At 37.1% G+C, this 72,089-nt stretch overlaps 1 protein-coding gene across 2 annotated transcripts; it reads left to right on the top strand.

Moving 5' to 3' along the window:
• The first annotated feature begins 13,339 nt into the window (after window positions 1-13,339).
• On the top strand, window positions 13,340-59,937 carry LOC145997313 (uncharacterized). Of its 2 annotated transcripts, none has more exons than XM_083134215.1 (6): window positions 13,340-13,444; window positions 22,566-22,611; window positions 29,068-29,220; window positions 35,185-35,266; window positions 45,579-45,763; window positions 52,759-59,937. In XM_083134215.1, the coding sequence occupies exons 2-6, from the start codon at window positions 22,609-22,611 to the stop codon at window positions 52,846-52,848; spliced, it is 513 nt and encodes a 170-aa protein (XP_082990341.1). In that variant the 5' UTR covers window positions 13,340-13,444; window positions 22,566-22,608; the 3' UTR covers window positions 52,849-59,937. The 2 variants fall into 2 exon arrangements, with proteins under 2 accessions (XP_082990341.1, XP_082990340.1); XM_083134214.1 differs by having other exon boundaries at window positions 13,361-13,523.
• The last annotated feature ends 12,152 nt before the right edge of the window (window positions 59,938-72,089 follow it).

The following is a 72,089-nucleotide window of genomic DNA, read 5'->3' as shown; positions in this document are numbered from 1 at the left end:
ATCGTAACCAGGCGTATGAGGATTGTTTGCCTGAGCATGGCGTCGGGGACATTGGACGATGCGACCGCGTATCGCACTCTCCATGAAAGCATACTGTTCCTTCTCTGCGATGAGTCCTAGTTCCACGTTGGTGTATTTCATCATCGATTCCCAAGTCAACCCCGGCGTCGTGAAGAAATACGCAGGATCCAACTTGTATATCGCGATGCATCTCTTACGAAACGATTCGAAAATGTCCATGAGGAGAGTCACGTCCAATTTCAGATAGAGATCGTGATAATCGCGAAAAGTTTGGCAATTGAATGCCGTCCATACACTACGAGCGTGTTCGTAGTCCTCTTCGGAACAGACGTCCTCCGTGAGATGAGAATAAAATACCTCCCGGGGTGGAAGTTCCGTCTCGTCAAATTTCTCGAAATCGTTGACGTACCCGTAGGGGTAGACGCCCTTGCGACGCAACAGATTCAAATTCTCATCTCTCCCCGAAAAACATTTTTGCTTGGTGGCCACAAGATCTTCGTCGCCAAGTTGAGATGCAAGGCTTGCGAGGCTGGAGGACAGGAAATTGTAAGAGTCCAGGATTCGCACTTCCACACTTCCTCCTTCTTGGAGAGGGATCCAAATTCTTACCGCAATATACTTCTCACTTGTTCTCGGAATGATCCTGATTCGAGAAGTTATGTTGTAGAGCTCTTTGACGAAGAGATGCGTGTCGTACTTCTCCGTGTAGTGCAGAAACACGGCAACGAAATGCGACTCCTTAATTTTAAGATTGCACGAATTACAGATGGTACTCAGGAATAATCCATTCTGATGGTCATGGTGGACGACCTTGTAATTTTCGGCGGTGAAAACCTGGTTACACTCCTCGCATCTTGTCGCCGCGTCATGTCTCTGTTGTTGTTCCGTCGTGAGAGCAGGTGGAGAAACGTAAGAGCCTTTCAGGCTGGGTGCAAGTTCTCTCGCGCATTCCGCTATCTTCTTAACAAAATGTTTTGCCGCATCAGGTCCGCAATACAAGATGACATCATTCAATTTTTCTCCGTAGATGGAGAAACTGCAAGGCTCGTGGTGAAAAATTTGGATCGTGCTTGAGGTAGAGGGATCAGGGTTGCAAGACGTCATGGGAACTTGGAAGCTTTCAAAGTCGGCATAAAGAACGACGGGATGGTGGAGAAGAGCCTGGTGTTTCTGAAATTTTATTTTGGTTCCGGGTTCCGGCATGACATCTTCGGGTTCTGCATTCACGGAGCCAAAACACTTGTGCTGTTCTTTCATCTTCTTACCCCCGCGAAAAATTCTCAAGCATCGATCGCAAATTTCGATCTTATCGTGATCCTTGGTGATCTGTCTTCCTACTAATCGTGAGAAATTCCGAATTAAACTGTAACACCCATCTACAAGCAAGAGTCGAATTACATTATTCTGGCTTCTAGCAGGTCTTAAGACACGAATATTGGTGGAATCGTCAACCCCAAACACAGAAATATCGATATCTTCTCCTTTTTCCTCTCTATAGTTTTTTAAAATTTGATTGATCTTATTCAGGGGCACAGGATAGGAAATTCCTCTCATTATATTCTCGTATTTTCCCTCGTATTCTCTGTAATTGGACAGACGTTGGGGGTTATTATTAGCTGGGTGTAATGCGGCGATGACAGACCATAGGAAACTCTTCTGATCATTACTTTGTATGTTCAACACTGCATTTTGCTTTTTTTTTTGTTTTTTGTTTTTTTTGAGCGCTGCGTAATGGTTTGAAATTGCAGACTCTAAGTTCTAACATGTGGCTGCGACCGCAAAGACTCCATCCACTTCCTCTACCTTCAAACTCTTCTTGTTTTTGTGTCAGGTGATCAAATAGCCGTGTCACTATCTCGTCAAGATCCTCGTTATTGTCATCGTGTAAGGCTTCACACCCTACGTAAAAGCTAAAAGTGCTTGACTCGGACGAGACAACTTTCTCATACAGCAGGGTCAAGACGAGATGAATTTTAATTGCAACATTGACGAGGCAATCACGTAATTTATCGACTACCAGAGATTTCACATTGTTGAGGAAGATGCTCGAGTCACACTTTTCATCGCTTCCAGATTTATACGTCATAATGCGTGCACTTTTATTCAAAGCACCCCTTCATGCGCATCAATGCGAGATTTCTTTGCCGGCGGGACTACGACATCATGATCCGGTAGACGACATTTTTTCAAATGCCTAGCAATGTTAGGTTTAGAAATCAAATTCCCACAGTTGCGACATGCCACTTTCCCGCAAAAACCGGAGGGACCTGGTTGCGGTTCCATTTTTTTCTCTCTCTCTGTTATTTATATATACAGAGAAATTTTTTTGGGGGGGGTTGTGGTGGTGGTAGTGGAAAGCGCACTGAAACAGAAGAAAAAAAAATTGAAAAAATGCTAGACATTTTTTCCTTCCACATATATATATTAGACGCGAACAGTATGTATGTATGTATGTATGTGTGTGTGTACTGTTGTAGGAGGTAAAAAATATGCGAGATGTAAGTGTGTGTCAATTTTTTATGACTCCTCTGAATATGTGTGTGTCAGACGCAAAACAAAAAAATATTAATATATCATGAAAAAATAAAAACTTACCTTTCAAGAGAGATAGAGAGAAACTTCAAAATAAAAACTTGTAGCTCACTAAAACTTCCACGATGATATATATGTATACTGCCAGACAAACAATTAAGAATACTGAACTGTCACGATTGACGTTCACCTTTCAAGAGAGATAGAAAAACTTCAAAATAAAAACTTGTAGCTCACTAAAACTTCCACGATGATATATATGTATACTGCCAGATAAACAAATTAAAAAATACTGAACTGCCACGATTGACGTTCACTATGATAATAATGTACAAAAGAAGAAACTGGTACGTTATATAGGAACTCCTCTCCTTTTTTCTCCTTCTCTCCTTCCTACTCCACGCGACTCTCTTTGGTGAAAACACAATGAGAGCTATAGTCAATGTCCTAGCAAATAAAACCCTTGTTGACTGATTCATTCATTCATGCTATATTTTTTTTTCAACAAAAAACTTTTGTGATACGCACAATATCCTGTGGGGGACAAATAACAATAAACGGGACGTTGACAGTTCCACCCAAGCAAGTATTGTCGATCATTTCCCCTCGGCCTCTATTCCACGCCCCGTCAGGGTGTGGTGTGTGAAACGGACGATCCCCAGCACAAAACTCAAAAAGCGGAAGATGCTGCTGTGTTTGCTTCCGCCGCATCCGCTTCTGATTCTATTGTTATCAGGGATGTGATGGATTTTTTATTCAGGACCGTGGGAAAGCTAAAAAAAAAATAGAATCTCTTCGGGCGGAAGAGGATGCAAGGTGAATGGGTTCGGGGAGGGGTTGCTGTGGATAGTTTGGTCCGTGATGAAAATGTTACATTGAGCGACGAAACACAATTTCTCCACAATTTCTCCACAGGGACAGGAAAAATTCTACCGAGCGTCGCTATCCACGCGAACATTAGAAATTGCCTGAATGCCTTGGGGGTTTGGCATAGGATTATTGATTTTTGTTTTTTAGAGAATAATCTATGTAAGATTCTAGTATCGAGAATAAACAATATTGATTAAATTTTTGACAACATTCGCAGTACAAATCTAAACTCGTGATGATTTCGCCGCCACCACGCACCCCTGGCGAGGTTATATAGGGGCCAGGGATCCTAAAAAAAACAACAACAATTATTATTTTGTTTGTTTTGCGTCACAATACGGAAAATAATAAGAGGCATACGCGCGCGCGCGTGTGTGTGTGTGTGTGGGTGGTACATCGTTCCCTCCCCGAGAGAGAGGTTTACGAAGGTCACGATATATAAACATTTGGTCCCGGACTTGGAAAATTACGATAAGGTGCACTCATCCTTCAAAAAATGAGAGGATGAGAGGAGAGGTTTACGTAGGTCACGATATATAAACATTTGGTCCCGGACTTGGAAAATTACGATAAGGTGCACTCATCTTTCAAAAAATAAGAGAATGAGAGAATAAGAGAATAAGAGGATGAGAGCGCGCGCGTGTGTATATGCCACATCATTCCCCCAAGAGAGAGGTTTACGAAGATCACGATATATAAACATTTGGCCCCGTTGATTCCAGCACTCCAACTTCATCTCTAATGTTGACGACAATATTCTAAAGGTAGAGAGGATGAGAGGATGAGAGGATGAGAGAATGAGAGAATAAAAAAATAAGAGGATGAGAAAATAAGAGAATGAGAGAATAAGAGGATGAGAGGATGAGAGGAGAGGTTTACGAAGGTCACGATATATAAACATTTGGTCCCGGACTTGGAAAATTACGATAAGGTGCACTCATCCTTCAAAAAATGAGAGGATGAGAAAATAAGAAAATAAGAAGATGAGAGGAGAGGTTTACGAAGGTCACGATATATAAACATTTGGTCCCGGACTTGGGAAATTACGATAAGGTGCACTCATCTTTCAAAAAATGAGAGGATGAGAGAATAAGAGGATGAGAGGATGAGAGGAAGATTAGAGGATGAGAGGAGGATGAGAGGAGGATAAGAGGGATGAGAGGATGAGAGCTCATCTTTCACTCATCACTGCCTTTTTGCGCCCGTGAAACATCGTCAGCGCAATAAATGAGGCGTGGAACGGGGAGAGAAAATGAGTTTTTCAACTTTTTGTAGTCGTTTGGTCAAGAAATCAGAGTTGTGCTCAAAGGCATATTTTTGATCTACTGGTATCCTTCCATGGTTTATTCCCCCTTCCCCCACTCACCGAGTTGAAGGACGTCTCGTCCAAATAATAAACATGTTTCTTCTCACTGCGATATATTTTAATACCGCGGAGATTCTTTTGTCGTCAAACAACAAACAATCGTTTCCTCTTGCTAAACTCAAACCGCAAATCATTCAACACCCGTGATACAATTCGTGTGCACATTGACGGCAAATCACCTCACGCCCTGTTTTACTTTGATCTTGTTGCCGCAAGGAGGATTATGCATTTAAAACAACTTGCTTGACTTTGAAGAACATTTCCTTTCGGATGAAGCCCAAAATAACATTCGGGTAAAACCGCGCGCTGAACAGGAGATTCAGCCATTCTCGCCGCTCTACAATAAACATAGGGTTAAAATAGTGGGATGTGCAACACTGGTATCAGCGATTTCACGCGCTCTGCAACGCATTCAGTCTCGCTCGACTCGCTCTAAAGTTTCAATGTCTCTTCAACGCAATACAGATTCGAGTTGGCGAATCTGCGGTTCTAAGTTCGTCTGCACAGTGATTGCAACCAATTAAGTCCATACCTGCTAATCAATGTATTATTTTGTCTGTATATTACAAATTAAATAACTGTTTTCTTGCAAGTATGCAGTTGTGTCGGAATAGAACCCGTCTCAGTGGAACTATATTCTTGCGCGCACGTTTGGATCTACATATGCTAAAACCTGCTGCAAGGTTGACCTGACGCTTAGCTTAATATATTCAGCAATCAAATCTACTATAAATTGCCGTTCATTCCCATTCATAATAATTGTAATCATAGAAACAAAGATTGATGGAAAATAAGATAGAAAATATCTTGCCACTAGTGGTCCTCCTGAGTCTCCCTATCATCAGTGTTTGAAGTGGAAATTAATAGCTGGGCTGGTGGAATGCTTGGGGATAGGAGGGTGCTTGTATGAACCAACATGGAAACAATGCAGTAGGTGGGAAGATGCCTGTGCAAATTATCCAAACTGAGGGATGCTTTATGAAAATTTTTCCATGTTACCCGCCACTTTCAGCACTTGCAACAATTATAGACACAAGTGATCCTGGATTAAATACACCCATGCAACAGTCTTGTTAGGTTGTAAATGAAAGTAGTGCAAATGCTCATCTTTTGTATTGAGTTACAGAAACATGTGCTTTTCTTACTTAAGCATAATGCTTCAAATTTGAAACCAATGATGGATGCGTACAAATCTAGAAAGTCCTTTACAATACCATCTCATGAACAGGGCTTAAAGTGAGCTGGAAATCCATTCTGGTAAATCACTTTTGTGCCAGAACTCAGTTCCTGCCAGTCATCCATTTTATTTATTTACTACACTACAAGAGTCTGTCCATTGTTATATTATTTTTTGCAAACAATAGATACTAAATTTGTCTCTCGTCAGTAAGCAGTGTGGAAATTTTGGAAAAAATATTATAAATGGCCAAGTGTTGTCTTTTATAATCCAAATGACAACTTAAATTTTCTGAAATAACAGATGTGATAGTTTGTGTTTATATTTACTTTGTATGCAATAATAATAACAATACCAATCACCATTATTATTGTCATCATTAGTAGTAGTACTCATGTTGATTCATTTGTGGTTGACATTCTGGCTATTGACTGAAACCACTTAAAGCACTGGTCATGAAGGTTTGTCTAGAAGCAGCACTAGAAATCAGGGCATTAAAAGATCAAGCAGTTAAACAATACATAGGTTTGTAATACCAGCAAATTGTATTTGGCATGCTGTTTCTTCTATTCTGCACTGTAAAACCAGGGATGCTGACTTTTAAACCTGGACAAGGCATGCATGTTTCTACTGGTTTGCAGGAGATGTAGAAAATGAATATAGATACCAACTTTCTGTGTGTGTGTCAACCTTGCGGGCGAGGATATTCATGACTGGGAGATGATGTGCTTTGAGATGGGCACTATTGGCTTTTAGGTTACTGCCCTGTGGAAAAGGGCATTCAGGATGGCGAGGCATTGTTCCTTGTGATGGAAGCTATGGACAGGTATGGGGAATTTATTTCAAAAAGGTTGTGTTTTACATCAAATATTAACACCATAAAAACAACCAAGACAAAGTTGGTTGGGACTTTGCATTGCTTGTTTTTTTAGGGATATTTTTTACACTGAAGCAACATGTGTCAATTGAGGATGAGACAATCCAATGGTGGCTTGTGCAGTGGATCAGTGTGAATTGTTGCTATTCATTCCAAGTGACACATCATTTTAGTGTAAAGTCTCTCTTTAGTTTCCATATGTACCAATGTTTCAGAAACTGGTTCTGCTCCCATTTTCTGGGTAGTGTACTGTATTTGCTTCCATCTTGTCCCATGTAAGAGTGAGACAGAACCAGTCTCTGAAACATAGGCACATACGAACACTAAAGTCAGTGGTTACATGTAGAAACAATTCAACATGCCACTCCTGACCACTTGACTGGAGGGTTTGGTGGTGAGGTCATGAGTCAACTTAACTTTGCTTCATGAAGAGGCTAAATTAAGTCATATGTAAATATATGAAGAATGTATAATGAAGTTTATTGGTCTGTACAGTTTGTTATCTTTTGAAGTTTCTTTATATAAAATCTTCTGTGCTCTCCATCCTCATGCCTTTTCTGCATGCATGGCTTAGTATTTTCAAGATGTTCATCATTAACACACACATTATACAGAGTGTCCGAAAAGTCACGCAACCCGGTGTTTACGACCATATAACGGAATAGCAAAACGGAATGAGAAGAAACGCTTTCTGCCAAGAGAATGCCCTGTATATTGGGAAAATTTAGAGAGACACACATATGTAAGAACATGCATGTTTTAATAACAAATAAGCAAAGTGTTGCCAAAGGCGGGAAAAAAATATTTGCAAATCGTGTATATTGATGCACAGAACTCACTGAGGTAAATTATTGCAACATTTCACAATACCCACGAACAATTTGGATGGCCATCTAATGAATTTGACAGAAAAAGAACTTTGACGAAGTTTCAAAAACATTGCAGAAGGTAATAAATGGGCTGTTCCAAAAATCGATGTTTTCACAATATTACGAGGTACACTGGCAACACTGTTGGTGTCACGTGTCACTAACAGACGTGTTTCACCTCAGGCTATCACACTAAGGCACTTTTAACAACAAAGGAGAAAGTTGGTTATTCTCGAACATATGCAATAAATTACATACACCTTGCAACCCTGAAATGTGGGTATCAAATGTTTGAAGTGTCCACCATTTTCTTGGATACATAAGTTGGTTCGCTTGATCATGTTCTCAGATATCTTTCTGAGGGTTGCAGCACCGATATTATTAATTTCCTGTGTAATGTTTCGTTTCAGCTCCTCCAATGTTCTGTGTCCCGTTTGGTATACTTTCCCCTTTAAGTAACCCCACAGAAAAAATCTGCAGATGTTAAATCGGGCGAGAGACTGGGCCATAAATGCTTGGATATTAGACGATCACCAAAAAATTCTCTCAGCATACGAAGAGATTCATTAGATGTATGGCAAGTTGCTCCATCTTGTTGTAGCCAAACATCACGTTCGTCTTCTTCCAGGAGAGCAACGAACTGCATTATGAGATCCCCGTACACAGCGGTATCCACTGTTGTCTCAAAGAATAACGGTCCTACAATACGACGTTGCAATATTCCACACCATACACCCATTTTCGGAGAGTGCAAGGGTAGTGCATGCAACTGATGTGGGTTTTCTGTCGACCAATGCCTGGAATTTTGGCTGTTGACATACCTATCCAATTGAAACCACATTTCAGGGTTGCAAGGTGTATGTAATTTATTGCATATGTTCGAGAATAACCAACTTTCTCCTTTGTCGTTAAAAGTGCCTTAGTGTGATAGCCTGAGGTGAAACACGTCTGTTAGTGACACGTGACACCAACAGTGTTGCCAGTGTACCTCGTAATATTGTGAAAACATCGATTTTTGGAACAGCCCATTTATTCCCTTCTGCAATGTTTTTGAAACTTCGTCAAAGTTCTTTTTCTGTCAAATTCATTAGATGGCCATCCAAATTGTTCGTTGGTATTGTGAAATGTTGCAATAATTTACCTCAGTGAGTTCTGTGCATCAATATACACGATTTGCAAATATTTTTTTTCCCGCCTTTGGCAACACTTGCTTATTTGTTATTAAAACATGCATGTTCTTACATATGTGTGTCTCTCTAAATTTTCCCAATATACAGGGCATTCTCTTGGCAGAAAGCGTTTCTTCTCATTCCGTTTCGCTATTCCGTTATATGGTCGTAAACACCGGGTTGCGTGACTTTTCGGACACTCCGTATTATCGAAAAAATGCAATTTCTTTGCTATTATCTTTTTTAAAACTTTAGGTGGGAGTTTTTCAGTTAATGAACAAGTGTAAAAAATAAAATATAGTGAAGACAGCAGAACCACTTGAAGTATCACATTAAAATCAATCATTTTTATCCAAGATGAGAATCATTTCTAAGTTCACATCTATGAAGCAGGATATTTGAATATTAACATTCGTTACCGTTAGCATGCTTCTTTCCATGGTATTATTTGTTCACCAAATAGATTCTGTATAAGACTCCAAATCAGTTTTTTTATTCACAAACAAAAATTTATGAAATGCAAAGGTAAAAATCCTCCAGTACTTGTGGACATTCTGAAATTATATAGTTGCAGTCGCAAAATAGAAATCAACAGTTGCATGTCAGACACTCTGGAGAAACCATTCTCAATCTTGGTATGTAAGGTAATGGTCACTGGTATGTTGAACAAGTAAAAAAATAAATAATTAACAAGCTATAACATGGATACATTTACAGGGTGGCTACTCTAGGAACATGATAAAATTCAATTATAACTGCCAGTTTTCAAGACAAACTTTCAAAAAATTCAGGGATATACAAGAAGATGTTTTCTCTATTTCAACGTTACGTATTACCGCCTCTCACCATCCACACAAATATATTAACAATACAAAGAGTCCTGTGTGATTCAAACTTATCCAACAAGTCTAATTCAATTAAATGGTTTATATCCATTTAAAATAATTTAAGGTACATAATTTACATTTGCTATTTCACATACTCCGACTTGAAATACATCTACAAACACAAGTCACAAATGTTACAAGATATAGTAACCTACCAGAAATTGTTAGTTGTATGAGAATTTCAAACTCAAATTACCTAATAAACTTAGATATCTTGCAATAATCTTTCGTCTCTCACATAGGTCATTCTGCAAAGGACACTAACAAAGTAAATGGATTGAGAGAATTCTGTTCTATTTTCTATGCATATTTTTTTCCCCGCCTTCCTCGATAAAAATAAAAGATAAATGGTGAAACTTGCTCCAGGGCATTTATAAATTAGTATAAATTGAATGGGATTTGGATTAATAAAATTTACAATTTTTCACGTCTGCGGTGAAAAATTCAAGCAGAATTCACGGAGAGTAGCCACCCTGATTTAATACATAAAGTGAGCTTATATATATATCAAGTTCTGTCTGTAACCTCTGCCACTTCTTGAACTTTGCAATTTTACATATGCATAAATATATAAAGAAAAATTGAACTGTACTTTTATACCGGGACATGGTCTACTTTTAAAGGAAAAGCAGACTGAGTTCTCACATAACAATATTCAACCTAAAGAGGCAGAGATAATATTCAAGTTGTTGAAATATGACTGTTCTGTTTTAATCTATGATTTTGTGTTTTAAGTCCATTTATGCACAGTACGGCTAATTTGTACTGGACCTACAGTTTAAAGTGGAATCCGAACCACTATGTGCCTCCATCAGGTATCAAACCTGGGATCCTTTGATTACAACGCAACGATGCTACCACTGTGCCATAGTGGAGGCCCTGTTTTAATCTTGTTGAAATGTTAAATTTGTTTACAATTGTGTGGGAAATGCTATTTAATACATATTTATTTATTTACTGAGAAAATTTTAGATACAGCATGGATAGCCATTTTACACTGAAATTGTCAACAATTTAAAGAGCAAAATTAAGAATATCAGAAAAATGATTGACAAATTATCAAGAAATAAGTAACACTACTTGATTATTTACAAGCATGTCATGTGATGGAAGACTGAAAGGTATACCTAGTGTAGGTTTTTCTGTGTAAAATATATTTGTGATACGTCCTATGTGCATAACTTGATATTTGGGCAGGCTATTATTTCATGTTGGAAACCATAATTATTTTTGTTTACATCTTCAAACAACTGATAACATGAAATAAATAATGTTTGTGTTTGCAAACATATTATGCTATGTCATACTTAGGACAAATAATAGATGTGTGGCCTCCCCGATGGCACGGTGGTAGCGTTGTTGCCTTGTAATCAAGGGGTCCCAGGTTTGATACCCGGTGGAGGCACAAGTGGTTCGGATCCCACTTTAAACTGTAGGTCCAGTCCCGATTAGCCTTACTGTGAATAAAGTGGACTTAAAACACCAAATCAATCAATAAATACGTGTAGTAATCAAATGGTCTCAGGTAAGATTCCTGCTAGGTACAGGGCTTCCCTGATGGTGCAGTGGTAGCGTCGCCACCTAAAGGGGTCCCGATTTCGATACCCAGTGGAGGCACATAGTGGTTTGGATTCCACTTTAAACTGTTGGTCCAGTCCCGATCCGATTAGCCTTACTGTGCATAAAGTGGACTTAAAACAACAATTCAATGTACTAGATACATTGCACACTAGTACTTAAAGATCCAAAAAGGAACGACAATTTCAGTGCCAATTAGCCTGTCTGAGCATAAAATCAACGTTTGAAAAGGACACTCGAGAGCTCTTGCTGCAAGTTTTTAAATAATACAAAGTAGTGAAAAAACACCAAATGGAAAGTGAAATCTTGAAAACATTCACGCTGAATTTTCATATTTCTTTAATTATTTATTAGCGTTCAGGTCATATGTCTAAGAGGCTGATCTTTCTCATATATTACCAAGAAAAGATTTTAAATTAACTAGCATCTTTGACATGCTCATTTTTTATTCATTTTGAATTTGTTGTTTTACATATATCACTTTCAAGGAGAAATATAAGTAGTCAGATGCATGTGTAAGATTTCTCCTACAAATGAAACATACAACTCATGAGGGTATTACTTTACTATACCGGAGACACCTATCAATGATTTATTTCGCAATTTTTTACATTGCTAACATGCTATTCTGCATTGCGGAACATTTCTTTAGGTGAAATAATGAATTTCTAACGAAAATAATGTCTATTTCAAACATTAACGACTACTTACTGTTGTTCCTTATTTCCCACAAACCATCCACGGGTAGCCCCAAAAACCATTGACGTTAGCCCAAAAATTCACGATAGCCCCACGAACCATCACGGGGACGAGGTATGCCTACTACGTTAGGTTAGGTTCCATTAGCACTCCTTTCGTTCAATTTAGCATATGAGGACAACATCGGCTTGTAGCGGCAGCAATAGCGCGTATTGCGCTCTCCTGCAGAAAGCAAATGGCGGCAGCAGCAATAGCGCGTCGGAAATAGATTTTCGTAGAAAACCACATGCATTCGCATTAAAATGGATCAAAACTACATTCCCGAACATCAACAACGCTACAGAAAATAATTTGTGTAAGTACTTTCTCCTGTAAATTTGAAGAAATCCGTCTCCGGTATAGTCAAGTGTTACCCTTATGAGTTATGCTCACATTTGCATTTGATATTTTTTTCCATTGTGTACAAATTCTGAATAAGAATTCACTAAATAAACTTCATTAAATTTTACGAACATTTTTATACAAGGTTTCTATAAATATTTTGAAGCCGCTGATTTTTAAAAATGTACAAATAATTATGTACCATCTCACGATTTATAGTGAAACTTGTAATGTTTATTTCATTTAGGTGTCTTGGCATGGGAACTGTAAAATATTCAAATTTGCCAGAAGCAGGCATTATTCCAGTAATTTACCGTACTACTCAGTGATAAAATATTCCAAGTATATTTTTGTTGCTTTCTCGCAGATAGAAAAATGAAACGCAAATCAAAGGACGTACAAGAATTATTTTGCTTACAAAGCTTCGCTAAGTTGGAATATTTAAAGATTCATTTTACGATTTAAATGAATGGATTTTATTTTCTCCTATATATATATATATATATATATATATATATATATATATATATATATATATATATATATATATATATATATATATATATATATATATATATATATATATATATATATATATATATATATATATATATATATACAGTTACCTTCCGAGGAACGTACCATCAGAATAAAAATACGCATTTTCATTAAATTTTTAGAAAATTGTGTACATTTTACAATTCTCATTAGGCTACATTTTCAACAAATACATCGTGTGGCTGCAGAATACGTGTTTTGCTTTCAAAATACCAGCAGAAGACAAGTGTTAGGTCACTTCCGCCAAGTCGACCAATCAGAAGCAAGAATTATTCCTCCTATGCTGAACTGAGTGGGATCCGCGAATATGCTTCCCCTATTGGCCAAGCGCCGTATTTCTTTTGCGGAAGGAAGAGTGCTTTTGAGTTGGGTCGGGTGCAATAAGTAACCCCAAACGCTTAACAGCTGTTGTTGAAGCGTTTATATGTTTGTCGTTTTGTTTTGTTTGTAATTGAAGCAGGTAATAAACAAAAAGTATCTATTCTCTTCCGTACTAAGTATTGTAAAGAGCCCAGTTAAAAGGAAATTTTAAGCTAGATGTAAGTTTCTGATTACTAGGTGGAACGTTTATCTGAAATTAATAGCAACATTTTTGTCATTCGCGTTTTACTGTTCAACTTAAGTTATGACTTTAAAATTTGGTTCTTTTGTTATTTTGTTAATATATACATTTGTTATTTCAGTTTAAAAGCGTAGGTAAGTGTGAAATCTTGCGTACTGTACATTGATGGTAATAAATGGTTAAGTTAGAAGTAGTAATGCTTGAAGTTTTATCCCTTGTACTTGGATTTTGAAGTAGCTGCTTAATTGTTCGTGTTAGCCTTTCATCGGTCGTGCTGTATTTGTGAGATACAATTACGGTTCTGCTAACATATTCATGATGGCTTTTTAGTTTCATGGGGTGTCAAATGTCATCCTCACTTCCACATAGTACACCTTGGACTGCATTTAGCAGACCAACAAGGCTCTGGTGCCTGGACCTGCAGCCAGGGTAATCCTCTATGGGGCTGGCGTCCTTGTGCTGTCCATATGTGTTTATGATTGTACCTTCATCTATTTCATCTTTTCACCATTCATCCTGGCTAGACTCGGTAATACTCTACTTCACATCCAGGCCTCCCCGATGGCGCAGTGGTAGCGTCGTCACCTTGTATTCAACGGATCCCGGGTTCGATACCCGGTGGAGGCACATAGTGGTTCAGATTCCACTTTAGGTACTATTATCGTATGGGCAAAACACTTCCGAATCATATATTTCGGACTTCTTTACATTGCTAACGTGTTGCGGAACATTTCTTCAGGCGAAATAATGCATTTCTAACTAAGATAATGTTTATTTTCTCTATTTACGAGTACTTACGGTTACTTGTTGTTTCGAATCTGTAACACATTATGGCCGTGATAGCATACTGGTTTAGGGGGCGTTCTGAGAGTGTTTTGTCGATTTATGCAGTGGTGCAACCTCGTTCACCGGAAAATATCTACTGTCGTGCCCCTATTTGAAATTATGCTAATACGTCGCATTTACGTGTAGAACTTGTGAAATAACTTTGCGATTTACCACGTTCATTGTCCATAAACAGCAATTCGGAACCATCTTCCTTTCGCAATTCGGAACCATCTTTCTTTCGCAATTCGTTAATGCTCTTCCTTTACGCACAACACTCTTGCAACCTTGAACATTGACGTCAGACGAGGAATGCCTACGTGGTTAGGTTAGGCCTGTTAGGTTAGGTTCCATTAGCATAAATACAAAGAAAAAATAATATTTTCGCTAAGAGACGCGTTACCTTTGTATTGACTAACATGAAAAAGGTCTCTCCTGTGACGTCAGAACACAATGTTGCTAGGGTGTTGTGCGATAAGTGACACCCATTCGGGTCGGAACCATCTATCTTTCGAAATTTGTTAATGCTCTTCCTTTACGCACAACCATCTTGCAACCTTGAATATTGACGTCAGACGAGGAATGTCTACGTGGTTAGGTTAGGCCTGTTAGGTTAGGTTCCATTAGCATAAATACAAATAAAAAATAATATTTTCGCTAAGAGACGCGTTACCTTTGTATTGCCTAACAGGTCTCTCCTGTGACGTCCGAACACAATGTTGCCATCTTGCAACCTTGAATACTGACGTCAGACGAGGAATGCCTACGTGGTTAGGTTAGGCCTGTTAGGTTAGGTTCCATTAGCATAATTACAAAGAAAAATTATAAAAAAACCTCTCTCCTGTGACGTCGGAACACAATGTTGCTACAATGTTGTGCGATAAGTGACACCAATTCGGAAAAAATGGCTTGTTCCGAACTCGACAGGTGGTTCTAGTGAAAACACGGCGAGGCTGAAACACTGGCTACGGGGTTGCATCGTCTTAACACACGGAACATTGCACTCTCATGCAAAAAGCAAATGGCGTGAGGAGAAACAGCGTGTCGGACAGAGATTTTCGCAGAAAACAACACGCATTCACATTAAAATGGATCAAATCTACATTCAGGAACTTCCAAAACGCTCAAGAAAATGATTTCCGTAAGTACTTTCTCCTGTAAATTTGAAGGAAATTTCAAGGAATCCGTTTTGCCCATACGATAATGTTACCCCACTTTAAACTGTAGGCCCAGTCCCGATTAGCCTTACTGTGCATAAAGTGGACTTAAAACACCAACTCAAACCAAACTCTACTTTACGTCCTTTTCCTAAGGAATGCATGTCATATATCGTTGGAAAGGTTATTGTATAAGGAATTCAACAATGTAAACCCCAAAGCGAGGAAAAATTACCTGGAGGAGGAAATCGATAAAAAAACGATGTTGTCCCGATATGCGTAATTGAACGTACTGAGGAAATTTTTTGATGATGAAGCACATATTTAGGGGTGAAATGAGTGCTAATGGAACCTAATCTAACAGGCCTAATCTAACCTCGTCCCCGTGAATGGTTCATGGGGCTGTCGTGAATGGTTTGTGGGGCTACCCATGCATGGTTTTTGGAGCTAACGTGAATGGTTTGTGGGGCTACCTGTGCATGGTTTTTGGAGCTAACGTGAGTGGTTTGTGGGGCTACCCATGCATGGTTTTTGGGGCTAACGTGAATGGTTTGTGGGGCTATCGTGATTGGTTCGTGGGGCTACCCATCAATGGTTAGTGGGGCTATCGTGAACAGAAAGTGTAAAAAGAAAAAGGTACTTACCCAGTCTGTCAGTAAGCACAGTTTTTAACAATGCACTACATTATTACTGGGGATAAACGTATTGTACACTATCTACAAGCTTTTGGAACCTGTTCTTCATGCACCATACACACGCACAGCGCACCACGATCACAAAGAAGCAATCACCACGCAAACGAGCAAAGCACGCATTCACAACACTGACACAAAGACGAGCCTGCAGTGTTCTTAACTCCCATCGGTTACCACCAAAAGGCAATAAGGACGTAAAGTAGAGTCTAGCCCCGATGGAAGTTAAGAACACTGCAGGCTCGTCTTTGTATCTGCGTTGTGAATGCGTGTGCTTTGCTCGTTTGCGTTCTGCGTGTTGATGCTTCCGTGCTTGCAGACAGCCGGCATCTCTTCGGGTAAGTACCTTTTTCTTTTTACACTTTCTGTTCATGATACCCTCAGTAACCATTCAAGGGTAGCCCCACGAACCATTCACGATAGCTCCACAAACCATTCACGTTAGCTCCAAAAACCATGCACGGGTAGCCCCACAACCCACAAACCATTCACGTTAGCTCCAAAAAGCATGCATGGATAGCCCCACGAACCATTCACGGAGACGAGGTATGCCTACGAGGTTAAATTAGGCCTGTTAGGTTAGGTTCCATTAGCACTCATTTCACCACTAAATATGTGCTTCATTATCGAAAAATTTCCTCAGTACGTTCAATTACGCATATCCGGACAACATCGATTTCCTCCTCCAGGTAATTTTTCCTCACTTTGGGATTTACATTGTTGAATTCCTTATACAATAAGCTTTCTAACGATATATGACACGTATTCCTTAGGAAAAGGACGTAAAGTAGAGTCTTGCCTTCATCCTCATCTTTGCAATTAGCCAAAAGTGGCAGAAATGCTAAATAAAATAAATCGGTAAAACTTCGGTATAATCCCAACGGATTGCTTCATTTTTACACAAGAAACTACATACGGAAATGTGTTTCTGTAGCATTTAGAAGTTCGTCTAGGTAGTTTTTTTCATCGTGGAATCTATTTCACCGGGAAATCATGTATTTTTCAACAGAAATATCTCTCAGACGCACAATTGCTGTTGCTTTCATTTGCTTGCACTTCGTGAAACAAATGTTGCGAACATTTGATGACGTACTCCCTGTCAGTGTTTCTAACCATGCCATTTTTTTTTTTTGCAAGAAGATGACAATTTTTACTATGTTTGCCTAACCTAACCTTGCCGTGCATAGTTTCTGGGGCTATCCGTGAATGGTATTGTGGAGCTACGCATGCATGGTTCGTGGGGATTTTTCGGTTGGTGGGGCTACCCGTGCATGGTTCGTGGTGCTATCTGTGCATGGTTCATGGGGCTATCCGTGAATGGTTTGTGGGGATTTTTCGGTTGACAAGGTTGGAAACACTGCATACCCACTGATGATCTACCACGCTAGTCAAGCTGTCATGCCATATTGTGTGTTACGGAAGAACAATAATTACTCCTCATGTCACAAATTGAAATTATTTTCATGAAAAAAAGCAAAATAACACATTGCAGAAACTTTTGCAATGCAGAATAGGTAAGTACGAATGTTAAAAATGACGAAATTAACAAGTGAGAGGTGTTGGGACCATACCGAAGTTTTACCAATAAATCAAGTCATTCATTTTAATTTGTACTTGATTTTATTTTAGTCTTACATCTAATGATTCTTAAACAGGCCCAAGTTCCTTTTGTTTTATTGTGATTTCATCATGTTACATATGCATTTTTTACATGGTTCGATTTACGTCTGTTAACACATACTGCAGAGCAGGGGTGCCCATCCCCCCCAAGGCCCATGATGCACTCCCCCCAAAAAGGTAGAACATTTGCCCCACCATCCGTTTATGCCGAATTAATTACTCAAATTATTTTTGTTGGACAAAATTTGCGGAAAAATATAATATCAGAATGTTTGTCTGGAGGGGGGGAAGTACCAGGATAAACGTACCAATAATAATAATGGCTTTATTATTATTACTACTTCTACTACTACTATCAAAGAGACGTTACTATCCTCATAAATTACGCAAAAAGAGGGTAGAAGTCTGTGCTAAAGCATTTGTTTGGAACAAACTATTTGTAATATCTTTTCAACACCGTCAATTTCACATTAGCTATTAATGAAAATCAAGCACACAAACTGTATTTTTGAATGGCAGAAAATGAGTGATAAATGCATTCCGAAGATACATGTGTAACTTTCATGTACAACATATGTTTTACACATATGCAACATGGAGCGACATAAAATAAGAAAATACATATGCAACAAGCTAACACTAAATTGTGTACATATTGAAAGCTTATTCAATACAAATATACAACACATATTATTTAAATACATTACATTACAGAAAACAAGCAGATTGCAAGCGAAGCGAGCAAGAATATTTTTAAATCCAATTTTTGCAATTGAAAACAATATTGATTTAATAGGGTGCAAATAATTTCACTGGATGCATGGAATTCTTTTTTTTCATTTAGATCATTCGGCACCCATGGCCGACTCCCGCCGCCCCTAGCTACAGCTCCGAACTTGATGAAAATGAGAAAGCAGACAATGCAGCGAAGCAACCAAGAAAAATTTTACACAATGTATTTTTATTTACATAAAATTAGAAATCATAGGGGGTAATTGCCCCTCTGTGCCACCCCTGCAGGTGCCCTTGGCCGTCAATATTTGCCCCTAAATAAGGTGCAAATAATATCATGGGGTGCCAATGCATTCTCACTTTCACAACTTTTTTCATTTAGATCATTTGACGCACATGGCCGATTCCCGCCGCCCCTAGCTATGGCTCTGAACTTGACGAAAACAAGAAAAGCAGATAATGCGAGTGAAGCAAGCAAGAAAATTTTACAAAATGAATTTTTATTTGTATAAAATTTGAAATTGAAGGGGTAATTGCTCCTCTGTGCCCCCCAACCCTGCAGCTGCCCTTGGCAGTCAATTTTTGTCCCCTTGCCCCCTCTAGAATTGACTTTCGTCGAAGTTTGGGGGCAATGACCCCCCTGTCCCCCTATGGTTGTGTCACTGTATAATACAGACATATTTAAGCAATATATGTTTACTTTAGATACTTTAGCTGCCATTGTTAGTCAACCTTATTCTGCACAGTTTGTCTGCTCGACTAATCTTGTATTAATGCGAATACCACACCATGCCCCCTCCCACTCCATCCAAAACGATTCTAAAGGCATAAGAGGTGGTGTTTCATTTCAACCCTATCGCTGCGATCACCCACAGGTAGGTAGAAAACTATACATAATAACCAAAACTAAAAATCAATAAAAAGTCAATCAAACGATACGATCCCCCACATTTTTGTGTGAAGATATATAGAATTGGTATAAAATTTTGTTCCCCCATAAATTCCCATGATGCAGGCGCATCATGAAACCCCCCTGCGAGCACCCCTGCTGCAGAGTTTAAGTGATTACTTACTGCGCGTTTCCTTGACACTGGTTTTTCACTTCTATATAATTCCTGTCGGCAAATTGTTAGAAGATTTTGTTCAATACGTGCTTTTGTAATCAGGAGTGTCAGGTTTAGTTCCCTTAGAATTTTAATAACAACCCTAAATGCTTTCGTGGTTAGGTTAGGCAGGTCAGGTTTAGTTCTCTTAGCATTAAAAAAATATCTATAAATGCTTTCGTAGTTAGGTTAGGTGGTAGTCTGTGTAATGCGTCAAATTTCCGAAATGGGAGTTAGGTACCTCTGACATCTTATTTTACCCATAAATTGGACTTCTTTGAAATTAAAACTGTACTGGTTCGTTTGAGGATGGTTTCAAATTGCTTCTGCATTCATTCTCACTAGGGTCGTTCCATGTAAAGTGAACCAATGAAAAACACCTCACCATCTCTAATTTTATTCATACTTCATTGTGATGAAGTACTACCCTAAGGTAGGAAAACTGGAAAATTGCAGATTGTTGTAGTTCGCCAGTTAGAACCCTCTGAAATATGGAAAAAAAGCACAATTTTCGGCACACATGTAATCACAAAAAAAGTCATAAATCAAGCTAGAATTGACGTAGAAGGTTGGGATAAAAACCAAATTGTTGCTTTTGCTATGAGCTTTAATTATAAATATCACATGACTACTTTTGAAATTTTTTTCAATGCAAGGTCATTCAAACATTTTTTTGAAAATTGAATTCTTCAAAAACCTATATTTTTAAAATATGCATATAGAAACATACATAGTTCAACATCAAGTCTTAGAAGTTTTGTTATGGGATCGCAATGGGATCATGGTGTTTGACTTGTATAATCAAATACTATACACTAGGTAAGACCATATGACACGGGAATATTGCAATGTAAATTCCATTCCTTTGTAAAGGGACTATGTTGTTTACCAAATTGGCCAAATGGTGAAATGATGGGTATGTAGGAAAGGGGCATAACTTGGGGTCTCATTTTTTTGGGGGGGAGGGCAAGTTTTTAACATATTTATAAAAAAATATTTAAACATTTTTAAAACATTAAATTTAATATTTAAATATTCCGTATCATATGGTCTTACCCAGGTGCCGACAGACCTGGAAAACCGGGAAAAGTCAGTTTTTTTCCAACATAAATAACAATGCTCATTACTCTAAGGAAGGTTCAAATTTCATGACAATGATTGCCAAAATTCTATGATAATTAGTCTTTCTTCTAGGAGAATTTGAAAAAAATCACAAAACTTTCAGTGCATCAGGTATTTTTATTATTCTGGAAAAAATTGAATGTTAAAATTTAGTGTTCAATTTTTTTCCAGTGTTTCACACAATTGCTAAAATTGGTTTCTTGTTATGCGTAACAGAAAGTGGTGTTGTCAATCTTTCAAATAACGAATACTGGAAGTGTCTATCATTTTTCTTTTCTGCGTGAGCTAACTTTGAAGATAATCATGTTATCACAAGCTGCAGAAAAAAAAATAGTTAAGAGTTTAATGTATGTCTAAACATGCTATCTGGCTTGAGATGTAATGACCCAACACAATTACATATGTTTTCTCTGGATAGGTAATTTTTTCTGAATTTTGCCTGTAATTTTCCGTTTTTCCAACTGTATTTTCTTACAGCAAAGTATGTGATGCTCCAAGTGGAGGACATGTCCTGGAAAACAGGATATTTGGTAACCCTTCATATTGAGTACTTCACATTCAAAAACATTATTAGTATTTGATCATAATATACAGGTTGCTTACGTGACCTTGAATCAAACTGGCAGGTTGTATGGAGACTGGCCCAAGTACCAATATGAGATAAGGAACCCCGGTCCGGAAATGCACCATTAAATGTTATAAGGCAAAACTAATTTGGGTTGCCATTGACAGATGAATAAATCAACCGAAATATGTGGCCTGTAGATGTAATATGGACATTCAGGGCCTGGCAGAAATGGCTGACAATTGGGTGCCGAGCCAAGTCCCCTTGCATCCCCTCCTGGCAAGAATCCTTGCTGACTGTGATATCGTCAGAACGACTCCTGGGATGTTAGAATAGATGCGACAGAGCTTCTTGTGACACTGGGGACACCATTTTGTACAACTACCGTAGAATGCTAGGATACACTGTAGTAATGTCAGTATTAAATCTACAAGCCACATATTTCAGTTGTAATATAACTCTGTCATAGGCAGCCTCAACCAGTGTTGCCACAATATGAGGGCACAATTTCCCTTTTTGGACCAATTTTTCCCTTCACCTAAGCAAATCATGCAATAATAATTATTATTATTATTAGTGGTAGTAGCAGTAGCTGTAATTATTATTATTATTATTAGTGGTGGTGGTGGAGGCAGTAGTAGTAGTAGTATTTCCGTTGGTCCTTGTCCGTGTGAATAAAGAATGTTAAATTTTTCACATAGATGTCACTTTCATCGCTTCCTGACCAGATGTCCCGAGCTTTGTATCCTGGTAAGGAATCCATTTAATCGTTAATCCTCATCATTACTATTATCCGAAAGTGCAGAAAAGCCATGTACTTAACAGAAATATAAATAGATACAGACTATATTCAAGGGAGCAGAAAAAAAGAACAGATAAAATGAAAATGTGAATATGAAACTGGAACTTAACATATACTGTAATAATGTAGTCAGATGTCTTAAGAGTTCCCTGAAATTGTGGTATTTTTCATCGAGTTTCCCTTTTGACTAAAATTTCGGCCCAAATTTCCCTGCAAAAGGGAAATTTCCCTTCATGTGGACTTATAGCTTTTTAATGACATGTTTCTGGACTGGAGTTACTTATCTCATATTGGTGCCTGGGTCAGTTTCCATCTACCGTGCCAGTTTGATTCAAGGTCACAGAAACACCCTGTATGAAATAGACTTGCAACTTATTAAAATGAATATTTTTCATTTTCAGATCCTTGATAAAGCTGATAGTTTTGCATAAACTATAAGACAGAATGGTAAGTTTGATATCTGAAAAAATATTATTTTGTAGGGCTGAGCCAATACTGATGCCAGTGTATCGATATTGGCCAATACCAGTGGTTATTAGTAGACCTCGGATTTTTAGGTTCTAAAAAGTGTGCTTTTAGGTTCCTAAAATAGGGTCTAAAAATCCTAAAATAGGTTCTAATAATCCTAAAATAGGGTCTAAAAATCCTAAAATAGGTTCTAAAAATCCTAAAATAGGGTCTAAAAATCCTAAAATAGGTTCTAAAAATCCTAAAATAGGGTCTAAAAATCCTAAAATAGGTTCTAAAAATCCTAAAATAGGGTCTAAAAATCCTAAAATAGGTTCTAAAAATCCTAAAATAGGGTCTAAAAATCCTAAAATAGTGTCTAAAAATCCTAAAATAGCATCTAAAAATCCTAAAATAGGGTCTAAATATCCTAAAAAAAGTCCTAAAAATCTTAAGTTAGGGTTGAAAAATCGTAAAGTAAGTTAAAAGAAATTAAAGTAGTTCAAAATTCCTGAAAAATGCTGATTAGGTATAGTCACTGGCAATGAAAATAGGAGACCTTTTACTTGCGTAAGGTTATGTGTGTTGCCTCACCTTTTGGCGATGGCAGAACTTACCATTGGAAATTTGCTATTAAAATCCACTTTTCGCCGTATATTTTTTCATGTTATCCACAGTCAAACTCCGCAATTTTGTCTGTGAGGATCGTCTTATATTTCTACAGAAACATAGAAAGTGCTGCAAACATTAATGCTGAATGTTAGTTTGCAAGGTGTGAATGCCACAACGCACCGAAGTGACGCAAGAAGTGAGCAAGACCACATAGATCAGACCACTTTGGACTGTACAGGTAACAGTGGCACCAGACATTTGAGCTTTGAAAAATCACCATGGACTTGGAGGAAGGGAAATCGACAGATAGTATGTTTTAAACATGTCAGTCATTGAATTTTTTCATGACCAAACTAAGCAAATGCCTCTGTGTGACATAAAAATCCTGTAAAACCTTTAAAAATATATAAAAACCTAAAAAAAGGCTTGATTTAGGTGCATAAACCTAAAATATGTTCTAAGAAGCAAAATAGGTTTTTTTAGGTCCTATAAAACTGCATCAGTCGTTGCATTTTTTAATGAAACGCTAACATAACTTATTATTTCTTTAATACCTGTAAAGGAAAAAAAATAGGTTAAAAACCTAAAATCCGAGGCATAGTTATTAGTAACAGAAAGTGTCATCTTTCATTTATTCGAAAGCATTGGTTTTAATAATTTTCTGGCATTTGGGTCTTTCGTGGTGTCTACAAAAAATCTACATGACACACTCGCAGAGACTAATTATCCTGGAAGTTATGCAAAATTCTATTCTATCAAAATTACCAAGCATCAGCATTGGTAAGGGTATCACCTCAGCTCTATTATTTTGTGTAATTATTTATTGGGATGAACATAATTTTAGTTACCTTGGTGAATGGTGTACATGTACTATTTGTTGTTGTTGTTGTTCTTCTTCTTCATTTGCTCTACAGCCCTTGGTGGGCTCTGGCATCCCAAACAATCTTCCTCCACCTCGTTCTATCTTGAGCTACATTTTTCCAATTGCGTATATTCATCCTTCTCAAATCTTCCTCAACCGCATCGATCCATCTTCCCCTCGGTCTTCCTTTTGGCCTTGTTCCCCACAATTTCTGATTGAATACCAGGCATGGTAGCCTATCCTCTTTCATTCTCATCAGATGTCGTGCCCATCTTAAGCGTTGAGATTTTATATATCTCACCACATGTTCATATTGAATCAATCCTTCTAACTCCATATTATTCCTAATTCTATAGGATCCATCTTCATTCCTAACGGGGCCAAAGATCTTGCGTAATATCTTCCTTTCAAAACACATTACCTTGCTTTCTGCTATAGATGTAAGTTTCCAAGATTCTGCACCATATGCTATAACTGGTCTAATAAGTGTCCTATACAGTCTTAATTTTGTGTTCCTAGAGAGGTTTTTTGACTTAAATAATTCTATATGTGCATAATACTGTCTATTTCCAGCCTGTATCCTTTGGTTAACAATCTCTTCTTCTATGTTGTTATGTAGAAGAGCTCCAAGGTAAGTAAAAGTGGGTACTCCTTCAAAGTGATATGTACCTACATTCAAAGCCCGAGAGTTTCGTCTGGCTGGCGATCTGGACATTCTCATATATATATATATATATATATATATATCTTGTTTTAGTTTCATTAATTAATAGTCCTATTTCTCTGGATTTACTATCCATCTTTAAAAAAGTGCTTTTAAGATCTGCAAGTGTCCTTGATATTATCACAATATCGTCAGCATAAGCAAGTATCTGTGTTGTTTTGTAGAATATACTCCCCCTTTTTTGCAGTGGACTGATAATATCATGTAGTACAATAATGAAAATTAGGGTGGACAGAGCATCCCCTTGTCTCACCCCTGTTTCTATGTTAATGGTTGGTGAGACTTCTCCCTGCACCATGTTGTATTTTCCAAGGTTACCTTTATCAATCTTATTAATTTATCTGGAAATCCTACTTTCTTGAATACTTTCATGATCCCAGCTCTGTGTAAGCTATCAAATGCTCGTTGATAGTTTATAAATAAAAAGTGTAGATCTATATTTTGCTCATAGAATTTTTCCATAATTTGAGATATGGTGAAGATGTGATCTATGGTATATCTATTTGGACGGAATCCACATTGATATTCCCCTAGGATTTCTTCTGCCTGCTTAGATGCTCTTATATATAGGATATTGGAAAATATTTTGTATCCAATATTTAATAGTGTTATTCCCCTGTAGTTGCCACAATTCCTTTTATCACCCTTTTTATGGATGGGGAAGATAACTCCATATTTCCAACTGCATGGTAGTTTCTCTTGATCCCATATCATGCAAACTAGCTCATGAACTTTCTTCCAAAGTGTTTCTCCACCCTTTTTAAATATCTCCGCAGGAAGCAAATCTTCTCCAGGTGCTTTATTATTATTTAATTTTGATATTGCACACTTTACTTCTTCAAACGATGGTCTTTGTACCTAACATTCTGTAACTTGGGTTTGGTCTTCATCTGCATTATCTGTTATATTAAATTTAGATTTATAGAGCTCCTGAAAATATTCTGACTATCTTTCCAGACATTTGGCTTGATCCGTAATAAGCTTCCCATTTTTGTCTTTACATACGTTTAACCTTGGTTGATATCCAGTACTAAGGTTTCTAACAGCTTTGTACATTTGTCTTGTATTACCCTCTGTCTGATGTTCCTCTATTTTCCTTACTCGCTCCTCCATCCAATATGTCTTTTTCCTCCTACAGATTTTAGTCGCTTCCTTCCTAGCATCTTTATATGCATTCATCGATGCTCTTGTTTCTCTTTGAATCATCTTTTTCCGTAACTCATTTTTCTTCCCTATTAGTACTCTACACTCTTCATCATACCAATCTTTTCTGTTGGATCTCTTCCTTTGCCCTAATATCTCTTCTGATGTTTCAGTCAGAGTTTTCTTCATATCATTCCATATTTCCTCAATGCTATTATTTTCATTCTCATCACTTAATTGTTGGTGTATTTGTTCCTGAAAAGCTCTCTTATCGCTGTCTTTCTTTAACTTTTCTATATCCCAACCAGTTCTCCTTTTTCCCTTGATTTTGCCTATATTAGACAATCGTTGCCGCAATATAGATTTGACTAGGAAGTGATCACTGTCACAATTGGCCCCTCTGCGTGTTTTAATGTCTATAACATATGTGGCATATCTGCTGTTCACCAGAACATGATCTATCTGGTTTGTGTATGTTCCGCCGGGAGCTCTCCAGGTGCCTTTATGAATATCTTTCCTGGGGAATTGGGTACTTTTTGCAAGCATTTTATTTTGTATACAGTACTGTATTAATCTCCAACCATTCTCACTGGTGACTGAATGTAAAGAATTCTTTCCTGCCACTTCTTTGACTTCAGATTCTCTTCCAATTTTTGCATTGAAGTCACCCATGACAAGTAGTATATCATGTCTACTTGTACTTTCATTTAACAAGTCCAACTCGTCATAGAATTTTTCCTTGTCCAGTTCTTCTGCATCCTCATTAGGTGCATAAGCAGAGATGATGGAGATGTTATAGAACTTGCCTTTAAGTCTAATTTTACACAGTCTGTCATTTACTGGTATGAATTCCATTAGTGATATCCTAGCTTCTTTACTTATTATAAAGCCTGTACCCCTGTGTCCTCTGGTTTCAGCACCACTGTACAAAACTGTACAGTTTCCCTTGTCTATCTGACCACTCCCAGGCCATCTTATTTCTTGCAGTGCCAGAACATGCAACTTATATTTTATAAATTCATCAACAATTTCTGGTAGCTTACCAGCTTGTAGCATTGTTCGCACATTCCATGTCCCCATCCTGAGATCATTTACCTTAACTCGTAGCCATGTTCGTCTTCTGGTTTCCTTCCATATCCGAGGCTCATTGTTGGGTCTCTGAACAGCGGATATTTTCCGAGGATTGGGTCGTCAGCCCAATGCCTCAACCCCCAACCTGGAGGACCAGGATTTGTATTGGGTTTACTCCCTTAGAGAGATTGGCTTCACCACGCCTTACAGAGCTCTCTCTACCCATGGTTTTCTTTCAGGATTTTCCTTCCCTTAGCCTTTGAGTTAATCTCTACCCACAAGGAAGCGGGGGCAGCACCTATTTAATGGCGGTGCTTACTCGCCATGTCACCAGGCCGTTATCAAGCGTTGTGGTATTTAATGAGTGTAGTCTTGCCAAGAACTACACTCCCACACTCTGATAACCTGGTCGCCTCGGCTCGGGGGGACTCCGGTCTAACCGTCATGGTCCGTAATCTGCATATCTGCAGACCGTTCCGCTATCCACCATCCTGCGGACCCGCCCAGTAGCTGAGGCTCGCCCTGGGACTATTTGTTGTTAGGTAACAATAATGTTTAGTTTGTATTTTTAATCATAAAAAGTGCAAAAACTGCTAATCCAAAAGAGAGTATTGCCAAAAATAACCGGACACCCATAGAAATGTTCTTACCTGGAGCTAGTTTGGTGTCAGTATGGGGTGGGTCCGCCATTTGTCGCTATCGTAGCCTGCCATATTTGTGTTGTTTTATTGAAAATGATCATATTCATATGTTGTGGTTCAGTAAAGGAAATATCTAAATACAGTTTCCTTTTCAAAGCAAAAAGAAAAGCACCTTGGTGTCTTGAGTCTCCGCAATGGTGCTGTGGCAACACTGGTGCATTATAGGTAGGGCTCGGAAGTTGAGGAAAAATCCTTTTTTTTTCCTAGTGTCCAAAGACGAGGCCCAACATAATATATGTTCATTTTGGGTCATTGTAGGCCAGAAAGAGGTGGGTTTTATTTGTCCTTTTTCGGAATTTTTTGGATTATTGGTCCTTTTTTAGCCTATTTTTAGGTCTTGACGGCTTTTTTTTTGCAACTTTACCTTCTTTCGACTAGGTTTTTACTGCCCATTCTCAATTCGAATCATCATCAGTTCATCACCTCTTAAACATCCTTTCTGTAGTAAAGAAATAAAAAAGAAAATAAATATATTTGAACCATCCCTGAAATGAGAGGAAAACATTTTTGGACGACTGAAGCAGGTACGGTACAAGGTCCTTTAACCGTAACTTGTCTGGAAGGTGTAAGTGGCAACTTTATCTTGTTTTGAAGCTTTCAGCATGGTGTATATGACCAGACAGCATGCGCCTGAAAAGATCTCAAGTCAGATAAGGAGGTGACGTGCATATTCATTAAATATGTAATTAGAACTGAAGTTATTAATTATTTTGGATCACATTCACATTCAGTTTTTAGGTCTTTTTTTTGGCAATATATAGGTCTTCAACTTCTGAGCCCTTATTATAGACAAGGGGTTCTGGGTTCAATTCCCAGTGTAGCTACATTGCACAGTGGTTGAATTCCCACTTTAAACCATAAGTCTAGTCCCAATTAGCCTATCTGAGCATAAACTGAACTTAAAAGAAACTTTTTAACCTATCAGTTTATTATTGCAAATTTTACTGATCCAATATATCTATTAATATCCTACAATTTAGTACAAATTTGCCATTTTGTTACTATTTTTATGTGTATAAATGTGTAATTTGTGTGGCATGGTTTTGTAGCGTAAATGTCTAGACATACAGTTCCTGTTTTCTAAAGAGAATCATATTACAGTCACTTGGGTACAACATTAATTAAAGAAGTGTATGAGTTATTCAAGTTTTTCAAGGAAAATTCATAATTTTGTTTCTAATCAGTAGAATATCAGGTATTAATTTGAGAAAATTTCATAAATTTGAACATTATGAGTGTTAGCAAAAATCCATTACATTGATGAAATGTCAAAATATGGATATTATTAAAAAGTGTCATTCGACTGAACCCTAATCTTTGCTAATCATAATTGTACATTGCAGACCACTTCATTCAGAAAGAGTATTACGGGAGCAAGGAAGAAATCAGGTGGGCCCAAGTTTGAACTTTCCGAAGAACAGAAGACTGATATCAAAGAAGCCTTTGAGCTGTTTGATACTGAAGGTAGTGGAAAGATTGACACAAAGGAGTTGAAGGTATGTTCGTTACGCATATGGTTGGTATTAACAAGTGCCAGATAGGAGTCACAGCTCAAATTAGTAGGTACTTTCCGCAGCACTTTGTTATTATCATATTTCTGCAGAAAGATAGCATCCATAATGTCTTATGAATCATCAAATAACACGAACATTTTATATTTTTGATAACATATTGTACTGACAACCAAAATAGTAGAATTTTCAACCTATTTATAATAATCTTCCATCAAAACTAGAACTAATCAATGATTCTCATTGTCAGATTTGTATTCTGTGATCTCTGTCTTGCTTTGAATTCTGTAATTTTGAGACATTCATGTCATGTTCCTGTAAAATTGCAAGACCTGCAAAGTGCTGAAGTACATTTATTGATAAGTGAAAAAAATATTTATAGTTCTTTAATACGTTTATGTTCATTCCATACTCAAAATTAAGACCCAGAAATGACCTCTTTCAAATTCCATGCGGTAGAACCAGGATGGCTGAAACAGATCCCATGAGGAGGATGTGCGCGTTGTACAATATAGTCTCCAATAATACCCCTGACATTGATCTATTTAGACCTAAAAGCAAACATATTATGTGAACCCTGTATAAAAGCAATGTAACAAAGTATGTTGTATATTTTATGTATACTATATAATGTATTATATATTGTTGTTATGTAACGATTATTCTGTTCCCTTTTATAGTTACTTTTCTCATTGTTTTTGATTTCTCTTTCCAATCCTTGATTACTTTTGTTTTGTCAACATGTATGTGAACTCAGAACTTAACCTCAAAGCACTGCAATTGGGTATTTGCCTGTAGTGTTTAATAAATAAATAAATAAATACCAGCTTAACTATATAGTGTAGTGGTTAGTATGGTTTGTTTCATTGCCAGTGCTCCTAGGTTCGAATTCCGGCATGGGCGTGAGCATTCTTTGTTTCTTTGTAAATGTCCCTTCATCAATTTCGTCATATCATTGCTAGAGCCATATTTTTGGTAAATAAAAGAGCAAAATTTCAGTACAAAAACAGTGTCAATTTCGAGTTCAAAAGGAGTAAATAAAATAAAATTCCGCTGTTATAGCTTTGAAAAAGCAATATATAAAGTGACATTTTGGTTTTAAAAATGTGAATATATTTCAAAATTTGATTTAAAAACTGCACTTATGACACAAAATAAACATATTTCTTATAATAGCACATTTATGTCCTTACTAGAATATTAAGTTTATTGTTGTATAAAGGGGTCCATTGTTGCTTCTCAAATATTTAAGTCCAATGGTAACACAGTTAAGCCTTGTCTCCATGTTAATAAAACATTAAAATACTGACCAGGGCAAAATTTATAGTATAAAATATATATATACACAAAAAATGTAATGATTCCACACTTTATCATGGTTTTCTTCAGACGAAACTTCACAATATTAAAGAAGTGTATGAATTATTCAAGTTTTTCAAAAAAATTCATAATTTTGTTTTTAATCAGTAGAATATCAAGTATTAATGTGAGAAAATTTCATTAATTTGAACGTTATGAGTGCTCGCAAAAATTTCAAATCCATTATATTGATGAAATGTCAAAATATTGTGAAGTTTTGTCTGAAGAAGACCCTATTAGAGGGTGGAATGTTACATTTTTAGTGTATATATATTTTTTATATAAATTTTGCCTTTTTCATTTTGCAGTTCATTTCGTGACAAAACAGGGTAGGAAAATGCACCTCACACCTTTTAAAAACATGAAAAATTAACATCACAATGTGTTATTTCACATTTCGTGTTTTCATCGGAAACAAAATATGCAGAAAAGCCACAAATCAATAACTCAATCAGTTCTTTAATACGATGGTCATGAAATAAAAAAGGAAAGGAAATTATAGATTTTGTTCACCCCATTTTCAGCATTGCAATACAGTATGCATGTTTTGTGAACAAAATTCGAGGTTTTCAAAGAGGAAATAGTTATTGCCAGTGTGGTATTTTTGAAAAATTTCCAGAAGTGTGGCAGGGGTGGGGAAAATTCCATTAACAACCCTTGAAGCACCAGGATAGTATGTAAATTATGTATATAGTTACCCTACGAATTCTTCAATGGAGAAGAAATTACACATACATACACACAGAGTGAGATAGATATACAGAGCATTCCGTGACATTCGCTACAAGACTCGGCGGCAAGCGGCCTGCCGTCAGCGCTTGTCTTTCCCGGTGAACGGGTCCACGACAGTTGCACGCTACAGTCTGTTTTTTTCGCTCTCTTTCCCTTTCTGTTGACGTTGCAGACTGACGTCAGTATAATCCTCCCTCGGAAGTTGTGTTGTGTCCGTGTGTTGAAGATTGTGGCTTAATATGGCACCACAAAAGTTTACATTACAACAAAGGATTTATCTTGTTGAGTGTTACTTCGGAAAGAGGAATTGTGGAGAAGTGTGACGACGTTTTGCATCGAAATTTCCTGCTGTTCCCGTTCCACATAGGACCACTATATTAAACTTCATAAAAAGTTTAGAGTAACAGGGTCAGCCTGCGATTTTTATTTATGGGGAAATCTAAAAAATAAAGTATACAAAGACAATCCGCACACCATCCGTGAGTTAAAAGACAGCATTGTACGAGAAATCGGGAGAATTACAGTAGACGAACTTGCATGTGTAAATGCCAATTTCCTTCGGAGATGCCAGGAATGTGTTTGCAGCAGAGGGACATCATTTTCAACACCTTCTGTAGTCAAGGTTAATACACAATATGAAAACTGTGATTTTAATAGCCGACTGTTGTGTACCCCGTTTACCGGGAAAGGCAAGCGCTGATGCCGGGCAGCTTGCTGCCGAGTCTCGTAGCGAATGTCACGGAATGCTCTGTACATGCATATGTACGTATTCTTTTCTGCTACTATTGTCTATCATAACGATGAGGATGAATGAAAATTAGATCAAATCAGCCGATAAAACAGATACTTCAGTGACTATGGATGGAAATTAATACTAGATGAAATTCATAAGAGTGGATGCAAAATATTCTAACACAGTTATTTTAGTGCTTATGGATGAATACATATCAGAAAACTCTAGCTTCACAATTTGTGTGTTTTACATAGTCAAACATTGAAGTGAGACGTCAACAGACATTCAAAGCTTTATACTTAAAAAATATTTGTAGTGCAAAAATAAAATAATATTTTAGATTAATGTATACTTTTACCCCTTGTGTGGTCTGAAAAAACACAGATATGTAAGTTCCTCAGTTTTGACATCTGATATTTGGTTGTTCAGTTACACTTAGACACTTAAGTTTGCAGCTGTGACACCTCTGTGATACGCATCAAGCACTGAATGGTACCTAAATATCGTAAAGGGTCTTTGTTGGTACATTATGTCGTATTTGAAGGAAACAAGTAAATTTTAGGAATGCAACCGATTAATCGGAACTTTATCGGTATCAATATTTGTACAAATAGCCTGTAATTATAAAATTCTGCATGTTGGTATTACTTTTGTGAAAATACCAGCCAGCTTGGTGTATTCATTCATTAATCGTCCATTTACCAAAAATGTCACGTTTATTGAGTCTGGATGTGCATACCCCCAGCACATAAACCATGTTTTAAGGAAAGTAATTAATTAATTAATTTTTTAAATAAATATTCAAGTGGGATTTTTATTGCATATTCGAGGTTTCCATGTAGAAAAGAGTGCAATATATATGTATTTTGATCTCGCAAATGGAATGTAGATTTTTCTCTTAAATACAGTATTCTAATACCGTATTTACTCATATACCGTGCGTCCATTTCAATCTTCAGCCGAGAGATCGGGAGAAGCGTGGTGGGCGGCGCTGACGGAGATACCGACATTTGCGGCCTGTAATGCCCGCTTATTTTATGGGCATATCCATACATGTATATAAATATTGCAAAACGAGCACTAACCTGTGTTATAATTCTTCATCTGTAATTCATCCAAGTTCTGCCCTTATATACACAAAAAAATACGCTTTAGAAACGATGTTAAGAACCACAGATAATAAAACATTTTAATCATAGTTTTGACCAGTAACATCCTGCTTAAGTACAGAAAGAGTTTTGTGTCGATGAGGATCGTTTGGAGGTTTCGAATGTGCAACACTGTATCAAGATTACGCTGTAGATGAAACCTTTAAAAGTCAATGGTTTTCGTGAGCTTCCTTGCAATCCGTAATCTCCCAGCTCGAGTTTTTTGTTCCTTCGCGACTAGATGAAGACAGAGCTGTGAATAAAGTGGCGAGCAGATGTAAACCAAGAGCGTGTTAATTTCGTACTGTGTGCAAGAGTGTTATTCTTGGTCACTTGCCGTTACTTGTTTGTGTTATTGCAGTGTGTGTGTGTGTGTTGTGTCAGTGAGACGATTGGAATGCCAGCCGAAAGGTTCACGTTACGAGGGGGCTGATAAGTTCTCGGCCCGACCCAGAAGGACTTTAGCTACAGGCACGAAAGTTTCAGGCTATTCAACGTATTCTCCCCGAAGGTCTACACACTTGGCATTTTGTTGCTCTAACTTCTCTAATCCCTCCAAAAAAAAAATCTGCTTTGCAAAAACCTGTTCGGCAGCTGCTATAACCTTGTTATCACTTCTAAATTTCTGTCCTTTCAGAACTTTTTTCAGTCTAGGGAAGAGATAATAATCAGAGGGCGCAAGGTTTTGTGAGTAAGGTGGGTGGTCAATGCACTGAAACCCTAGGTCCTTCAGAAAATCCATTGTTCTTCCAGAGCCTTGTGAACGGGAGCGAGCATTACAGGCCGCAAATGTCGGCAACTCCGTCAGCGCCGCCCGCCACGCTTCTCCCGATCTCTCGGCTGAAGATCGAAATGGACGCACGGTATAATGTTCACCTTTTCCCCAAAACCAACATGAAAACCATACAGGGTCATTTCATGATTTTGTGACAATTGCATTGATTTTTCATGTTTACAGAACCCTATTATGTTATATATCATTGTAAAGCTTAAATTCTGCAGTTTCTGGATATGGCAACAGTATTCTATTCAAGATGGCAACACTAAAGTGCAATGTAATTGAAATTAGCTCAGCACAAAATGAAGGAACCTTCTCTTGGTCCACATAGCAACAGGTGACTTATTGAATAGGTAGGATGTCATTCACTTTTGATCTATCTGCAAAGCAACAGTTTTATGACCTATAATAAGAACGTGTATTATACTGCTCATTATATATGAGATATATTTTTTGTCAATTTTCCCCATCAAAAACCAGGTTGCACATTATACACGCGTAAATATTGTATTTTCTCAAACGCAAAATATTGTAATATTCTCATAAAAGTATCTAAGTAGAAAAACGTACAATGAAATTTCCTGTGTTTATAATTTCAAACAGTCTTTACATAAAAATCTTTTTGGATGAGTGATCTTTACAAGTAAAACTGCTACATATGTTGCACTGTGAGTGAACCTTCCTGTCTCTTGAGCAAGGACACTTTACACACCCCATTGTAATTAACCTCAAATTTCTACAAGACAACTCGCAGAGTATAGTTGCTTTCATTGTAGACATGTTTCATGGTAATAAATAATAAAAGTCAAAGAACACCATTCCTGAAGAACAACTAAATAAGCAGCACTGGGGTGCACGTACACCCCACTTGGTAAATAGAGGGTTAAGAAGGTTAATGAACTCTTCATGATCTTCAATGAATATTGTAATTTTTTTATAGGATCGGTAGAATAATGGTACTTTTATAAGAACAAGCAAAATTTTCCACTATTACTAGGTTTGCTGCCTTGAACTTTCATTAATTAGGGTAGTAATTAGGTTTTTGTCAAATGACTTACATGTATTTAAGGTTCTCCTAATAATGATCCTAATTTCATACTGTAATGTATCTATATAAATGCAGATTTTTTTGGTACCACCTGATAGTCAGATTCCTGCATATGGATTTCTTAAGGTCTTAAAATAGTTCTCTATTGCAGGTTGCGATGCGAGCACTGGGGTTTGAACCCAAGAAAGAAGAAATCAAGAAAATGATTGCTGAGGTTGACAAGGAAGGCACAGGTAGGCAGGCGTAAATTACAAAAGTGTAGCCGGAATTTCGTTTTCAGGTGGGCTGAACTTTCAGTAAATAATGACCAGTGTCTTGAAAAATTGTTAGGGGAAACTTAAGTAACAACTTGTATTGTTCTTGTTAGTAGTTATACAAAGTGTGACACTGTATTCATAAAATATCGCTTTTTTTCATAACATTACCAAGCACATTAAATCCTTAGCCAAAAATTTATGATTTTCACTAGTACCGATGCCGAACTCTTTCCGATCCCCACTGATACCAATACCGATATTGATACTTGAAAATTGCAATATTAAAAATTTGTTCAAAATATTCATCAATATTGGTTTCTAATTTTTCTTGTCCAATTACATGCATCAATTTAATAAGAAATTTACTTTAGAACAGCGGTTCTTGAACTTTTGTAGACCGCGGATACCCTTCAAAGATCACTCGCCCTCGCGTACCCCCAATAACTAACTCAAAGTTTAAAGCTCAAAATTTGCATCATTATTGAGTAAATGCTCTCGTCTTAGTATTTTTCCGAACCTTTGTGGAACGCTGGGAGGGTTTCGCGGACCCCCTGAGAGGGTCCTGTGGACCACAGTTGACGAACCGCTGCTTTAGAATATTCATCAAATACATCAAAATATTAAAATAGATATCATTCAATCACAAAATATGATTTTCCTTGCAAAATTAGTGCAAGATAAGAAGAAAGTTTGAATTTTGCATAATTTCTAGGATGCAAATTAGACTCCATCAAAGTGTTGTGTGGCATTTTTGCGGACCCCGTGTATGACCCAAAATGCCAGAAAAGTATCGGCTTGTAACTGTACATGAATTCCAGCTGATACTTTCCGATGCCGATACCCTGGTATCATCGTTACTAATACACCAGTATCGGCTCAGCCCTAATTTTCACAGTTCTTTTCCAAAAAAGTGCTAAAATATATGTGAAACACTAAAAATCATACTTAACCCTTGGTATGTTACGCTCGTATATTTACGTTTCACGATAGTTGTTCTGACTGTTACGTACGTCTATATACGAGTGAAGATAAAATGGGTCTGCAGCATGCTGCCATCTGTGGGAAAGCTGTCCAAACATTTTCCAATACACAAACAGGTTTTATTTTTATCTCTGTCTGGGTTGGAACAATGAAAATGTGAAAGGGACAATTGTCGACAATGGCTTGCTCCATTAGATGCCTGATTTATTGTTCTGATTGTTATGCTTGAGTGATAATAAATTGGGTCTGCAGTGTGCTGCCATCTGTAGAACAGCTGTTCGAACATTTTATAATGCACAAAGAAATTTTATACGAGTTTATTTCAAAGTGACAGTAAGTTGTTGACAATGGCGAGTTCCAGTAAATATTTCAAAATAACCTCATCCAGGGGTATCAAAAAGAGAAAAAAAAATGCCACAGTCAAAAGGTTAAAAACTTAATTTGTCTTGTATTTCATTTTAGTGTCCCTCACTGTGGCTGTTCAGTCTTAAGGTGCAAGTTTATGCTCTGGCTACAGGACATATGCAGGTTCAGGTTCTCCTGGGGAAAGTGAAACAACTTTTCTCCTGAGATATGGGCCTGTGTATGTGAGACCTGTGGCCACCCACTATCATGAGGAAATTGGGGAGCTAGGAACGAGTAGCATATCTTGGTCTAGAAAACCTAGAAATGGTTAGTTCATTATGCTCACCACACATCACTGTATCTGGTCGGATGTTGTCAGGTTTATAATGTTGAGAGTTCCAGCCCTTAAGGGTCATGCCTCAGTTGTTTTCCTCAATTTTGTCTAGTCGTTCATCATAGTGTTTTGTCAAGCATCAAATAGTGTCCCTCTGCGATAGGGAGATGTGGAATGACTATGCAGAAAAAGGTGAATGCGTGGTGATCATATCAAAGGCCAAGTGTCAATTCAGTGTATATGTTTTTGGAGAGGGAAGTTCCTAATGTAGATTACAGACCAATCAGGATGTGTGTCTGCCGCATTCACACTGTTGGTTAATTATCAATAGTCAGGCTGAGTCCAATTCAAGCCCTGTATCACGATTGAGATCTCCTTTCTACCGTGAATGACTATTGTTCATGGTCCAAATAGTTGGATGATATGATGATAATTTCTGTGTTGCTGAAATCATTTGATTGCCACCGACCCTGACTTTCTGGATGGAAATTCTTAATGTAACTTTAGTGTTCTCTGCAGTGCTGTTCAACTGTTATTTACTTCTTCCCAATAACATTAACTTGACACACAAAACTGATCTTCATAGTTAAACACCTTTTGATTGCTGAAAATGCCAGGCTACTTAAGTTTGCATGCTGCTGTTTCCTGGTTAAATTTCATTACCAGTGGCATAGCAACATATCGCGAGGCACTGGGCTAGATGAAAATGCGAGCCTTCCTTCCATTTTCTAAATCTGAAATACAGTGTTGTTTGATTCAAAATCTCCAGTCATACGTTAGCAAAATTTTAACAATAATAATAATAATAATAAACTTATGAAAGTGAAAATATTATCATTTCCTTTTACTCACCCTAAAAATGTCGTTCTCTGCTCTTCCTGGAGCTGAATTCGCTCACAATTTCTGAATAGTCCAGAGTTGAGGCGATATCGTTCTCTATCGATAGCATGGTGAGTTCTGACAATCGTTCTTCTGACATGGTAGTTCGGAGGTTAGTTTTTATTAACTTCAACCTGGAAAAAACTAAACGTAACGTTTCAACCTTCTAGCAAGGTCTTCTTCAGACTCTGCACCAAGTACAAATGTAACAAGGTACAAAAACAGGACTATATATATACACACAAACATTACTCCCCTCCAGACGATTAGAAAGTTGTTTTGGAACATTCTAGCAGGTGGCTTTCCCTTGTTAAAAAGGAAAACAGAGAAGAGGAAGCGGAAGGGATTATCTACGAAGTGAAATGTAAAGAATGACAGGGTGTGTACATAGGAGAAACTAGAAAGAGGCTGAAAGACAGGTTGAAACAACATAGGAATGATGTACGACTTAAGAGAGAGAGAAATGTGATATTTAACCACACGAGAGAAACAGGACATGACATAGAGTGGGATGAGGCTAAGCAGATAGGAAGAGAGAAGAGAGTGCTAGTGAGAAAATGGAGGAGGCCAAGGAAATAGAGAAAAAAGGTGAAGAAGTCACAATGAACTGGAATGGGGGACTGAAGACAAACAAAGAATGGAAGAAGGTGTTAGAAAGAGTGGAAAGGACAAGAGAGACAGAGGAGAGGAGAAGGAAGAAAAATGAAGGAAAAAGAGCATGAGATAAAGAGTAAAACCACATTCTAGATGGAAGTAAATATGTTTAGCCTTTTAGGTGAAAGTACAATTGACAAGGGAAAGCCACCTGCTAGAATGTTCCAGAACAACTTTCTAATAGTCTGGAGGGGAGTGATTTTTGTGTGTGTGTATATATATATATATATATGGATAAAAGCAAGGAGGGCCAAAAGGGCTAAGTAAAAATCAAATAAGGTAAAAGGAAACACTCACCGGACAGTAGGAAAATTCAAAATTTTCGCTAATTTATAGCATCATCGGTGTGAGAAGAAACAGAAGACGGTCTTCTGTTTCTTCTCACACCGATGATGCTATAAATTAGCGAAAATTTTGAATTTTCCTACTGTCCGGTGAGTGTTTCCTTTTACCTTATTTGATTTTTATATATATATATATATATATATATATATATATATATATCTTCCTGTTTTGTACCTTGTTACATTTGTACTTGGTGCAGAGTCTGAAGAAGACCTTCCTAGAAGGTTGAAACGTTGCGTTTAGTTTATGTTTTATAATAAAATAAATTACTGCCTTGGTCTGCATATAGAGTTTTTACATTTTTAGTAACCCTATGTGTGTGTGTGTGTGTTTCAAATTCTTTCATCAAGCTTAAACCAAGCATACCGTCGGAGACAGAAACCAGTTCGTTTTATGTTCAAAGGTTTCCAACACTGCTTCCAAGTGCATAAAACGAATGAATAATAGACAGAGAATTGATAAAACGGAAAATTCTTTTATTCTTGGTTTGTTTATAGACACGTGGCTTCTCAAATGCTAAACATGTAACATATTCAGTATTACTTTTATTGCTGGGCAAACAATATAACTTTTTCACATATTTTTCTCACTTCTAATTATTATATATTTTTTTCATATAAACCTGGGAGCTCGAGGCCCCGGGGTTCACCCACTTTGCCCACCCCTTGCTATGCCTCTGTTTATTACCTTCTACTTTCACTGTAGAAATAGCTCCCCAACTGTCCTAGAGACTACCAGGTGACTTAACACCATTGCTAATTAATCAAGGGGCAAAGTATTTATGCAAAATAGGCATTTATAGACACTATAAAGATGTATTATCACTATAGCCTTATATTTATGGTGAATAAAAGAACAAGATTTCAGTGCAAAAACTGGGCACATTTCAGGATCAAAAGTGGTATATAAAACATCATTTCAGTGTTAATATGGTGAATATTACTCTAAATTTGATTTTAAAAACTACACTTATTACACAAAATAAATATTTCCATTCTAATAGTAGTATGTGGTTATCAAAGTATTAAGTTTATTCCTGTGTATTGGAGTCAATATTTGCTTCTCAAATATTTACAACATAATTAATCAATTTTCCGTTAATTGCATAACTCACAGGACAATTCAGACTTCAGAAAGTGTCACATCGGTACAGTGGCGGATTCAGGATTGGCAGTACCTTACAGTACCTTACCAAGCCTGGAAACTATCCTGACATACGTTTTCAATGGTTATGTAAACAATGCTGCTTCAAAGAGAAGCTGAGTTGTCGCCTGAGGTCTAGTTGGTAGTGTTCGAAACAAAGGTTTGAGAATTCCAATTCTAGACCCATTTTTTTCTTCATAATTATCGTAATTAATTCCAACTTCGCGACACACACATATAAATATGCATCATAAATCTGTAAAAAAAACTGATGACAAACATTACTGTCACTCATTACATGCACCTGAAGCATACAGGATGCTTCAACCATCTTCCTGAGGAAATATTGTTACCTTGGTAGACTGCGATATTCTTTCAGACAACAATGAGGTGAGACAGAACTACTTCATAACTTAAAATGTAAATATCAAATACACTTCCTCCATGCTGCTAATAATTATAATATATCAAAACATACTTTTAGAGTTAAAATTATTTTTACAAGAAGCTAGAAGATTTGCTGTCTCTAGGGGAACTTCAACTTCTTTCCCTTGGCACACATTTTATCACCTTAAGTTACTTTCATGATTGAAAGAATTGAGTCTTCTTCTATATTTGCACACAATGATTTATATATATACAGCGTGAGCACAAAAACACTCCCTGGTTTTGAAAGGGTATAACTCTAATACCAAAAGTAGTATTCTACAGAAATGTTCACAGTAGTTGTAAAAACTCATAAAGTTTTTGTGGTGTTCATTGGAATTACAAATGCTCAATGTGCGTGCCCCCTGTTACGTGGGAAACATCGAGACGATAATCCAGCTCCAACTACACCTTCTCAAGCGTATCCGGTGTGATGAAGTTGACAGCTGTACTGATGTGTTCCTGAAGATGATTCAAGGTTGTGGGTAGTGGAGGTACATAGACCTGGTCCTTCACGAACCCCCAAAGGAGAAAGTCACAAATTGTCATGTCCGGTGATCGTGGGGGCCACTTGCATAAATATAGATTTTGATCATTGGGTCCAGCTCGTCCTATCCAACGATGTGGGAGGTTGTCATTCAGAAAGCTGCGTACAGATTGATGCCAGTGTGGGGGTGCTCCATCTTGTTGTAGAATGTAGTCAACTCTCTCTGCAGCAAGTTGAGGAATTAACCAGTCACGTAGCATTGTTAAGTAGCTTTCACCTGTGATTGTTGGCCCCTCAAAGAAGAACGGACCGTACACTAGACGCTCTGACACTGCACAAAAAACATTCGCCTTGGGCGAGTCACGTTCCACATAAAGAGTGGCATGCGGATGCTTGCTTCCCTAGATCCTAACATTATGCCTGTTCACTTTTCCACTCAAGTGGAAGGTCGCCTCATCACTAAAAATGATATTTGTCAGAAAGGTTTCATTGTCCTCCATTGAAGTGTGGATAGTCTCGCAAAACTCATGTCGCTTTACCTTGTCTTGTGGATATAACTTTTGAACCAATTGCAGCCGGAACGGGTGAAAACGCAAACGCTTCCGTAAAATCTTTCTTACGATAGTTTGTAGCACCTGAAACTGCCTGCTGGCTTGACGTGTTGATTTTCTGGGACTGCGTACAAAGGCTTCTCGCACACGCTCCACAATTTCCTCAGAGATGGACGGTCGGCCAGAATGTTCTTTTCTTTGATCACAAATGCATCCTCTCTCAACAAATGTTTTATGCCACTGCAGAATGGATTTGTGTGTAGGTGGATCAACATTAAACTTCCGTTTAAATGCACACTGCACTCTCACAACACTGCTTGTTTTGGCAAATTCTAACACACACCAGCTTCTTTGCTGCGGAGTGAACGCCATTTTCGATGTTACTGCCCTCTAGCTACCGAATTCACAACTAGCGATTCTGAAAAGAAAGATATTAAAATATTTTGAGTTAACTGAGCTTTGGATATCAATTTTATCAAAATATTCAAGTAACTATTAATTTTATGACATCTTGAAACCAGGGAGTGTTTTTGTGCTCACGCTGTATTTAAAAAAATCAATCTGAAAAGAAGTGTGTTCAGTACACTATTTTCACACAATAACTTATCAAGGGATAAAAGGTAACTTTTATTGTTTTAGGAAGTCAAGGCAGCGTGATTTCTTTTGGGAGAAGCATGTTATTATTTCCTGGTGATCAAGAGCAACGCCACGATGAGTATGTAAAAGAACCAATCCTCTTAATCTTTCCTGGCCCATCGTCGACCTTATCCAAGATTTTAAGCACTTGAGAGCTGAAAACGATCGTTCGGCTGTCGCTACACTAACTGGGAGAGTAAGAAGGACAAAACATCCTTGTCACAATTATTATACAAATCAATTAGAGATGCATCTGTAAATTCACGCTCAATTTTCATCTGCCATGCTTGCAATTCAGCAGAGAGGAGAAGCTGGTACATGGGTTCAGACATACCAAACCACTGAATCTTTTACTTAAGCACGTTATTGCATCCTGTGTGTCTTCAGATTTTCTCTGTCTGTAGGGAAGAATAACTGCAAGTTAGTATGCATCTAGACTAGACTGAGAGAATCGAGATCGTAGGTCTTCAGTTATATTTTCCAAAAGTGGGATGTAAATTGCCACGCGGAAGTAGTCTTCAGGGAGAGAGCAGGATGGGTTGCTGCGATGGATCTGTCTTCTGGCAACACGAGGAATTCTGACATCGATGTTCAATAATTTGCAAGTATCGACCACATCTCTAAAGAGAACATGAAACTCCTGGTTCGCCGAATGGCGTCGATCCTCAAGAACATTAAGAATGTCCTTAACAAAATTTTGCAGCTTCGTTCATGTTCACAATCTTCTTTTGACAAAGCCTGCTCATTGAAAGCATTATGCCGAACACATCATCCAAAACAATCAATGTTGTTAGGAATTCAACATTACATATAGCTGACAAAAGAGAAGTGGCCTTTGCTGCCGAAGCTCTCCCCACCCTGATGTAAGATCAAGGTATTCTATTATCTGTGATAATCCATGCGAAATTCTGGTACCGCTTCGTGCCTTTCAACCCAGTGAGTTTCACAAAGCGATGTTAATTGCTTGCTTCTCAACACAAAATTTCGTTTGGCCGAAGAAGTAAAGAAAGTGTGCACTTCTTTCATTATTCCGACCACATTCCTCACACTTTGAATTCTGGATGTTTTCCCCAGAGACAAGTTAAGTGTATGATTAAAACAAGGACAACGAACAGAATACTCACAAACTGTCTGAATTTCTTTAACTGCGCCACATACCTTGGAGGTCATCATGGAACACCCATCTGTACCAATACCACACACATATGGGGATCAAGGCCTCTTTCTGATATCGTCTTTAACACTAATTGACCTACAGCTTTCCCAGAAATCTTTGGCTCTACACTTTCAGTAGAATGAGAAGATTTCTCATTGTTGAATACTTTGATAAAATCTAAGAAATCTTCACGAACTCCTTCAGGTGTAACATATCGAAAATTAATCGAAAGTTGCAATTTGTGGGACACATCAGTGGTTTCATCGACTATTACAAAATATTCTCCTGCATGGCGAATTCGGTCTACAATTTGACTCGTGATCTCATCACCACATGTTTCTATTAGTTCGTTTTGTACAGTTTTGCTTATGTACATTGCACGTGACGATGTTGATGTCAAATGTTGCTTCAAATTTTCATCCCCGGCATCAATACGATGTTAAAGACAGAAATTGCCTTCATTGCAAAGTACACCAGTTTCATATTCGGAGAGTTTTCAGTCATCCCTGTGACATCTGAAGGGAACGTTTTGATGTCCAAGCAGTATGACAGTTTTCACAATAGGTAGTAACCTTTCTCTGTTTTCAGCTATTTGTTCCAGGCATTTCTTTTGCTGAATATTTATTACGTCGAGACTAAGATCACTTCGCATCTTCAAAATACGTTTTTCATCTTCCACTGACTTTTTGTGATAATCTTTAGATTCGTGAATGACCAAATCACCATTTTTCCCTGTTAAATTTGAAAAATCCTTCAAAGGTTTCGTAACTAATTTCCCAAGTGTCACATTGTGTTTAAACCCCCTGACTTGACCAGGTACGAAAATGGGACAAAATTTACACGGGTAGCCCTGAAGGTGATCTGAAGTGACAAGCCACTTGAACGATTCCAGGTGCTTTTTGGAAGCGTATCGATAGCCATCTTTGTCGCCTTTCCTTTGCAAGGAGAACGGATATTTATATCCAACCGATGAAACCCAATGTCATCTTAAAATACCCTCTTTTGAAAAATCATCTATCTGTCCCCCCAGGAATTTTCCAATATCAAAAATATCAATGCTTTGAACTCGCTGAGCTGTTTCACTTTCTGTGCCAATTGCGTTGTCTGCACTCAATCTGGTCGAATCTGTAGATTCTGAACTGTCACATAAAATATCCTCGTCCAGACTAGAACAGAGAGAGCTAACTGAATTTACTCCCTTCCCATTTTCATTGCTTCCTTCCATAGCCTGTTTTTTTTTTTTTTGTGAAAAAACTCTCTATTGTTCTCGACTGGAGTTTTCTTTTAGCTGTTGCTAATTTTTTCCTATCCTCACAACTCATATCTTCAATGTAAAACACAAAGAAAGTAAGAAACACAAACACCTCTGTCACAGCACTAATGCCAATCATGCAAGCTACATCTCTCGCAATAATAACAAACTCATTTTTTACACTACGCCACACTATCACGATGGAAATGTATCGCACCAAACTACACTACCAATTCACTCGACAAGAAAAAAAGAACGTGAGAACTGACAAAGCCATAGTTACGTTGACTGGTGATGGCTAGACCCACCCACAAGTCTGGCGTGGGTATCATATTACCGTGCATGTCCAGCGAAGACTGTGACTTTTCAGTGTTGACTGAAATATTTTATTTTTCATCTTGGTCAGTAGCAGAGGGAAGGAAACTAAAATTTCACTTCAACAGGGAGTAATGAAGCTCCTGTTGTGGAAAATCACGTTTACCTTGTTAATGAGGGAAATGTAACGTAAAAAACATACATGCAGCACTTAAATTATTAGTAATATCAATCATTATTATATCTCCCAAAAATCCATCATCAGGGCAGTTGGGGGGGGGGTGATCGCCCCCCCCCCCCCAATGGATCCGTGCCTGCGTCAGTAAATAAATTTTGAATTTCGTGTTTGAGAGTGTATTTCGCATTTTACAGTTCATGTCGCATCATTTTGTGACAAAATATAGTGGAAAAATGTACCCCACACCTTCAAAAACATGAATGTTACAACATTTCGTGTTGAGATTTGAAATGAATTTAACACATTAAAACCCTTTGGTGGAAATATTACATAGACATCTGTTATTGCCTTCCTGTTCTAGTTGTCATGCTCCTTGTGTCTCCCTTAGCACATCTTGCTACGACGCCAGGGGTCTCAGGTTCCATTCGCAGGCTGGGCATTGGTGTTCTTTTTGAGTTCATCAATTTCATCATATCACCATTCATCCTCATCTTCGTGATTAACCAAAGTGGCAGAAAGCGAAGTAAAATGAACCAAATCGATCATGATTTTCTTGTATAAAAATGTGCCAAGTGACAGAATCACCACTTTTGTATTGCATTACAGGAGAATTGACGTATGATGACTTCCTGAGTTTAATGACTGTGAAGATGGCAGACAAAGACACAAAGGAGGAAATTCTCAAAGCCTTCAGGTTATTTGATGATGATGAGACTGGAAAGATATCCTTTAAGAATCTGAAGCGGGTAGCAAAGGAATTGGGCGAAAATCTGACAGATGAAGAACTTGAGGTAGGAGATGCTTTTTGATTTTGATGCTACAAAGATGTTTGATATTTACTACTGATTGTTCAAGGTTTATTTTTCAACAGTATTGTTGATTAGCAATGGAAATGGTTTGTTTACTTGTAAAGGCCTTGTGAGTAACCGGGAACTTAGTTGTTCACCTTTTTGTGATTAATATACTTGAAACAGGCTTGCATTTTATCCACAAATCTGATTATGTTATTAACATGAAAATATTAGCTACAGTGGTCAGTCTGCCATGCAGGAAATCCAGGTTTGAATCCCACAGTGGGTGATCTCAGATGATAACTTTTTCAATGTGTGTACCAGTCTGGAAATCCTGGAAAAGTCAGGGAATGTACTTTTTCTGGAAATGTCAGGGAAATGTACTGTTTCTGGAAAAATCAATATTTTTGTAGTAGAACCCTAAAAGTAGGGTTGGAACAAAGAAAAAAGAACAAGCAAGAATTTTTCAATTTCAGTTTTGATATGCTGAGTACTACCAATAGTTACAGTAGAAATTTTACTAAATATTGTAGGAGGAGAGAGTCATGTTGTAACTTTTCATGTAGAAATCTATTAATTAAGTCGCTACTGGCATTTACCACTTTCTTTGGGTTTTTTTTATGGTTTTCATTTGGTGTTTTTAAGTCCACTTTGTGCACAGTAAGGCTAATTGGGACTGTACCTACATTTTAAAGTGGGATCCGAACCACTATGTGCCTCCACCGAGTATCGAACCCAGGACCCCTTTATTACAAGGCAACGATGCTACCACTGTGCCATCGGGGAGGCACACCACTTTCCTGTTGCAATTTTTGGGCTGTGTTTGATATTAGGATTAATACATGTATTACTAAATTTTAACTATAATTATCTATTATTTATGCCATAATTATTGGAATTTTTTATAGAAAATAATTCTTTGTTAACAGTTAGTCAATATGTGGTAAGTATTAGCCATGTTCTAGTTTGTTATTCCATACTTTCGGTAATTTGCAGGGATATTTGCACAATGACACTCACCTTACGTGATAATTATCACACAAGAATAATAGGTTACACAAACACAGTCCCTAGCAAAGCAATATGAAAATATATTATTACACATTAATTTAAAATTCCAACAGCCTGCGTGCTGCTCAATCTCAGATTCTTACCAACCTTTTTGCCAATTGAAATTTGTAATACAAATTGTGTATTGGATCCACGGACATGGGTACATATAGGTTGAACACTTTTTACTACAATTTGATTGGTAGTGATGTTGAATTTGAGAAACTGTGGTAGGTATCTTCCTTTTACATGTAAACACAAATGTCTAAAGTTGATTTTCAATAATAAAAAAAAGAGGGCCCAACCTTCATGACTGACAAGGGAGGTTATCTAAGTGTCCCCCTCCGATTTCCATGAAACTTGGCAAGTGTATAGAGGGGCCCAAAGGAAGAAATACGTGTTTTTTTGTTTCGGCTAAAAAACTTTTAGGGGACAAAACCTCCCCTCTAATGTCAAGATGAGTACAAATTGAAGTGGGGATCTGACCTCTGTGTCCAACTCCGATTTCCATGAAACTTGGCGGGTGTATAGAGAAACCCAAAGGAAGAAATATGTGTTTTTTGTTTCAGCGAAAAAACTGTTTTAGGGGGCAAAACCCCCCTCAAATGTCAAGATGAGGACAAATTGAAGTGGGGAACCGACCCCTCTGTCCCCCTTCGATTTCCATGAAACTTGGCAGATGTATAGAGGGGCCCAAAGGAAGAAATACGTGTTTTTTGTTTCGGCTAAAAAACAGTTTTTAGTTGGCAAAACCCCCCTCAAATGTCAAGATGAGGACAGATTGAAGTGGGATCTGACCCCTGTGTCCCCCTCTTGTATCCTTGTCTATGGATATCACCTATATGATATCTAGGTGATGCTTGATAGGATTATGGTTCCCGTGTGCAGCTATTTTGATGCTCCATTACCCTGCTTTAATCCGTCTATTGTTATGCCCATGCCTATCCGGGAACAACGGTGTCTATGAATTCGGCATCTCTCTACAGTTGCACTGCGTTTGGTAACAACAATCATAGAGTTCTGTGCTGTGTGTGTTCCAATTATAATTATATGAGCGTGTTGTTCCTATGCCAGATTTACTTGGTTTCGGAGTCAGATCCCCACTTCAATCTGTCCTCATCTCGACATTTGAGTGTGGTTTTTAACCCCTAAACAATTTTTTAGCTGAAACAAAAAAACAGGTATTTTTTCCTTTGGTCCCCTCTATACACCTGCCACGTTTCATTAAAATCGGAGGGGGACACAGGGGTCAGATCCCCACTTCAATTTGTCCTCATCTTGACATTAGATGGGAGGTTTTTGCCCCCTAAAACAGTTTTTTAGCCGAAACAAAAAAAAACACGTATTTCTTCCTTTGGGCCCCTCTATGCACCTGCCAAGTTTCATGGAAATCGGAGGGGGACACAGGGGTCAGATCCCCACTTCAATTTGTCCTCATCTTGACATTAGAGGGGAGGTTTTTGCCCCCTAAAACAGTTTTTTAGCCGAAACAAAAAAAACACGTATTTCTTCCTTTGGGCCCCTCTATACACCTGCCAAGTTTCATGGAAATCGGAGGGGGACACTTAGATAACCTCCCTTGTGAGTGGTTAGCACAGGGTGTTACAATATCAGGGATCCCATGTTCTTGGTGAGTGTCCCTTCATCATATCATCACTCAACGTTATTGTTGCGCTGAGCCAAAAGTTGCTGAAATGGGACGCTAAATGACAAGAATCAAATCAAATCTATCAACGAAGACATGATTGTAGAAAATCTTGATGTAGACTCAGTTGATGCGTTAAGATTAGTGTATGACTCTGTAAAAGGTTCTAGAACCTAGTAGGGATGAGACATATTAATCGGTACTCTAACGGTATCGGCACATCAGTTTATCAGTAAAATATCTGATTATTTTACCGATCCGATTATCTATATCTATAAATATCTTATAATTCAGTGCAAAATTCTGCCATTTCGTTATAATTTTTATGGATAATCTCCGCCCTTACATTCTAAAAAATTAAATGTATAAATATGCAACCTCTTTTGTACTGCAGTCACCTCAAAACATGGATTTGTTAAGGTAGGTCAATGATCCATTCAGGTTCTTCAAGGACCATATGGAATTTTGTATCAGATCGCTATCAGTATCAGTAAATTTTATATCTGAACTTTATCAGTATCTGCCAAAATGTCATAATATCAGCCCATCCCTAAAAAATAGCAAAGTTTACAGTGGAGACAGAATTACAAACAAAGACTAAAGCCCATACGACGAAAGCCAGACTTTTCGTCTCCAGATGTCATAGGTTCCAAGTACAAAATGTGGTGTTGCATTCTGCTGTCAATATGCACTTCGCTTGCAGTTCAGGGAGAGGCAGAGATCTGAGACTCATTTGTTTACTACCCTGCCATGACCGTTAGGCTTCGTTGAGGATGCCTTTGGCACCTCTTTTCCTGTCAAGCATAAGTTTGGCATAGCAGAATACCTCAAGAATTCCCTCACAATGACGACTGGACCGAGCTGATTGGTAGTTTTTCTTGTATGTACGCATTGCTTGCATTGTAGAATTATATTCCTGTAGTTTACGGTTATTACAAGCATAAGAAAATTGCAATAAGATGGCACGAACACGATTTGGAAATTATAAATCTAAATCCAAGAACAGGTTTGTCAGCTCACATCATCGAAGAGAAAGCATTTGATTAAAAAGAGAAGGGTTTTAAAAAGATTGATGGGAAACATAGAGTTGAATGTCTGGGAAGTTTTGTTCATTGCAGAGGAACACTGGAATAAATTAAATAATGAAAATGGTAACATAGATCCAGTATGGAGTCTTCTTTTTCACAAATGGAGTAAGCCACCATCTTTAAAATTTAATGTAACAGAAAACATCAAGAGTCTTTGTGAAAACAATGATGACTTTGAATTACCTGATGATATTTTGGATTCATAATTTCAAATAAAAAATAATGTGATCAAATTTTTTTTTATCTGAAATAAAAATAAAACAGGCTGCTTCTTTTTACAGTTAGGTTGCTATATTACAACAATGTAACATTGACAACATCCATTAAATAACGGATTAATTTTGTTTAAAAAATTGCTAACCATTGTTATAACTGTATCTTTAGTCAAAATGAAAATAAATGTCTGATGAAGGGAGCGTGTGTTCTCCTGAAACGTCACAACGAAAAACTGTTTTCTTATGTGTGTAATATCCGTAAACTACAGGAATATAATTCAAGCTGATTGGTTCAAGGGTTCATGTGACCCTCCCTCTCTGCCTTTTGACGGAAAAGACAAAGATAGAATATGAAGTTGGTTCTTTGGACGATCGGGCTTTAGCGAACAATAGATTATAGATTGCCTGCTTATCGAACTCTATTACATAGATATTAAGCATACAACAATTTACTACCCACTGCAAATTATTACATGAAAAATACTTTCCATTACAGGTAGATGTCAGTAATTACACTTTTGTCAAATGTCTACTTTATGTAGAAGTAACTTATATTTTATTTATTATTATTTTTTGCAGTGTGTAATTTATATATATTCATATTGTGAACAAGTATGAGTGGCAAATGTATGTGATTATCATGTAAGTGGAAAGGTTTTCCTAAAGCCAATATACATAGTTAAAAATACAATGTACATTAGGCCTTTCAATTTTTTATGTAGAAATACATAGTCTCAAATTTCTCTTAATGCAAGTTCCACCCTTCTTGATGGTATAGTAATCAAGGTGTCATGGATTTTAAACCTGGTGGAGGCACATAGTGGTTTTGACCCCACTTTATACTGTAACTCCAGTCCTGATTAGTCAATCTGTGCATAAAGTGGACTTAAAACTGAAACATACACATAAGTGCTAACTAAAAGACATTTTCATTTCTTGAGGACTGAAGGTGTGTTTACAGTGTAATTTGGCCTAAAGAAAAAGCTTAATTTACAACCTGGAAATATACTAAACGTTCTTGGAAATTATTTTCTTGTAGTTTACGGTTATTACAAGCATAAGAAAACAGTTTTTTGTTGTGTCGTTTCAGGAGAACACACACTCCCTTCATCAGACATTTGGAAAAGTCATGAAAATTAAATTAGAGAGTATTTGTTAACTCTGAAACACCAACCTCCAATCAGAATTAAGGGAAAGTGTTCTAGAACGTTAACTTAATTCGGCATCCTCTTTCTATGCCCTGCTAGGCAATACGATGCTTTCTTGAAATATTTTATGTATGCAAAAATAAACCTTTTGTAATTGGTATTTGGGGAATTCAACAGCGTTTGGCATACACCAAATTCTACTTTCTTATTTCTTTCCACAACAGTCTAAATACTGAAGATTGAGAGACAAACTCTGCCCACTGAGCAGCAATTGCTCTTGCTCACAAAATCCTCTTTGTCCTCATAAAATCTGATTTGATCTGCTCCCTCGGTTACACAAAACAGAGCCCCTGTTCAGTGGATGTTCCCTTCCAGACATGGAATTTCCCATTGCAACAGCTCCTTTTTTAAATGAGAGCTCCCCCTAGTGGGCAGCTTCGTATAGGGGAATCTAGTAGGGATGGCCACATAATATGGATATACGGATACATAATTCGGATGGTACAGATTTGATGAAGTATTTCTAGAAAATCTGTACAGTGAAATACGAACATGACAAAAGAATATGTGGATAGCCTGTAAAATGGACAAAATGATAAAACTGTTCAGATATCACACTGCACACATCAGATATCCTCATTTCAGATAATCTGATTTTCGGATATAGGATATCCAGATAATCTAAATATATCTGGATTATTTGCATACTCTGAATATCTGGATAATCTGGACAATTTAGATATCAGAATATCTTATATCTGGATATTTAAAATCTGGATAGAAAATTATCCAAAATCCAAATAAATTTTATCACAATTTGGCCTTCCCTAGAATCTAATATTCAGCAATGCACGATCAAGTAAGTACATATTCATGTATGTAGTTAGATACACAAACACACACACATATGTAAAGCATATTAATTAATCTAATTTCTGACCAGCTGTCACATACAATTTAAAAAACAGTGAATATCAATTTGATCTTTACAACAGTTCGAGTGCAGAACCAAATTGATTTTTTTTATTCCTCTCAACATGGCTTACCATATCCATGCTTCTTTATTTCCAAATTTTAGTATTTGTGGAATCAAGGAAGCTTGAAGACTTCCTCAAACTTTTTTTTTTTTGCCATCCGAACATTGTTTCCCCCTCCCCCATTTTCCTACTCACTTCATATTTCAATCTTTTCTTCTTTGTTCACTGTTTTCCTTGCTCAGAAAAAGAGGTGGGGTGTGGGGACCGTGGAACTTGATTATATTATGTTTTATATTTATTGCATTTCTATATTTGTCCCTCTCTTCTGCTAAAGTCTTCATTTCTCTGTAGCTCTCACAATTTACATCTTGGTGTTAATGTTAATAAATTAATAAAATACTATTTTGGACTTTGAAAAATCAATTTCAAATTTAACATGAAGAAAACAAATTCGGAATCCAACACACAACAATTGCTGTACTTCCTGCAATAAAATTATTTTTTCGGGGTGTAAGGGGTGCTCCTTCCACGTAGTGCACCCAATAGTCAACCTCACTTCCATGTAGTACACCCTGGACTGCAGACTAACGAGGCTCTGGCAACTGGCCCCATGGCCAGTATAATTTTGTTTGTGTTGTCCTGTGTTTTGTCCTTATTTGTGCTGAGTGCTCCTTTACAGCCTCAGCTTTTAACGAAAGTCAGAAGATTTTAATATTTTATGATTTTAGGTATGCAACGTTAGAGTTGTTATGTGTAACGATAAGGGGCTGCACCCCGTATAATGTGACGGGTGCAAAATTTAGTGCTGACGCACCCAAAATTGTAAATTCAAAATAAAAAAAATAAAATTATTTTTTCTTAATTTTTTGTAGGAAATGATTCGAGAAGCTGACAGAGATGGTGACGGGGAAATCAATCAAGAAGAATTTCTTAGGATTATGAAGAAAACAAGTCTGTACTAAGTGCAGTACAAGTTTCACGTGCAATTTACAAGGTTTGATGTGATTGGAGTCATGTGTTCAGTATTTTTATGAACACTCCCGGATTTTGTTTGCTTCTCGTTTTTTTTTAAAGTTTTTGTTTCTGTATACGTGTTTGTGCTCACGTGTGTTTACATAAATGTAATGCACCCAAAGATAGTATTTTGGTTACTTTGTAAATAATTATAAATGTTTGTTCCAATGAAATATGAGTTAATTTGTGATGCACAGTTCCTGATAAATATGAATAATATATTTTGCGAGAAATTGGTATTGAAGAAAGAGCGTATGAATGTTTGTGGTTTAAGGAACAAATTCATGTGTACATTATTAAGAAGAAAATTCTGCACACAGGCAGAAAGATCTCGGGTACTTCCATTGAAATATTTATTGTTTGTTAGCAAGCTAAGACAAAATTCACTTTTTTATAATTGTGAATTATTTGGTCATTTACATATCACTATAAAGTGGGAAAATACAGTGTTTTAGCAGGAGTATCTTTAGAATGCTAGTGTCTGTAAAATTATGTATACTGTTAGTATTTTTATGACTCTTTTGTATGAAATTGTCGCATATTTTAAATGTGTGTCGTTTTTATGAATTTTCAAGGAACTGAAGTCACTTGTGTTATTAAAGTACATGGTCCTACCGAAATATGTGGAATATCATATGTTGTTGGCATGCTAAAGTTTCATTTATTACATAAAATGCCAGGGAAATGAAGTTTTGATGTAGTAATGTTTTCTGTTTCTTAAAATTTTAAGAGTACATTCTAAAATGTGGCATGGGAACATAGTGTGTTATTTTTTATGGTTTGTTATTATTGAATAGCATTTTGAAATAAAAGTCAGAGGAGAATACTTCTTCAATTATATTTATTGAAATGCAGTATGTTCAATTAAAAATTTCTGAAGTATCAACTGTTATTTTATTATTTAATATTTATATTCTTGATGATTAGAAGCATCTATAGCTGAATAATAAGATAAATATTTAGTTTAATATTTTTATTTCATAAATTTGGTTAGTAAAAGAAATATTAAAGAGAAAATCCTGAAGAAATATGAAGTCTTGTGAATAATATCTTCTTAGGCCAGGTCATAATAAATGTGTCATTGAAATTATTGTACTTTTAAATAGTTTGTTTTAATAGAGTTCTCACACACCTGGAAAACCTCAGAGAATATGAAAAATAAATATGTCATGGAAATCTCGGGGAAAATCATCTAATTGATCAATGAGTTCCAATGAAGTACAGCTGAAGGACTAGAATATGCTTTGCCTGTTTACTTGCTTTCCATAAGCTACTTTGAAGATATAGACTTGTGGTATACATTTATTTGCATTGTAGATTAGTTAATATTGTGCCCATTTGTAAACTTCTGTTTGCCAAAAGTGTGAAAGCATTTGCTTTATGTATTATGTGTTTGGAATATATAATATACTTTGAGAAAGTGTTAACTACCACAAAAACATATAACTTTAGTGCTTAATTGTATGCACAGAGCTGCCATTTTATTTTTGAATTGTTTTTTTTTTTTGTTATTGGTATCAGTAAGTGAGAAATATGAAATTTTTGCTGATACCGTGTTTCAGAGAAATAATGTCATCCATGTGACCGCTGTCAAAATTTGTAGTGACAGAACCTTCATTTTTGCAAGAAGTTAAAGGAAATGAAATAATTTATTAATTTAATGGAAAGTATGGATGGCCTTCCCTAGTATCATCAGTTCTTGTGGACAGATGTTCACAGACAAGTGGCCAGACGTTGAGCCTCTTATGCTTGCATTTCAGATATGCCCTGTGTCAGCATGAGAGGAGAGTTGCTTTGCTTTCACTGAAGTGAAAGCATTGTGTGTGTAAAGACTTTACTCCCCCGTCCCCCCAAGTAGGCGCCTGAGTTGTTTTAAGCCTGATGGTGGTCAACTATACCAGATGCCTCATGATTGAAAACCTCATATTTCCAATAATTTGTTATTTTGCGCTATCTGCTCTAATAACGGAGTTGCCCTATGTTGTTGGACTTTTGAATCACCCTGCACAAAGAGAATGTTAAAAGACAACTATTAGTATTTCATAGACTTAGTCTGCCACTAATTTTGGTGACATTGTTGAATTCTGGAACCTCCAAAACACAGGGAGTGATTCCAAACCTGATTATTTAGTTGTTTATTTTAAAATTTTGGCGGCCACCTTGTCCACTATATTTAATGCTACATGATAAACAGGATCTTTTTAATTTATTATTTCCTTAGTAGTGTTTTAAACTACATTTGCATGAAAATAAGAATAACTGTAATGAAGCAACAGGGTTCAGGAATAGAAATATTTGTCATGACTGTCATTTTGATGACGTCATTACCGATGAACGAGAGCTTAAAAACTTGAGGTCTGGGGCGTTTTACATTCAGGAATAAATGTACTATGCCCTACCAAAGGTCATGTTCTCTGCCAGAAGTGAAATTATCTACCACTTTTCTTTACATTTCAACCACACTAGTAGGGCTGTGTATCATCTAGCAAACAACCACTACATGAAATCAAATAACTCCATTGTGGTTACTGCAGATAAAAGTTTCAGGTACTGTTGCAAAGTTCTTAAAACTACAATTATAAAGTTAAAATGTTTATAATTATTAAGTAATTTATGGTAAAACGGTAAAGAAAAATCTAATTTTCTCCAGTTTTTTGGTAATATATTTCAGAAAACCTGTCGAGTACATCTAATATACTTTATTCTGTAAATTGTCCAATATAATTCCCATAAATTTGGTGTAAAAACAAAGGTTCTATCGCAATTCTGTGAGAAGTTATACACTTTTAAAGATTACACTAGAAATTCTCACAACTACCATATTGATGATGTCATTTCTCCGAAACCTGCAGTGGGATTGTTTGGGACTTTTTGTGACAAATACAACTCGAGTAGTACTACATATTCCAGCAAGTTTGGCTTCATGTTTTTTGAATGTCCAGGTTGACCTCCAAATATGGCTAATTTGACTGTACTATGAATGGTTCATTCATCTCCATAATTAATGTATGTAACTAAGCGATTTCAATGGGTTTTCCCTTGACCAACTGTGTATTTAAACATTTACTTTGCAAAACCGTGAATTATATATTTCTATTCACAAAATAATAAGAAAATGACAGAATATTGCACTAAATTACATTTCTAATAACAATAATATAGATGATAAGGATAGTATGATTGTGAGGAGAAATGGAGGAGGCCACTGTGAAATAAATTAAAAATAGTAATGTACTGTGTAATGAATACTCTGGGAAAAAATTATGATTCTGTAGAACTCGGGGGGGGGGGGGGGATACGTTTAGAGTTCATGTGGGAACCCCATACCGAACTTCTATTTTTCCACTTATTTTGTGTTACACAGCATGTAAACTTCTTTCCCAATGCTGGGTTATTCATGTCTGAACAGGAAATATGTGTGCATACCTATTTATAATATTAATGGTTTATCTACACAAGCCTTAGTTTCCTATAATTATTTACAAAGGCCTAGTTTATGATCATATTGGTGCTAAATTGACTAGACGAGAAATACCATTTTAATGTTGTTCAAAAAACTGAATTGATTAATGCTTCCAATTTTTTTATTGCAATTAACATTTCCAGAATTTGATTAGAATTAGAGGCACTGGTAACTTCTGCATTTGTTTTTCCATGTGGTACTTGAGCATTTTATCCATAGATATTGCCAGCCTCTGTGGCAGAGTGGTTAGCACAGAATGCTATGATGCCAGGTATCCCAGGTTCAAATCCTGTCCTGGGCATGGGTGCTCTTTGTGAGTGTTCCTTCATATCATCAATCGTTCTTATCTTCATGATTAGCCAAAAGGGGCAGTAATGTGAAGTAAAATGAACCAAGTCAGTCAGTCAAATGATGGTGTCTTGGTCTTGGTGGCTCCAGTGAATGGCACTTTTGTGTTTCATTTGTCAAGCATCTATGGAATGTTTCAGGCAAGAATAGTCCAAATTTTATGCTATCACCCAGCACAAAATGATATATCCTATTGTACAGACTGTTTCAAAAGTTGCACAACCCTAAACCATGCTTAAAGCATGAAAATGATAGGAGCTGCATTCAGGGTCGGATTAAGATGAAATTGGGCCTGATGCTTGAAATCTTCGGTGAACAATAAACATAACGACGTTATACTTACATCACAGCATAAAGAATAATAGTAACTGTATAATAAGTAACGCTGTGTCTAGGCGTCCGAAATCAGGGCTACAAATTTCATTCTAAGATTTATTTTCAGGATAATATAGCAAAAGAAAACTGTTCAGCTTTCTGAAAATTCTCGTCTGTTTTCATGTGGACCTATTTCAGGAATGGGCCTAATGCTGCAGCATCAATAGCACCCACCTTAATCTGGCCCTGGCTGCATTATCAAGTCTCGTCCATCGTGATACATATATTTTTAATGTCTAATTTCCAGTTCAACCCACACAAGAAATTCTAGAAATTAAATCAAGGCTCAGGCCAGATATATATTTTTCCAGAATGCAAATTTCAGGAAATAAGAAAATTTGTAGAAAACCATCATGGCAGTGCCCTGATCCAAGAATTTTACTCAAAAATACATTTCTAATTTTTTAAAGTGTATACATTAATTAATATGTACCCTTGAAATTAAACGTTAATAATAAATTCTGGAATACTCATCGATAGTAAAAAAATCGGGCTTGGTTGTTTGTGAATGTCCATTCATCAATTTCATCACTCATCCCCATCTTCGCAAATTAGCCAAGAGACACAAAACGCGAAGTAAAATAAACTAAATCATCAATCAATCATAGAGAGTAAAAGTTTGATTATGTCTAGGCTTTTTGACAAATATATTATTATGTTTAAATTACTTGACAACCACTAGACCTAATGAAATCTTGTAATTTCCTTGGGCCAACATTGGTAAGTGCTAATTTTTATTGGCCTATCGCATTTTGAACATCAATAAATTCCATTAAATACTAATTTGGAAATTGATGATCAAATCATTATACTTGCAGTGCTGATAACAAAGTATATTATTAATACATTGTAACTTCGTTGTTAAAATCTAAGTGTCTCGGATGTTTTAGTTACGTAATCTGAGTCTAAACATTTGACTCATTCAAAAATACTATTGTTAGTGAAAATTGCCGTCCAAATTAAAAGTGGCAAAATTAAGGAGAATCTCTTGTAGCCTGGTATAATTGACACCTGGCCACCGACCTGCAAGTTAAGGAACACCGATGTAGAAAACTTGATTTAAATATCCATAAACTTCTTATATGTTAAGTAATCAAAGTTAGGGTTGCACAGCTCTTAAAGCACCTAACAGAATCTATTGATATGAAATGGTCCACAAAACTGCTTTTCCCAAACCTGTAAGTGTATCCATATTATTATACATTTCTTACCTACACATAATTATTTTTAGAATTTTCTGTTGTCCCTGTACACCAGATATTCATGTACAATATTTATTAGCTGAGGATATTCCTGGACCTGAATGTTTTTTTTTTTTTTAAATTACTAAAAGTTAAAACAATTTAAAATTCCATACAGAACGCTTGCAAGAATCATTTTGTTGATTGCTCATGCTCTCATCTGAATATTACTAATTATTTTGTGATACCATAAGCCATTTTTTTATTACAATTTCAATGGGCCCCTCAATTTTACATTCCAGGATTTTCCCACATATGCATATTACCTTCCTGCACCCAGTAAAGCAATGTGTCAAATTTGTAAGTTCTTTAGTAGTCTCATTTCCCTGAAAGACATAAAAACAAGGTTCCACTGCAAATACACAGCAACAGTTCATGCACTTTTCTTTGGAGGGATTTTAAATGTATGCAAGTTTTTTATGCTAAAATGCCTTTCAACACGAAGCCATTTGAAAAAGGTTCACGGCTTTTGGGAACCTTAACATTGATGTGCTTCTTTGACAATCAAGTTTTGTGTTGTTCATTATTTGTATTGCATACAGAGTGTAATGGAAATGCAGGGCAAAACTTCAATGGATTCCTCATATGTAGAGAAGGTTATGTCAGCATGGATCTGCAAATGCATAATTTGTGAGTAATAGAACTTGCAAGTATGATCATAGTGTACACATGTATTAGCTGGAATTACTCAGAAATTACACATTTTCTCTACATACAAGGAATTCATTCCTGAAATTTTGCCCTGCATTTTTGTTACACCCTGGATAAACTTTATTCAATGCCATGACTTCCAACAATCGTAATAAATGTACTATTCCGGACAGTTGTGTACAGTCTGTGTATTGTGTTTGCAATGAACAAGTCAATCAAAAAGCAACAATATTAGGTGTGAGATATAATTGAAGAGCGCAAAACATGGTAAGTGACATTTTGGTAATTTCCGAGTTCATTAAGAAAAGAGGTTATTATGATCTATAATGTAGATAAATTGTTTTTGTGTTGTGTTTACCAATTTCAGAAGGTTTCGCTGAGTCCAATGCAAATTGTACGACATTGCAATTTCACTCAAAAATTGAGGGATGGCACATTTTACTTTGTAACTAAAAAATGACCAAAATGTCACCCTTTAATTATTATGAAATGTGAGTTATTTGTTCTTGACAAATTGTAAAAAAATCAAATAAATATGTGTGTGAGATATTTATGTTGCATAAGAATGAATGAACAGAAGTGTGTACTTCTTTCAAGAAGTGAACTACTTTCATTCCATATTCTAGTCAGTGTGGTAATGCATGTATGCCATGTAATGTTTACTAAATGCATGTATTTTTGTACATTTTGATGGTCAATTAAATTTTACCTCATTTTTCAACATATATTTTGTAAAGAGTTAGTAGGCAATTTATAATTTAAATTTTCAGTTTCATCCGTCAAAAAACAAATTTGGAAAAGTACATCAAAACTACTTGATCTTATATGTCAATTACAATGTGTAATAAAAATCATAAACTAATATATACATATATATTACAGATTTAAATATTAGCTTATAAGTAGTCATTTTCTAGAATTGTGCCTTTCATAATATTGTACCTAATTGTCTCTGTATTGATGATTCATGTAAAATTACAATGAATCACATTGGAATGCTTAATAAAAAATATTTTTTTCCTTTTTAATATATGTTGCATTTTTTCTTCAAATCATTATTAACCTGTGGAGTGATTACAATTTAAAGTATTAAGAACAACTTGAGAGCAAGTGTTATAGTGTCAATGGCGGTGATTAAGGGGGCGAGTGGGAGCAGTTGTCCGCCACTTTTGCCCCTGCACTATGCTAAACCTTATCCACAAAGGGAAATATACTGTGTTTGCCCCTCCCCCCCAGTTTTGACACCTTGCCTCCCTGGTTTTGGAACCCAATCGCCACCACTGTATAGTGTATAATAAAAACTAGATCTCTTTCTCAGCAAGAAACAGTAAATTTGATTATAAAATTGCATTACATTTAAATTCAAAATTAATAACAGTTACTATGTATAATAAAATAGATGTATATGCATGTATACCCTACTAGAAGTTTCTAGTGTTTATAGTAGACAGAATCTCCTCTTATAAATTGTACTCTACTGCAGCGGCGGCTCTAAGGGGAGAGCCACTGTGCCATGGCTCTACCCTCAGAAAAAGAAATAGCACTTGCTTTGCCAAAATATAGTTAAATTAATACATTTACGAATGAGGAGATTCGAATCTCGTCGTTCCAGCTTACGGCCGCCTCAATACCTGCGCCGCATCCCCAGCTGTTCTCTCACTTGCTCTGGGCCAGCATAATCTGGCCTGAGCGCAGAGACCTGCGCGGAGGCATGAAAAAGTCTCCGCAGTTAACGAGCGAGGAGGTGGGGTGGTAGCCCAGTGGCATCCTTAAGACATCCAGCCGTGCCAGCTCGTGTCGTGGCACGACGCGAGAGCTTTCACATTGTGTTGGCAGTTGCAAACTTCACAGAGAAGTGATTAATCCTGACCGATTTGTAATACTCGGAGAAGTAATTCGCGAGAAAGATACTTGGCAAGAACAAATGTAATATCTTCCCCAAATTTATATAACCATTTAGATAGATGCATCTAAAAAGCCATCCAAACTTTTTTATCGATTTATTACTTAAGAAAAGATATATCCCTTGCTCTCACGCACACAGACACTCATGTGTTGCAACTGACGTTGACAACATTGAAGACATTTACTGTACAAAAGAATTGCCTAAATATCAAAGGGAATTCTCATCACCAGGGGATTTTTGACTTTAATATTTGTAAAAAATCACACAGAAAATTTATCAGTATAAGAATTTTACTTGGAGATATAATTCAATTTCTTGCATTGAATTCTAAAAATTGTAGATCTACAGTTCATTTAGCAGATAATCATATTTCAGTTGTTAGTAACACCGATTGTTGATGTACCATCTGCCGTGCTGGGGTTGCAAATTATAGACAAAGCAAGGCAAGAATACCGCGATCGACTCTGTGTGTGTAATTGTTCAGTGTTTTTCTTTTTAGTGAAGTGAAAGTGTCCGATGTCGTGTGAAAGGAAGGGTAGTTAGTAAAGATGAGTCAGATTAGAGCATTATTACATACACTATTTTCCAAGGTACTATACGATATTACATTAAAAGTTAAACAACTTGGCTGTCCCACGCCAGATTTAAACATCAATTCTATTTAAAAATATCAAAAAAATGGTAAAGGTGACAGGCGTCGAAATTTTAATAGTCGCATTTATTTCCTAGAAACTCTGGCCGACCTCCGCACAGCATGCTACGACGCCAGGGATTGCGGGTTCGAATCTCGGCCTGGGCATCGGTGTTCTTTGTGAGTGTTCACTCATCCTTATCTTCGTGATTAGCCAAAAGAAGTACAAATGCGAAGTAAAATAAACCAATCTTAGGAACTCTGAATTTTTGTCTGCAATTTTAGTAAACAAAGTTCCATTAAAATTACCTCTTTCATTAGATTTCTATGACATATGCTAGTGAAAATTTTTCGATTTCTTGATCACGTTGGCCCTACCCATCATACTAGCTGCCAGCCGCCACTGGTTTGTGTTTTGGTAGAAATGAGAGGACATATTCCATACGCAGTTTTAAGCACGCGATAATTTTATGTTATTGTTTGTGTGTAATTTACAATCTATTTGTGCTGCATATTTCGATTTATTTCTATATTTTATTTCCTTTCAAAATCTTTGAGTGACGTCAGACTTTTGAAGTATACGGTTCCATCTTGTACCATGCGTCCATTTCGATCTGCAGCCGAGAGATCGGGAGAAACGTGGCGGGCGGCGCTGACGGAGGTGCCGACATTTGCGGCCTGTAATGCCCGCTTATTTTTATGGACGTATGCAGACATTTATATAAATATTGCAAAACAAGCACTAACCTGTGTTATAAGAGTACGGTATTAATTTTAGTAGCTTAGTGGCTGAATGTGCCGATGATTTTGACACGCCCAGCTCTTGTGAAACACGGCGTAGATGTTTGTTTGGAGAACGTTCTAAAGCTGCACCAATATCATCGAGTTTTGCTTCAGTTAGAATCCGTCGTTTTTGCTTAGGCGTTTTAAAATTTAACGATCCAGTTTCTCGTAATTTAAGGACAAGATGTCTAACCGTATCTCTGTGTGGAGGTGAAACGCCTGGGAATTTATGTACAAATTGCCTACACACTTCTCGACACGAGTCTGTTTTCACGTACGTGTCATACATAAAAAATCTTTGTTCTAACGTGAACCTTGCGACTGGCATTCCAATCGTCTCACTGACACAACACACATACACACTGCAATAACACAAACAAGTAACGGCAAGTAACCAAGAATAACACTCTTACGCACAGTACGAAATTAACACGCTCTTGGTTTACATCTGCCTGCCACTATATTCACAGCTCTGTAGTCGCGAAGGAACAAAAAACTTGAGCTAGGAGATTTCGGATTGCAAGGAAGCTCACGAACACCATTAGCTTTTAACGGTTCGTCTGCAGCGTAATCTTGATACAGTGTTGCACATTCGAAACCTCCAAACGATCCCCATCGACACAAAACTCTTTCAAGGATATAAACTTAAGCAGGACGTTACTGGTCAAAACTATGATTAAAATGTTTTACAGAGTATTATCTGTGGCTCTTAATATAATTTCTAAAGCGTATTTATTTGTGTATATAAGGGTGGAACTTGGAAGAATTACAGAAGAACTTTTGCGTGTTATAACACAGGTTAGTGCTCGTTTTGCAAGATGTCCACAAAAATAAGCGGGCATTACAGGCCTCAAATGTCGGCATCTCCGTCAGCGCCGCCCGCCACGTTTCTCCCGATCTCTCGGCTGCAGATCGAAATGAACGCACTGTATATTTTCATCTTGTAGCTGACGTCACATTAATAGTTTTTATAGTTTTCTAGTAAAGTTTTGAGTTATTTAAAGAATGTTTTAATTGTAAAATGCATTCTATAATTTTGTGTTGTTAATGTGTATTTTGTGCATTTTGTTATAATGTATTAATTTTTTTTCACGCTTTTGCATATATGATTTCCACTCCGATACTAGTCGTCTGTGGCGACGAAAAGAGTATAAATTCGAGCCAGTCGAACCAGATTCTGAACCATTTTTTTCATTTGTAATTTGAAGTGCATAAATGTCTAATGTGCTTTTCTTAGTTTCTCCTTGGTGTAGTTGGGGTGAGACTCGTGTGGAGGACCGGTGTAAGGTGCAATACACAACTCGTTGTACAAACAACGGCAAAGGTAATAGTAGACCTCACGGCGAAGTGGGTTAGAAACACTGCGTGCTTTAGGGCAGCTTTGATAAGGCACCTGAATTGTCTCGAGCTGAACCAGGAAGTGAGCGATCTTTAATCCTCAAGGCCATTCTGCAAAACGAATGCCAGAAGAGGTTTGTGTGTGGATTTGCTGGTTGATGATAAGTGTGTATGTTCTTCTTGAAAGAAAAACCCAAACTAATTAAGAACTTACTGTAAAATGCTGCCTTCATTAAGAATGGTAACAACGAAAATGATTTCGAAAAGCAACAATACGCAAAGCACCTCAAATCCCCACTGGCTTACAACATGATTCTATTCGTCACATAAGAATTATTATTTTAGAGTTCAAACTCTGACATTTGCAGAAATTTGCAGCCTTGAAATTCATTGTTCCTGTCAATGATTTCTTTGCTTTGCATTGCTCTGGCTCGCTCAGTCGCTATCTTTGTGTGAGCTTAGATTAAATGTGTATCGTCAATCCTTCACACAACTTCGCTATATGCTACATGTTTGAAATCTTAATAGAACATCTATCGAACATCGCTCATGAAATATATCTAACAATCAGCTCTTAATTCGCCTTTTAATTTTTACATATATTTTTATTTTTGTTATTTAGCCTCGCTTTTCTGCCACTTTTGGGCAATCGCGACGATGAAGATGAGTGAACATATAATAAAAAGAACATTAAAAAATGACACCAAATACCAGGTCGGTATTCGAACCTGGGACCCCTGACGTAAAAGCGTCTAGTGCTACCACTCAGTCAATTTTCACATAGAAACTTACACTTACGCACCTCTTCTTTACATATGTATTTCGTTTTACCTGCTGCACTTCTCTTATGCTGAATCCTAATCCCTCATTTCAGGTTTATCTCATGTTTATAGCTATTGCCTTATAGTGAATGATACTTAATCCTATTAAGTCCTCGTGAATCTTATTCCGAAGAAAACCCTGTTAGAGGATTACGTGTGTAGTGTTATTTATAATTAGAGCCCGGAAGTTCAGGCATTTATTTTCGTTAAAATAGGCAGGCAAAAAGGCATTTATAATGTGGAAAATGGGCACTAAAAATGAAAAAAAGGCAAAATAAACCGAAAAAATGGCACATTTGGAAGTCGCTTACTTTTATATATAATTTCTGGCAACATGTTAAACATGAAGAGCATTTCAATTTTCTCCGTCATGATTGCACACAACTACAAGGTGTTTTTTTAAGTTCTCAACATTCATTGATAGTCGTCTGTCAGAGAGAATATTTCTCATAATAGAAAATGATCTTTCTACTTCGACAGAAGTTATTGGAGGATACAGAAAACAAGCTAATGTAGCTGGACTCATTTTGGTAACAGCATTTTCACCTTTTAGAATATCACAAATTGTTTTCAATTGTTTCAAGTCCTTATTTGCACTCACTACCCGTTTGCACTTTTCCGCAACAGCTGACCCCTTTTCTCCTGGCACTTCCATCATCTGCTGCATAGATTCCTCGAAGATTTTCATGGATGCTATAAGAGTCTCACCTCTTTTTTCTATCTTTGTAATTGTCTCTGGCAATGCACCATAATGTGCAAAAATAAACGACAGTTCATTCTTCAGTTCTGAATAGCACAGGAGTTTTTCACTTCACGAATTGAAGCCGCTTCATTTTCTGGATGAGCATCGATCACCTCACTGATTTTTTGAAGGTTGTTAGCATAATATATAGCTGCTGATATCCAGGTTCCCCATCTTGTCAAGACTGGTTGCGGAGGAAAACTAAGCTCAGGCGTAACTTCCTGAAATTTTCGGGTTCGAGAGGGAGATTTCAGAAATATCTTCTTTGTGTTCGAAATCAACCTCTCCACTTCAGCAGTCAATCATGCACAAGGAAATGTTAACCGAAAGGCAATATCCTAACTCAGCATGAAGTACTTTTTTCTCACACTTTTCTCCTTCAGCAATGTAGAAACATGCGTGAGTTCAATATTACTTAAATAAGGCGAAAATTATTTACGTAATAAACGGAAGAAAAATAAATGCCAACATTTTTTTTTAAAAAAATGGTCAAATTTCATTGAAAAAGGCAGAAAAGGCATTATAATTAAAAATAGGCAGTGGGGTCCCAAATAGGCAAAATAGGCAAAATGAAAAGGCTTCTAAAACATTCGAAACAACATAATAAACGTATATCCGGAAAATTTTTATCAATATATGCAGTAAATAAAAAGAGGTATTTTGCCAAACTTCCGGGCTCTATTTATAATATATAATAAAGTATGCTTTGGTCAGCATTTTTAGTGTATTTAATCAAAATTGCATTTTCATTTCGTGTTGAGGCACATTTTCGTCGCCCAGATTTTGCATTTAAAATTGTAGGTCAAGTATATATTAGTCATTGTGAATTCGAGTCAATTGAAACATTTTGCGTTGTTGCGAGATTGTCTATTAGGATAAAATTTGAACATAATGAATGTAAGTAGAGAAAATGCAACTTGTATATCAAAATTGTCATGTCCAAATGATCTCCGAAAGTAGTGTTTAGAACGTGCCGGCCGAGTGGTTACACATCGCACTACGACGCCAGGGGTCCGGGTTCGAATCCTGGCCTGGGCATGAATGTTTGTGAGTGTCCATTCGTCAATTTCATCGTATCATCAATCATTCATCCTCATCTTAGCAAATTAGCCAAAAGTGGCACAAGAAGCGAAGTAAAATAAAGCAATTCAATCAATCAATTCAAGTATAGGCCATGATTGTATCTGGTATATGACGAGATGTGTCCCTCCTCTCAAACAATACGTGGCTTGTCCCCATCGAACGAAGTGTGGATTAATGTCAGTTATAAATTAATTGTCCGAAAGATGGTATTAGGTATGAACAGGACAAAAAATACTCCTGAGTAATTACAAATGTAATAAGCCAGTTCATGGCCGGGAGTTATTGACGGTCTTCCCCAACCTATCCGCTCTAGATTCCGGGTTCGAGTCCTGGTCTGGAAATTTCTTTTTTAAGTGTCCCTTCATCAATTTAATATGATTATCATCAATCTTCAGAGTTGCGATTAATTATAAAAGTAACATAAAAGCAAAGCAAAATAAGATCAAATAAAAATAATTGTAAAATGACTACAATATCAGAACTACATTTGAAAAATAAAATGCTAGCAGAAGATTCATCTTCAAACAGGCGTTTGGGGAGAACTGTGTAGACAGACAGCACGCTCCCGAAAGTTGCCAATCCACGTGTAGCATGACCTTCGATACTGGAGTTGTGCTTTTCAGAAAAGTTTGCTCGACGCTCCTCAAGCGCCTTCTCAAGAATGCCTCGGTGTTCGCAGCATTGCCAACTTATTTTCCGTCGGGAAAATCTTTTTCCTCCTATTTAATTTGCCGTTGGCTGTACCCTGGCACCCGCTGAGGAGTTTGTAGTTGCTTATTTGCCATTTTGAGTGATTATTTCAATGTTGAATTTTGACATGTGCATGGTCCCGAGATGCCTTGGTGCTCGTAGGGGTGAAGTTCGTGTGGAGGACTAGTGTGGGGTGTAATACACCCTACGGGCCTCTAGTTTGTACACAACTCGTTCCCGCCCAGGCGCCTATAGAGGGTCTCTGCGCAGACGACTTTGTTTAATCTCTTGTCGAGACCGCTGTCTCCGGACGTGATATTGTCTATGTGTTTTAACATTATTTTGTCATTGTGTGTCTATTCTGACTGAGTTGATATATTTTGTGGACATTATTTTGCCTTTGTACCCCTTATGTACATTTTTATTATGAACTGCATAGTCGTAATAAATAGATTCTGAAGCTATATGTTAAATGAAAGTTCTGAGTTTGTTTTGGCTGCAAATCTTAATATTTTCCCGTGCCCTGAGAGGTGTCAATTGTATGCCATCGTAGAATCTCATGCTGTTCACGTATTGACATTATTATTATCAGTGGCGTAGCATGGGCATTTCGGGTGGGAACGCCAAGTCCGAAGGAAGGGTCGGCCCTTTCTTGCATAATTTACTTATGGATAAAAAAAAAATAATAGTTTTGCGGGTTAAGTGGTAGAGCAGCCACAGGCTGAATTTCTACCACGAGGACTTCACCAACTTACATGACAAAAACTGTGTTGATCTTTTAGTTTCTAATGCACATCGCTGTTCGTGCGATAAATCATACAATGCAGTGGCCATTAAGAAGCAGTATATTTGAGATTGGTAAAGTTACGTCAGTCAATATTGCGTATTGTAGCATCACATAGCACGAGTTGCATGAGCGCGAAGAGCGAAGAACCGGGTAGAAATTCTACCGCTGTCGTCTGCTTCAGAAGGCAGGAAGGGTCACATGAACCAATCACGGTAGACCTCTCTGCTCCGTACGCTGGCGTAAGAGAGAGCATATACGCGCGTGCTGTAGAAATCGAAGCTTTCCCTCCAGAAGTCAGCAAGGAATATAGGAGTCCTGTACGCCGAACCTGCTCGGCGTCCGGCCGGGGAAGGCATTGAAAAGAGATGCTAGAACGAGTGTTGAGAATGGAGCGTTGCAAGCGGATCGCGAAAAATAGCTATTATATGCCATGAAGGTCAAACATATATGAAATTAGTCACGTTTTACTTTATAACCACAGTATTTAAGCATTTTTGAAATTTTAAATTTGGGAACGCCGGGCGTACGGGCGTACTATAACGCTACGCCACTGATTATTATTAGTCCTACTACGTTTCCATTGTTGAACCTTATATATAGGTATATATTGGCGAGTACGATGTGTCAACACAAATAGGCTTCCCTGTCTTTAGCCCATTTCACGGCACATAGTTTACCGCATAAAAATGGTAGCATGTAGCACATTTTTTTTAAAAAATCTTTGATTAGTCTGATTTTACATGCTCGCAATTTTATGTACTAAAACATTTTAATTATAACGGGCTTTATATTCACATATTGTGCATGTGCGTATGTGTTTTGAGTAAATAATGATGGCATCAACAATTGATTGTGAACAATATACCTACTATCTCTTGTTGCTAAGGTTTTTAATGTGAATAATTATCATTCAAATTACGAATGTGTTGGAAATGATATTATTCTGTTACTGTAGGTGTTGGACACTGCAAAATTATCTGTAAACAAGAAAAGTGAACGACAACCAGTACACTAATATTTAACACCAAGAGTGGTGGGAGACTGAAGCAATTTTGAAGGTACGTAAGTAAAGTAGCGGAGCCATTCAAAGAAACCATGGAAGGGCCATTCCAAGAAAAGTGATCCTACTGCATATAAATAACAAAATGAAATAATCTGAACATTACTTGCGTTTTAATCGCATTAAGGTTTAAATGTTTGTGAATGCACATAATTTGCATATTTCACAGCATCTCTAGCCTATGTGCTTCATAGACAAATGAAGTTAATCTTTGCAACATTTTTCAAGCGTCACACGCAACCCTTTCTTTTTGTTAGTGCTTTTCAAGCATTCAGGCTATGTCCTCATACTCATGTTGTTTTTTTTTCATTTGTTAGTAGACATCACAAAGAACTTCATATTTATAATGAAATCAGTTCGTTATGAATATTTTGATCCAATATCATGTCTAGAACCACATTTTCTGTGTAAAAATGTCACACGCATAACCCTGGAGGGCCCCTGAAAGGGTTTTTAGGGCCTTCACATAGCAAAGTGGATAACCCTGTCCAAGAGAACCCGCAGGGGCAGGGGCCACTTGCTCCCCCCTGAGTTTCCTGGAAAGAGTAAATATAATTCGAATGGTGAAATTGTAGCGATATTTTATTTTTTTAAAATATTGTTTTCTGTAACTTACAGGCCGTAAGTTACAGCAACTATTATTATCATCATTATCGTTATTACTATTATTATTTTACAGTACCTTCGGCATGTAAAAACATTAGAGGTACCATGAAGGTAGTAGATTAAGTGGTGTTTGACTCTGATTGATATCTGTGCATTGTCAAAGAGTACAAAATGAAAAAGCACTGTTCGTTCATCAACAAAGTGATGGGCTAGATGTTTATTGAAAGGAAGGAAGGCGAATCCAGTTTCTATCTAAATAATAGACTCGAGTCTGAACTTGTATACAACGCCAAAGTATTTTCAATCCAATTTGAATTTTATGATTTGTAAAGTAATAATAATAATAATAATAATAATAATAATAATAAACGTTTCTATGACTCTTCCCCCCTTGAGAAAAAATCATCCTTAATGTAATGTAGTTTCTATTCATTTTGTTTACTTGAGGATTGTCAAAATTATTGGGGGGGCTCTGATCACTGAAATAAATTAATGAATGACTCAGTACCTCCTTTTTTTTAAAATAAAAATTACGTCTTCGTATAGCAGTTTCTAAGCAGCTATTATATTCCTCATGCAAATGAAATGTAGAAAATGTTTCAAAGTCTCTTTATGTCTTTTGTGTCTGCTCATTTGTTTTTTAGATAACAATTAGCATTTTTATTGAAAAGTATATATTTACATTAAGAGACCAACCGAACAGTTTTATGCCGGCCTCGGTAGCCGAGCGTGTTGGGTGGTCGACTCAACTCGCTTTGATCCATAGGTTCAAGTCCCGGCGAGGGGATGGGTGTATTTTAATATCCACAACAGACATGTGACGGGTTGAAAATAACCCATAAAATAACAAATATTTTCAATATTTAACAGTTTTATTTAATTATTTACATAAATGCTAACACAAATCGCAGGAAAATAGTTTTACTTTTTTGTTCTTGCTACAATATTTTACTTTTTAAATTTAATTTTACAATAATAAAAAAATAGCATGTACACTAAGATATAAAGTGACATACACAACAAAAACATATGAACATGATTTAAAAATAAAGCAAGAGTTGCAGGCACGTATCCAGGAATTCCTTTCGGGAGGGGCTCAACACCATTTTTTTAAGGGGTATAGTAAGAACCTCATAATTGTGTGTTTAAGACCAGAGGTGGCAATTGGGTTCCAAAATGAGGGGGGGGGGGTGCGGAGGGCATTGCAAGGAAAGTTTACTTTCTCTTGGCAGACAAGGCTTAACATTAAGAGGTCATAATGTTGAGGCAAAAAAATAAAAAATGGGGAACAACTATCTCTTAAAACGTTGCCAATGTAAGGCTGTCATTTTAATCAGAACGTGAAATCGGAACATTTTTTACCACTCGACTCCTCTGTTTCCATGCATTAATATTGTGTGCCGGAACCATCTCAGTATGTGTGTTTGTCCATTTCATCTCATCAGACATAAAAACATCTATGGTGTCTTTGAGTGTTTTGACTAAGCTGTTACACATGCACGGGAATATTTCTCTCTGATTCGAGCCTGAACACCACTAACGTGTCTTGTCCTCCCATTTTTCAGCTCTTATAAAAGCCGAAACCCACCAAATTGTTCAGATTCAGGCCTTAGCACTCACAAGTGTTCAAAAATGCCTGTCACAGCTTCCGCTGTCTTGTCATATATCGGCACGAGACAAAGGAAGTCTTCTCGAATACAGGTGGATCACGAAACAATTAATGCACAGTGAAAACCCCTCCGTTCCGAACACATCTAATGTATCGTCTCCCAGTATGATGAAATGCTTACTCATTTATCTCCAGTGACGTGCCCAAGGGAGGTTTGGTGAGGTAATAACCCCATTTGACCCAGTATTCCCCCTCTCCCTTCCGAAAATCCTGGGCACGCCTCTCTTTGAAGTAAGATGCGTTCTTCCTGCAGGTTTGGATATGATCCTGTATGGTGCTGTCGTCTGCCTGCCTTCACACCTAACCTTAACAAGGTGCTAATTTTGCATCCTTGTGACTTGGATTTTCAAGACTTAGGAAGACCAAAGGGACACGCGATACATGTCGATTGGAATGGGCCAATCAACAGCAAAGTTTCACACCGTAGCGACACAAAAGGCCGCACAAACCTAATTTCGATTTGTGAAATCCTAAGGCGACAGGGTGTGAAATCTCCCTTATTAGGCCACTGTCATTGTCACCTCGAAGCAGTAGCTCTTGTTGACCACAGAAAAAAGTATCCTCAACCGGTGATAATGCTCCTCAGTTTTCTTCTCTCTCCTATATTTTCTGTGCTTGTTACGATTTGATATACACAGGACATGTACTATGTAGACATTTTAACGAAAAATCGGTTGAAGTCAAGGATGGCTAGGTGGCTCAGTTGGTAGAGCCCTGATTCGGGTCCTGGTAGAGCCTGCAATTTCCGCCTAAAATGTCTACATATACAACATCTTCTTGCTTTCTCTTCTCGACATTCATAAAATTTTCGGCTGTCTCTTTATGGTAGTTAAGTGTTTGAATGTGTTTCGAACCCAGTAGGATTAAACAAAAGTATTTTTTATAGCATGAAATTCTCGGACTGCATATACGAAATTTAGTTCTGGCAAAACTAAATCATCACTCAAAACTTTGCTTTTCAGTTGATCTATGCAGTTTATTTCTGTTTTAATAAA

Source organism: Lepisma saccharinum, chromosome 13, assembly GCF_977018435.1.
Source record: "Lepisma saccharinum chromosome 13, izLepSacc3.1, whole genome shotgun sequence".
Taxonomy (NCBI): Eukaryota; Metazoa; Arthropoda; class Insecta; order Zygentoma; family Lepismatidae; genus Lepisma; species Lepisma saccharinum.
This window is presented reverse-complemented; position numbering and strand designations above follow the sequence as displayed.

What these genes read in the sequence shown, in the direction of transcription:
- LOC145997313 (XM_083134215.1), top strand. An exon ending in TTGACACAAAGGAGTTGAAG is followed by an intron (nt 29,221 to 35,184) that starts GTATGTTCGTTA and finishes TCTCTATTGCAG; the next exon opens with GTTGCGATGCGAGCACTGGG. An exon ending in TGACAGATGAAGAACTTGAG is followed by an intron (nt 45,764 to 52,758) that starts GTAGGAGATGCT and finishes AATTTTTTGTAG; the next exon opens with GAAATGATTCGAGAAGCTGA.